At 39.6% G+C, this 72089-nt stretch overlaps 1 protein-coding gene across 1 annotated transcript; it reads right to left on the bottom strand.

Moving 5' to 3' along the window:
* Window positions 1-27011: 27011 nt before the first annotated feature.
* Window positions 27012-53093, bottom strand: PPP1R3A (protein phosphatase 1, regulatory subunit 3A). Its single transcript, XM_010574016.1, has 4 exons — window positions 52300-53093; window positions 32023-32081; window positions 31776-31912; window positions 27012-29555 (listed from the first exon to the last, which is right to left on the bottom strand). Exons 1-4 carry the CDS (start codon window positions 53091-53093, stop codon window positions 27012-27014), a joined length of 3534 nt encoding a protein of 1177 aa, XP_010572318.1.
* Window positions 53094-72089: the final 18996 nt, after the last annotated feature.

Here is a 72089-nt window from a genome sequence, read left to right as displayed (position 1 = left end):
TCAACCTCTGCCACACACATGGCATGGGAAGAAAAATAGTGTAACACATGCCCTAATGTTGCCACTGCTGCATGTTGTTGTGTTAAGAGTGAGAGACAAAAAAATATGACACATACAGTTTTGATATCAGAATAATTGTCTTGTAAAGATGGTTTGATATTGTTTACATAGAGAATTTGGTTTAATTACTGCAGCTCAAAATGTTTTAAAACTTAATTTAAAACATCTATCTGCATATTTAATTACATAGATGTCATTGTACTAACCAATACATACAGTGCTTAGGAAAACAGACGTCAATGCTATTGTTTAGGGTAACATTACATTTGAGAGGTATTGCAGTGAAAGTCTAAACATCGCATGCATTTCTTGAAAATCTTTTCTTCAGTAAGAGCAACGAGAGAGGTGCTGGCATGATACCTCTTCTACAACTAACTGCTCATTTTTCATGCTCTCTAGTTTAAATCAAAAGGAATCTACTGCAAAGGTAACATACTTTTTCTATTATTTTATGCTGGCAATTTTTCTTCAAAAAGCTGGAGGTTCAGGACAGCTGTAAAAAAGCACGTTCTTTCTTTAAGCTTTGACTGCAACAGGGGAAGCCGAGCAGGACAGAAGGAGAGTGTCAACACTCCTGTTGTTGGTGGCCAGCCAAAGCCTGGCCACTGTTTGCGATGGCTTTCTCACACGGATGTTTTCACTTGAAAAATGTTTGTAATAAAAATGAAGAGGTTAGACAGCTGGGATGAGAAGTGACTCACCTTGTGCTGTCTCTCCTGTCCTCTGCCTAAACCCCAGGCACGTGCTCCCACCATGCTCGTTAGAGCGGAGGGCGACCCGGTCCCTTGGCTCTCCTGCAGGCAACTGCTCATCACGAGGGAAGAACTTTAAAGCCACAAGTGACAGCCAAGTATCGAGCTTCTGACTGTACCTTTGAAAATCCTCTGAACATTTTTATTTCGCAAAATGGTAGCGCATGTGTTTTCTTTCTTCCCACAGCCTGTTTTTCTTCACAGTGACTTTCAATTCAAGCGAAGTATATTCCTTTTGCTCAATATATTTTAAAATCAATGAATCAGAAGTATGTTTTGTTTGTGAAGGAAAGATTAGAATTTTTCTTTGTTAACAAAAAATACAACTAAGTTTCCTCAAGACCCTTGTGCCTGAGTGTAATAAATTAGAGTTATTTCAGCTTGTTATTACCAGAAAAGAATATAGGTGTCCATTGAGGTGAATTGGAATTTTATACCCTAAATTCAAACTTACATCCTCAAAATTCCAAATCTGTTAACACTTAATTTTGTAGGCATGTAAGGACCCTGGAGTAGATCTGTATTGTACATTAAGGACCAGTCTGAGGAGCTTGAAAGTCATAGATGAGGTATCGTGTCTGCACATCGCAGGAATATAGGATAGTTGCTTATAAAATTCATCATAAGATTCAGACACCAAACTACCCAATTCTTTTAAAACAAAACTCATGCCCAAGCAAGACAGATGGTGGGGATACAGGGGCTTGGATTTATGTTTCAGAGGTATCAGGGATATCCTTTACTTTCACCACGGAGGTTCCTCAGGCACCAAACATGCAGAGCTTCCCCAGATGATGAAGAAACTTGAACTCACATGTCCTACTTTCCAGGAGGATACCTGAAGCATTACACTCTAGTTTATTTTACAGCAAAACTTCGCCTTTTCTCCCAGAATAAGCCAACTCCAGGAGAAAAAAAAAAGTGCGGACACCAATATAACCTCTCTTTCAGCATGTTAGCATGGAGACAGTGTCAGCTCTGCGTGGCTGTACAGCTTCCAGCCTGAATCCAGACCCATTCCAGCAGCTTGGAGCAGGGACAGGAGCTCAGTCCAGTCTCACTTTCCACATGGATGTGCCCCATGTTCCACAAAGACCACTTTTTTTGGTGAATGTAACTCTTAGATTTTTATTTTGAAAAATAACACCCCTATCTCACAGCTTTTTTACAATGAGGGCTGAAGGCAAGGTGGATAAGAGCCAGTAAGTTAAGGAAGGACACAGGAGTGAAGCTGTCAGTCCTGCTAAGCAGTTATCTATGGTTCAAGTTTCTCCTGTGAACCTGCTGGATGCTGAAATCCTTTGCATAAGTCCCTAATATTTTAGAGAAAGGAAAAAATTGTTAAAGGTGATTTAGTTAAAGAACATCAATGGGTTTTTGAATGGAGATTTTTGTCTAATACATTGACTTGCCATATGGACAGAGTCTTCTAGAGCACCCAGTTTCCACATGCACATATGTGGTGCTTAATTTGAATTTCTGTCCTATTTTCATTTCCTTCTCATTTTTTATTCTCTTGTTTCTGTTTTAACAGGAAACTAATAATTTTAAAGGGAAGGGGTAAAGAAACATTAGAAATGTGACATTAAGGACAAGGAAAAAACACAATAAAATAAAAATGTCCCAGAAGTTGTTTGCTCTGAGTTAGGCTATTTTGTCTCCTACAATTCCCATTTCACTATAGTCTATATTACTAAAGTTATTAATGTACAACGAAAAAAGCACGTGCATCCTCTAAAAATGGACTCACTTAAAGTCCTTATAATGTGCCAACATGTCCCATGGCTGACATTGTAAATCAATCTCTTTGTGCAATGGAGAATTTGGATTTCCTATTTGTTACTATATTTTTAAATAAGGGAACAAATAATATTGGGGATTCCTACTCACATATTATTTTATATCTTTATTAATATTATCTACACAATGTATATTAAAAGAATCTGAACAATGGTTCACAGTGAAAAATTTTCTTATCCAAAACACTCAGTTCTGAGGTTCCAAGAAAAACAAATATTTGATAACACATTGAGTCTGTGATACAGTCTACCCTCTAAAAGGGAAGACAAACAGCTGCTGAGAAAGATAAAACAAAATGGTAATTAACAAACATAGGGACATCAACATAAAATGCAGCTAACAAAAATTGTTCTTGGTTTCTGAAAGTCACACACAGACTGCATAATTGTCAAGATGAACATAATTTTGTTAAGACCTTCACCAGACAGACGGTCATCGTATTTGATGCATTGCTGAGTTTTGTAGAAAATGCCACATGAAAGTCAGAAATTCAGTCTTCAAAATAGAAAATTTGTTGATAAAGGATGTATGGGGCTTCCGTCACTGAAACTTCTTATCTCATCTCATCACTGCCACGTAGAAATGAATGGCAAGAATTTACCTCATCTGCATAGAGCTAACAAGTCAAATTTTAAAGAGGAAAAAGAGGAAAAAGAGGAGCATAAACAAATTCATGAAGTCTAGCAAAGCTGCACCAAAATAACTATTTTAAACTGAATAGCCAGACGCACCCAAAAAACCCACAGTATCTTCTAGGCAAACAAAAACCTCTGACTCCCACCAGAGTCAGCTTTGTATTAATGGCACTGATCCTGCTCTTCACCAAAGGGCTGCGTTGGTGTGTGTGGGCACCGAAATAACCTTGGAGACCATCGGCCAGAAAGTTCCAGCGACCTGGAGATGGACGAGACCAGGGATGGGCATGGAGTTGTGGTCAGGCCAGAAGACCTGTTACGTTTGTCAGACCCTAGGCCATGGCAGCCAGGCTGCCCTCATGCCCCAGACCTTTGCTTTCCACTGATCACCTCCTGCTCTGTGTTGTAGTGGGGAGGGAAGGGTTTGACCTCTGGGAAGAAGGAAAGGGGAATGTAAATGTTCACCTCCCATTTCTGCAATAAAAACAGGAAGCTGTTGCAAAGAGTACTCCTTTCCATTTGACATCTGGAAAAATAAAATTATTCTGAAGCTCGGTGTGGGTTGTGTGGGGCAGTCAGCAGGCAATCATTAATACCATGAGAAGATTTTCCATAGGGCAAGCTATGTGGACATCAGACACGCCGATGGGCACATGGCAGCCCATTGCATGGAAAAGTCAAACTTCTCCATTCCCCTCCTCTGAGAGCCTCAACTGCATCCTGCGTACAGCAACCCCATCTGATGGGGTGAAATCCTCGGCAAATGGAGACGCTTACATTCTTGGCATCGCGGTGATCAAGGGGTGGGTCGGGGAGGCCATACCTTTGTCTGAGAGGGAAAGGCAAAGGAGGCCTTACCAGCCTACTCTTTTGAATAGTAGGTGGAAGGATGAACACATACCTGCACTTAAAGATTACTTTTACCAGTAATATGATTATTCCCAGCAGGGGACAGTATGTGCTAAAATACAGCAGTATGTGCTTAATTATACAATTACACCCACACATCCCCGTCACCCCCTCTTTGCAATTTTCATCTGAGGAGACAAGCAGAGCTTGAATACAGCATGTTTTGGTGCTGGGTGCAAAAAGTCTCCCACAGTCCATCTCCTCAAACTCTGTTTTCACATGTACAAACACAGCTTAAAACCTCAGCTGAACTCTAATATACACTGCAATTTTAAATGCAAGCATTAAAAAAAAGTGCACCTTTTACTGCATCCATAGGACATGCAGTGATTGTGTGAATCTTTGAGGCTGGACATGGCTACAAAAGCTGAAATATCAAGAAAAAACTGCATCAAGTTTTGTTAGTGAAGGATACACCCTTCATAAGTGGATCAATGAAAGAGGTGAGCTTTAGAAGTGGCCCGAAAGAAGTAAGTGCTAGAATGTAATTGTAATACATCAGAAAAAGGAAATGCAAAGGAAAAAAAGAATGTATGACTAATACAAGATGTAAATATATATAAGTGGTGAGATCTAATTATAATTCTTTTATATTCACTATTCCACTATGGAAATATTTATTATTAATTTGAGTGGAAATAAATATTTTATTAAAATGGGAAGATTATTTATATACACTTACATTGCTTCAGTCATATCAATATACTAGCTTCTTAGCTTGTATCTGTGTTCTAGGATATATTTTGGAATTTAATATAATCTGCATGTTCTGGAGAGTCAGATGTCATGCTCTCCAGGGCCTATTTGGAACATGCAAGTTCCTGAATTAATGTGAACCACAGCTCCACTGAACTTGCTGAAGATATTTAGTTATGCAAAGCTACACAGTGAACTTACACACCAGTAAACTTACCAGATTTGGACCCAAGACTGGATCCAAGACCATCCCAACTGTGAAAATATGAAAATATAATATACTGACTATGTAAAACTAGCATTATAAGTGTCATGGAAGATGTAGTTAGTGAAGTAGTCATGGGATAGATTGTACTTTTCCTTATGGGACAGACGCAGGGGTTTCTGGTGCTGCCTCTGGACAAGTAAAGCTTCTGCACCTCTTTCTTTTGGGGCCCAAGACTGCCGGATTGTGAAAGGGCAGTCAGGCTATTCCATTTTTCTGCCACTAGTAATTTAATAGCTAATACTTGTAACTCTCACTTCATGAGTGAGAAAGTGTGCTAGTGAATGTTAACAACATTTGGTTTATCTGTGCTTCTGAGCCCAGATTGCTCTGCATGAAGAAGGTCAGAGTCTACCAAAATTACTATTTCAAGGACATTCAATATAGATTCTCTACTTCACAGGTAAAGCAGCAAAAGCATTTTGACATTAGGCTCAAATGCCAACAACAGCAAGCTTCAGATTTCAAATTTGTGATATGATTTATAAGGAGCGACAGATAGGATGAAACAGAATCCTCTCCAATGAAAACTAAAAATGAAGAGACTTCCATATCCCAGGCCGCAAGTTGAATCTCTCTCTCTTTCTAATCCAATGTATGTTCTTATTTCTTCATAGTGGAACAGAATAAAAGTAGTTGGGTCCTTGTGTCCACCAGAATGTAAGATCCAAGGTCAGGGTCCTGCTAATACACATACATGCATGAAAAGCAAGATAAAAATGGTCCCGTATACTTCCATAGTTGCTAAGCGTGATACTCTCTTTTGAAATGGGTTGGCTTGTTTGAAATGCGGTAGCAGACTCCATATCTGCAAAGCAAAATGAATTTCCTTAAAACATACTTACTTAATCCTCCATGAAAGGGTTCTTCTGAGGAAGGAATGTTTTTGTCACCAGGGAAACTTAGCAGGCCTGTCCCTGGGGCCTTGGCCGCTTGTATATTTGGGTTTCACTTTGAAGATGACGTGCCTGGTAGACACTCTAGGCCCAGGTATCAGCCACAGGCCAAGGAAAAGGACAATCCTGTCAGGCTGCCCTAAGCAAATGGAGTTAAAATGTCTTCAAGTGAGTACATGGATTCAAACTCAGAAGTCCAATAAATGCTTAGTGGAGGAACTTTGCAAACCCATGCCAGCCTGTTAATCACTAAAGGTTCATCACCATAGACAATTTTGTGATTGTTCCGTGGACAGTATTTCAGCATTTTTATTCACTCAAAACAGTATTTTCCAAAGAAATGCAACAGATTCTTGCCACCTAATTATATGTTCAAAAGATCCAAGCTGAATGTGGACAAATCATTGATTTTCAGCTGAGCATAGTATTTCTACAGGCAAATATATCTTGGCATTCTAGAAAAGTCATAGGTTGTAGACACCATAATCTAACCACACTTTTCCCAAACACCATAAACTTGTCCTAAGTATCCTGATTCTGTACAGTTAAAATCAGTGGGAACTTTTGCACAAACTCAGACGAGTGGTGAAGCATCCTACTGCCAACAAGACTTAGAGCCACCTTTGCATTTTATATCTGAAAGGTGATAACCAAAATGAGGATTTCAGGAATATCAATTTGACATTCTACATCAAAGTTTTGTTAGCCGCAAATCTTTTTGAGGCTGCAGTAATGCAAAAGAGCACAGTAAATACAAGCTTCCTTTCTTCCTACGCTCCTGCCACACACACACAGTTGCTTGGGTATGAAGCTCCAGCAAATAATCTGACAACACAAACATGAACCCTTTAAATGTTTAAAATATCCTGATTACAACAGTATTAAATCTGTGCCCCTTTACTTGGGAACTCTGGTCTTGACAGGGACTAAAATGACTCTAAACCTCATCTCTTTTTCAGACAGAATTTCCTAGCTCCTGCTGTGTGGCATCTACCACTAATCTGACATGCCAGAACAGTGGCACAACAAAGAAGAAACCATCGTAAATGTATTTATTTTCTAAATCTGCATAAAATGAGTATTTCAGGGATGCACTATTCAACCTCTGACTGCAAAGTTTTGTCACCCCTAATCAGTCTTCAGTGTAGAATTTTATCAGTAAATGCAGAAAGAAATAGTAGCATTTCATAACTCCATCTGGAGGTAATAAAGTGCGGGTCTGTCTGTATGGGGAAGTTACAACAAAATATGTCAGGGCATGAATTTCAAGCACAATAACTGCTGTGCTCTAAGTCTCTATGTAGATGCTCTTTAACACTAAGACTTCAGGGTTTTTTTCCAGTTTAACTTAATCCATTTTCACAGTGGACTCCTACAGCGGAATTAGTGTCCACACAGAGAACTATTTCTTAAAGGTATTCTGAGATATTTTCCAACTAGACAAGCACTAACTGTTAATATATTTTAAAATATGTATTTCCCCATAGTAATAAAATAACAAACCTGAGTACTTTTTCAGAGGAAATTAGAGTTCCTCAGAGACTAAATCACCCCCATCTGCTGTTTTGCAACCCATGTTGTATGGCAGCCTCTCCTACTTAGACATGCTAAAACAGTGCATGAACAAAGAGCAACTCTGGCACATGCATACATTTCCCAAATTTACATAAAATTAGAATTTCCAGAATGCATAATGTGCCAGCCATCTCAAAGTATTGTTAGTCTGACTTGTCTTTGAACAGGGTTGGTACAGTATCGATTACATATGAAAAAGGCTGTTACTTTCCCTGTAGTACATGCTGTATTGCGGAGAATGTTACTAAAATTTAAAAAATGTGCCAGACTGTTCGTACAAAGTGGCGCATTCTTTTTTTTTCACTTAGGAATGAATTTCTTCATCAAGTTTTTGGCTTTCCATGCCTGGAAAATGTGAAATGTAAGCAGCCAGCCACGCTCCCTGAAGCAGGTAGCTGAGTTACCTGTTTCATTGACCAGAAAGGCTTACATGTTATCTATCCATCAGGATGGGGATCAGCCGGTGGATCATATCAGTTCTTCTAGTTGGGACATTTCAGATACAAATATTATGATGCTATTGTGAGTGTTACTTAGTGTCAGAATTTTAGATTAATTTTCAATATCTAGAAATTTAATCCACAGTATGAATTGCTCCAGGTCTGGTCTAATGAGTATTACTGGCATATCACATCTTTATTGCTGTTATTTTTAAAACAGATATGTGAGAAGAGGGACTACACAGGAAAGCATTTCCCTCCATTAGGAGCAGAGCAAGGTAGCCCAAACTGTATCCTGTCTGCTGAGGGTATAATGTGAGATTTATTAGGAAAGGTTTCTCTGTGTTTAAACTACATTATCAAAACACCGTAGATTTTGGTTAGAACTCACACTGAGGGAAAACAAAATATTAATGCAGTGAAAATTGCCTGAAAATATTAATTTTACTGATATTATTAGTAAAAGGAAGACTGTATGTGGAGAAAAATTGCCCCAGCATATATTAAAAAGGTTCCCCCAAATTTTTTAGAAATTCTTAGAACAATGAAACATGGAACATCAGCAATGTTCAAAACTGTATGTTTCCAAAAAGAATCTCATTGTTTCTTGAACAGTCTCTTGCTCTTAATTGTACCAAAAATGCTAAATCAGCTCCTGATATTCCATATTTATGCTATGAAAAGAGTATGTGTTTCCACATTTCACTAGTTTCATTTAGCACTTTTCATGGCACAAAAATGCCATGGAATGGAAACATAAAGAAAAAAAAAAAAATCTAGATTCCCCTTTTTTGCTTGTAAATATTCCCAGTGGAATAACCTGGTGGGAGGAAATCAACGTCAGATGCTAGGTGTTAATCAGATGAGAGTGGGCTAATGGAGTATCTCACAGCATCTTGTTATTTGTGAACTCAACATTTGTGTTACTGATACCCAGCAGCCCTTACCCAGCAGAGTTTGAGGACAGCTGGGAGATGTTTTCACAGCCTCCAACTCTTCCCAGGAATTTCTGTACCTTTGTCTTGTTCTTTAGTTCCAAAGTAATAACAGATCTAATTATTTAGTTAGTTTTACTGATTGGAAAATATTTCTCAGTACATATAAAATGAGGTGTGGGGGAGTGTCCTTTTTGCCCATGTAATGATACTGTAGAATCATACCCTGGTCTTGTTGCCATAAATGTCTGTCTCTGAAGTTGAAACCTTGATGCTGAAAAAGCTTGCAGAGACATTATGCAGACATGTTGCTTTTGTCCTTACCAAATAACTTCTAAAATCAGCATACTTACACTCTATGTATCTCTTAAACATGACAAGAGTTTGGGGTTTAGGGATTTTTGTTGTTGATTTGTTTTCTTACTTTTACATTGACAAGCTTTCATCTTAGCGAAAAGGACTCATACAATCAAAGAAACTGAAGTTCTGGGGAATTTTCAGTTTGTCATTTTTTTAAATTATTTTTCACTAGTCCCAACCTAACTGCGGACAAAACTTTTTCTAAAGATGCCCTATGAATAAACAGGGTATGTAATGAGCAACCATTATACATGATTTCCTCACTCATGTGGAAACCCCCATAACTCACTAATGAAATCACCACTTGTGAGTCTTCCCTTGGAACTGGGTTAATCATATTTTACGGTGAATTTTATGTCCCCTCTATTCATGTATATTACTGTTTCATCTGTACATACTGTACTTATATTTTATGGTCCAGTTTCTTATTTTGTTGCATTATGACTTTAAATATTCCGAAAACCTTTTGCATACAGAAAATATGTAATGATAAAGCTTCAACTAGCCTAATAAAGATCCTTAATCATTACTGACAAATAAAAATAATATTTTTTGGTTTTTTTCACCTTTCATTCCAAATGCTTCAATCAGGCAATGCAAAGAAGCTTATCAAATAGAAAAAAAAAATCTACTTTTATTTTCCTTTTCTAAAATCCTCTGGAGATATAATGCAAACTTCAGCTTGGTTGATGTTTTCTGAAATGTGTCACTCTGTTACACAGCAACTACACAAACTCTGCTAGAATAAACCACTTTATAGTAGTAAACTGGTTTCAGACAAGCAATTTTATGTAGCATACAATTCTATTTTATTTTTTGGTACTCCAGTAGGTACTAGTTACAGTGAGCAAGAAATTTAATAAGGGATATTTTTAGTATTTTTATTCAGTCTAATGCAACACAATTTTCATGCAACACCACCATAATAATGTAACATTGTACCATGAAGTTTAGGTGGTGTTTCCACACAGAAGATAACAATCGTGAGGGAACTGTGATTTATCCACTTCAAGTGATTTTATCTGTCTTTTGACCCACTGCTAGTTCATGGGCAGAAAATAAGTCTGAGTATAAATATTGCACGTGAAACTGTACTTCTCCTTATCTTGGGAACAGGGGTATATTTTTCCACCATATCTGAATTTGTTTTACACAGTGCCATATTAGGTTTCCCTTGCAGAGAGCAATACAGTGCGAAACTAAACATCTGACTTGATAAAAACTGGAATTACCTTCAAAGCCACACCCCATGAGTTGTATTTCCAGTTTAAAGCAGACATCTGAAGTATGGGGCTGCCTGGGTGAAATGTTCCTGAATACGCGTGAAACCCATGTTACAGAATCCAAGACTGCTTCAACACCCCATGAGCACAGCATCACAAACCTTTACCTTTAGAGGCTCCCAAATTCTAACACTGCTGTCGGAGTGGCCACAACAAGGAGCACTTACTGCAGTTTCTAAAGGCAGCAGGAGGTAAATAAAGGCAAATCCCCAGCAGCCAAAGATGGATGATAGCCAGCGTTTTGAAAGGTGACAGAAATTCACCTTCCTGAAGAGGAAGCACCTACATTTGCCCAAAGAGACATTGAATTGTATTCTGCCTCACGGATACGCCGCCTCAAACTAGCAAACATGAGGCTGAGACAAACAAGCCATGCAGTCATACTTGAAGTCCTTTGGACCTATCAGGACACAAAAGATAAGAGGCAACTTAATAAATTTTGGTTTTTATAAACCTTTTTGAGAGACTTGTATCCACGATGATGTGATTTTGGCTGTGGATTGCCCGTGCCCCAGATGCAGGAGACAGTTTAGGTCTAGCAGGTGTGGGACAGCATCCCTTCCCAGCCCTGGCTTGCGGGTTCGGGAAGGTTTTGACTGCTTTCCATACAGCTCAGAGATGGAATGAACAAACCCAGCTGGCTCCACGGAGAATGAGCTCATGCAAACCTGCAAGGCACTTTCAGAGCTGGAAACACTTCGAAACGTCACAGCAACACCCAGCTGGTCCCCCTGGAAACAAGCTGGATCCTATGATGTTTATTTGCTCTGGCCATGTACAACCTGAACTGATTCCATGTTGCTCCACTAACTTTTCTCCTGTTCCACTGTACTTTCCACTTACCCTGCAAGGACACTTTTAATGTGGACCCAGTACTATTAGGACACAGGAACCATCTCAGGAACCAGCAGTTCGCCCAGCCCGGTGAGTTTTGTTGAATGCACAATGACAGCACAGAGCTCCTTCCTAGCTCTGTGGGAACCACAGAAGGTCCAGAAACAAGAAGGAAACCAGTAAGCCCAGCTGGACCCAGCTGCCTTCTTGGACAGACAGCAGAGTGCCTGTAGTCTCTTCAGCTATTATTTTATCTGAGTTTTAATACAACCTCAAGCACTGGCTGTCCATTATTTCAGATACAGAAAGCTGTTACTTCTCTGGTATGCTTTTGTGTTGAATTAATGCTACTGTGCTTTTAAAAGGCTGGCAGGTGACTGAACTTCCCTGTAATGGCTTCAAGGAGAGAAGGAGTCAAGTGCAGAAATAGATTCTGGCTTGCTGAGGTGACTGCAGTGAATTGGTGCCAGGCGTATTGGCCTGGAGGAAGAGAATATATGAGGTTCCACAAAATCAAAAGGCCAGGTGAAGCCTGAGGCGCAAAGAAACAAGGCACTGCAGTTGTGGCTGAACCTGCGTGTATGCGTGGTGTCCGAAGAAAATGCTGGGGTCTCTGAGTAGGGGGAGAACTGTGGAATCAGATATCAGATACCTCCTCAGCCAGCAGCCCCCACCTGCCTGGAGCAGCAGCGCTGATCATCATTCCCCTGTGATACTTGGTGACTGCAAAACTAGCGGGTTCTCAAAGAGCTGCAAGTATGAGTAGAATCCATTTCAAAGAAGTCCCAGAATAACTCTCAGGATGTCAGAACCATCGAAGTACCCGAGATCTGCTCCTCTCAACCACGAGTGACCCTTCCTTGCTATTTCAGTCCCCATAGGACTTCAGCTTTAAAAGACCAGTGTTTTCTGGCTAAAACCAAAATCCTGGACTGTGTAGGGCTGCTTAGCCTTCCAGTCTGGGACGCGAGCTGGGTGCAGGGCACCTGTCTTGGTCTCCTGTGTGGGCAGGGAAGCTGGGCACCTCCTCGGGTGCAGGTGGGTCACGTCCTGTAGGGAGGCACTCAGGGTACGGAGGCCCCAGGCATGCCATTTAGGGTTGATTTTTAGACATAGATGGAGCCATTCTTTCAAAACACACTGGATTAAACCGGCTCATTGCTATCACCGTGTGTAAACATTTTTTACTCTTGCTCTACAATAAGTGTTGGAAGGGTGGTTGTAATATCGATTTGAAATAAGGAATCATCATCCTGAAAAGGCTGAGGAAGACTGGCCTAGAACACAAAGAGGTTATTAACGCTTTTGAAAAATATACCACCTGAGCTTGAGTCAATAGTCAGTGAGGCAATTAATAAAGAGCAAGACTAACAATATATTTGTATTCTCTTTGTATACAAAATGTAACTGAAAAGACATAAAATCCATCCTGCCATTGTCTTTCTCTTCCTGTGGTTGTGATGGAAAGGAGATGAATGGATTTAAGAGTGGTTTCCTATACAGGGGTAGTCTTGTACAGTATCCCATTAACATTACAGAATAGGATTGGTACTGCAATGAATTATCTAGACAAGAAGCTCTATACGTACTTCTCTATCACTCATGCAGAGTATGTGACTAGACTTTTATACAAATTCACCAACTTTCCACAGAAATAAAATGTAAAATATGGCTACTCCCGTAAATTCTTTCTCTAGGAAAGCTGGAATCCTGAAGGTTTTAAAAAAAACCATTTTGAGGAAAGTCAAGTAATTTTTCATTAAGGGCTTTATGCATTTATTTTGAAACATTCAGTTTGTAATGTTACGTTGCACTAAATCTCTCACTTTACACTAGACTGTTGGGATGCATGCTGACAGCTGATTTTAGAGCAAATTGCTGCTGGAAAGGCAGGTTGCCTTCTCCCCGCAGCCCCAGCGGCGTGCTTCCTTCCTCTCTTCGTACTGGCGCATCCTTTTGTGCGGTCAGCTGGGTTCAATTAGCAACTTATTTCTTTTTCTGGCATTCCGGTTGACCCTGGTCTGAGTGACAATTTGTGTTGCATCTGAGTAGATGGGTGCAAACCAAGTCAAGTTTGCTTTATTCATATTCCAAGGTAGGTTATTAGTTCAGGCATATGTAGTTACCCTGTTTCCAAGCCTGAGTTGTATTCCAGCACAGACATATATCTGTTTGTACATACCTTGAATGGTTCGCTCCCAAGCAAGTTTTAAAGTTGTTTTAGAGTAACAAACATTAACTCTAGGGGGTTTGCCAAAATAAACACAAAATCAAACAGGAGCAGACCTTCCTGATAGCCGGTCTGTACAGTACTGTTCAAACAGCTGGAGCACCTGCTGCTGCGAGTCCCAGTGCTGAAGGTCCGGGTGGGAAAGCATAAATGGACTGCAATATGCATCACAAGGTAAAGCATTTCGGTTACAGGTGACAAAAGAGTTGCAACAGTCGCTCTGTGCCTCGGTGTTTCAAGGACTTTAGTGTCTAATTCCCTCTTTACTGAAAAGACAGCTAAAAGAAGATAAAAACTATAGAGTGAAAAAATATTGGAATGCATAAACAAAGCGATTCTGAGCTGCTCTGAGCAGCTTTATTGAATTTGGTCTGATGCATTGAACATTCCTTTGTTTATATTCCAAGTTTATTATTTCAAAAATGTTGTCAAATGCTGTTTACGTGCAAGGATGCACTTTTTTGGTCTGTGAAGGAACACAAAACTTTGGAAGAAAAAAAAAACTAAGCTCAGGGAGAAATCAGGTCCTTGAGGAAAAAAAATTGCCAAGAAAAAAGTGCTACAAGTGGCCCAGCCACAGATTATAAGAGGACCTGTTCAATGAACAAGGAGTTTTCCCCATACCAATACTTGCTCAATCTTCCATCAAGTTCTTTTCTGTGTTATTCCCACTTCCCATAAACTACATTTCACATGCTTTAAAGGTGATGACAAAGAAAAGAAAATCATATTTTAGAATCTCTGGGAGGCAGGATTAATGAGTGTCTTAACCTCAGTCCCTTTGAATGGGCATTTATTGATCCTCACAATAACATAAAGAAGTGAATGATGGAGAATTCACTTACGTTGTCTAGCTCACTTCTCTGGTGTGGTGGACTAAAAAGGATTGAAGCTAATGGTAGTGAGACTGTGAAAGTAATATATGGACCTAAGAAACTTGTGTCATTTAACATACCAGGCATTCTTAGTTTCCTCTTACATTCTTACTTTTACAGTTTGCAACTTTAGGTGTACATATGCTATTTTAAAATGTAGAATTTGAATAAATTCGCTCAAGAAAATTATGTGCTCACTTTACAAGGTCAAAAGCTATTTTTTTTCACTGACAATTCAGCTTGACTGTGTTGGACATTAAAAATTCAATTTGTGTTCTTTCTGCCAAATCTAGTACATAAGCATCAGCAATAATGATTTGGAAGCCGCATATCTGTACAGTTTTAGCTGTTATTCCTAATGTGACCATAACTATAGCATCTAGGTGGAGTACTGATAGCCTTGTTAAAGATTCATGCAGTGCCTGGGACACAGCTCTGTTCTATAGCTACATCAGTGCTGTCGGGCTGACAAATATAGCATTGTTTTTCTCACTGCGGTGTGACTCACAAGCACATCTCACAGTAAGATAATACTTTTACAAAATCAGTTTCTGTGCACTGCAGGATGCAACAATAATTTGTGAAATAAAAATCACAATAAATGAAAATTTAATATTTAAACAAACCCTCTGTAAATCTCATTCTCATCTAGCTTGGCTTACTGTGGAGTTAGTAGCAATTACAATATCCAAGATCAAACTGCTTCGAAAACAGTGACACAAACTTCAATTTATGCTGTTATGTCTTAGTGCAAACTGTAATAATTCAAGAATTTTACAATCACCATTCACTACATGATCTTATTTGTCCTAATTTTATACAAGTCAACATCCTAGCTGTTGGAAAGGATCTCTATTTACACAGGTGTGGGAACAGCAGCGGACCTTTCTGTGCAAACACTGCAGGTGCAAATTCTGCGCTATGTCACGACTCACAGTGCTCTGTTGTCTACAACGTGACTACATCGTGTGTGAGACATCCAAAAGCAACTCCTGTGACCATCAAAGACGCCTGGCCCATATTCTATTTCAGCCGAGCACCCAAAATCGCAAGGCACCTTCGCAAATGTGCCAAATGTTATGCCTCTTTCCTGACATTTCACTTGCAAGCTCCCCTATCATTTTTGCCCACTGGTCAGCTTCAGGTCGCATCTTGACCTCACAGCTTGCTGGAAAGGCTTGTGCTGCCGCGCATCTAAGCTTCCACGGGAGCCTAAGAAACTAAAGAAATACATCCGACCAAGTAGATTTTTGTTTCCCATTCTGCTGGTTGTTACTCTGCTACCTCTTGAAGCAACTGCAAGGAAAGAGGTGAGCAGTACAAACTGTATTTAGTCCAAACTGCATGTCCTATATGTCCAGAACTGGTTTTAATCCAGAAAGGAAGATTCTGCTACATTCACAGAGTTCTGCTCTGCTCCGCTCCGAGATGCTGCAAGCTCTCATTGCTAATAATGCATGTGAAGAGCAAAGGAAGTACACACAGACCTTTTATGTGAGATACGCTTGAGGACATAAGGCTGGGCTTTGGTGAGAGAGGCCATAACAATCAAGGCATCAAACAGCACCCCGAACCTCCGCATCTCCCCAGCTGCAACCTGCGGAAGGCAGCGGCTGATGCCGTAGCGCTGCCCTCCCATGCCGCGCCGCTGCCGGCAGATGTATCTCCCATCACAGGGCCCACATTACTCCAGCTGTGTCCAGGCTCTCGTCTGAACCACCACCATCACCGCCGCACGTGGCTGATCTTCACGCCTGCTTCTGACCCTCCAGTAGACAGTGTCCCCATCAGCTGCTGCCTTTCCTAGACCTGGATGCAGCCGCATCACTGCCAAGGGCTCACAGAGCTCACTGTCAGATGGCCCAAAATGTGCTGCACGATCATGGATGTGGGGAAAGGGTATCGTTGGCCATAGAGAGGTGGGTCAGGCACGTACCATGACCCTGTGCTCAGTGCAGCAACAGCACATGGGTCTTAACTAGTTATAACTTCATTGTTTTCCCCATTTTATTCTTTGAAGTGAGACTCTGAGACTAGCTTTATTTTGGGGCTGGCTCAGAATGGTTTATCTCACACTTAGTGCTGTCCCATTTTGATGGGCAAAAACTGTGGCCTTATAACTGTTAAGCTGGTAATAAACAACTAACTTAAAGTGTTTTTCCCAATTAAAATAAAATCTACATTTGTTTTACAGAAGTAAAAATGTCTTACAACTTTGCTTCCTAATTATAGCTTTAAAGTGCCAAATTCTTTAAAAAATCATCACAAGCCAGGGAAAGGGAGAGGTTAAAACCAGTTTTATCATAATTACATAATTGCAAAGTTTTATAATAAAGCACTATTTCAGAATTTCCATTTGTCTAAAGTGCCTTGTAGATTTCTCCACAGTGTTTTAATTGCACAATCAAAACCAAACACCTGTTTGAAATTAGCATACATCCAAACATTTTTGACAGTGAGAATAATTAACAGCTGGAACAGACTATCAAAGGATACAATACTTTCTCATTCACCCTCTTTAAATAGAGAGTAGGTCCATTTTTAAAAGACACCGTGTCTTATCCTGGGTTCACTATTTGAAGTTCCACGATCTGTGCTATGCAGGAGATCACAATAATGATGGTCATTTTTTGCCAGAGCTGTCAAAGAATATTTTGGCTCCTGGGACACTCACATACCACATCCCTAAGCTCTGGGTCCTGTCAGCTGCCATCAGCCTGCAATCCCTCTTTCCTGCAGATGAAACAGCCAGCAAGTTTTAGAGATATTTGTCACCACTTGGTCTGCATTTCTCACATTGGCCTCATTACACCTCTCCACCTAGCCTTGAAATCTCTTTACTTGTTAGAATAAAAATTATATAGTAATTGCTCTGAAAATGTTTTACAAAAGAAAAAGTTATTCCACGTCTTTTATTAAGATGTAAGAGCCCAATTAAGAGGTGTTTTAGCCATCTTTCATTGATTTCACTAACCTAATACCTTTAAAAACACAGCTGTTACTTCTTAAAGTTAAATATTTGGACCTTGTTGTGCCAAGAGGTGTTCAAACACTGAATTAACTGCTGTCCCAGGCATGAATAGCTTATATACCTGCTGCAAAGCAGTGAGCCAAATTCCACTCCAGCGCAAACTTTCTCATTTCTACCCTCAGTATTTCCCAGCCCACTGCACTAACACTGCTTTCCACTAACACTTTGAGTGAATTAATTCTAAGTATCAATATGGAATTTTCATCAGTTTCTTGAAACTGCAACTATGTCATTGCAAAATGACACAATGAAACTTACAATTTATACTTTCTTTATATGAAGTCGGTAAGATTTTATAAGCAAAACTAGGTGAAGAATTTGTCTAAAATTCATATATTTCAGACTGGGATCTGTGGAATAATTTACTTGCGTTGTCTTTAAGCTTCTCCAGCCACATTCAGTTCCTCAGCAACTTCAGCATTACCCAGTCAATACATGAGCTATTTCTTCCTTTCCTCCAAGCAGATGTGGGCTCATCGTGCCATACTTTGCACCAACCAAAACCCACTTTCCCATCTCAGGAGTTCAGAGTAGTTCATCCCAGGGAGGGCTCAGTGGTCACACTTAGCAGTGTGTTTAACCCTTTTTGCCCAGCAGGAGAGCAGCCCTATGCTGACCCAGGGTGTGAGCTGACCAAGGCTCCACCTGCCTGCAACGCACCATTTGGACATACCTACAGTCACAGCACAGCTTCTGCAGGAGCCTTCATGCCAAGAGAGGGAATTATAGCATGATTAATAAATGGGAAAAATATTGGAAAGGCATCAAGGTGGGTATTTGAAGAGGGATTGCAATTTTTAATGATGCAGTTAGAGATGTTCTCCCTGAAGTCTTCAGCATCTGTAGTACTGGAAGAGCTCCTGTCCTTTTAGAAAAGAAGCTGTTCATATATATAGTCATTGCAGGGTCAGGAGTTTGACTTCTCTGCTTTTGCAGTCACTGCTCTCTAGACTCACCATAGCAGCGCTCTATCTGCTTGACTGCCAGCCTATCTGGCATCAGTCTGGTTTGGGCCATGATTTGCTTACCACTAATGTAATGGTAATAAGTTAAATAATCCTGCAATTTTTAATTGCATATGAGTAAAATATCTGCTATATCTTTGCATAAATATGCCTTTGTGCTAAGAGGAAATATGAAAAGCCAAACGCAGTCTGCGTAATGTTGAATTGAATGGGAATGCTTGTGGAAGATGAACATTTAAAAGGACATAAGTATTAAAGAACTGGGCACCTGAAAAAGAAGTTCTCTTAATTATAGCTATGATGCCAGACAGGAGGCAAAATACTGTCAAGAAAGAAACAAGGTAGGTATTGAAGGAGAACGGCAAGTTTTTATTACTAATTTAATTAAGAGTAACATTAAATTCTATTCCAAAATACTGTCTCTTCTCATGCACTGAAGAGGCTGGATAATGGTAGCCTGTATTCAATAAAGGTCTCAGGAGCTTAAAACAAGAATTAGGAGGAGCTGAGTTATGTGAAGTAAAAATTTTAATCCAGTGACTCATGATGGCTTTTCATGGTAAGGCAGGGTCCACGGCATGCCCTGAGTTATGGTCTCCTGGTCATCCCCATCAGGACACCTGGCATATACCTGATGTCCCTTCCTCTCAGTGACACCGGAGAAAGAAATGCAGATGTGCAGAGGAGTGGCGGGGCAGCCCAGTCTTCCCAAACCTGGAGTTTGGAGCAGGAAGCTCTCTGGGGATAAGGCTCTCAAGGGCATTGACACCTCTTCCCCACTGTGTATACTTGGCTGCAGCTTCTACCTAATTCTGGATTTATTTAGACTCACCAGGTGCCTTTCTGTTCAAAAGAGAGGTGAGACCGTATTCAGTGGGTTTCTGAGATGTCACTCTGAAATAGCTCATTTTCCATTGCATTGGACAGCGAGCGCAGAGGCCTTACTCATGGCTCTGGGTTGCATTCCCAGCTGATGGGCACCTGAGCCCTACACTGGGTCAGGCCCTGCGGGCTGTAAAGAAAACTTGCCCAAAACAGTATGACTAGCTTAAATATCCCACAGCACAAATAAATATGAAAATCGTGATGCCTCATGTATAGCAAAAAAACGTAGCTTTGTATCCACACATTGTTTAGTACTGGTTTATTAAAAATACAGTTAATGAGATTACAGTTGTCATGAATCTAATTTATAATCAATGTTTACTGAATGTGCAAGTTCTTGACTTTTGTAGAATTAAAAGGAAAGTGCATGGCAAGTCATGCTATTGGCTTATGCAGTATCAGACAACACACTTTAGAAAAATCACAATGTTTGCTTCTCGTTTGATATGTCTACACTAAAAGATGATGTACAGCTACAGGTGTTAGTCTGCCCAGATCAGCTAGTCTAAAAGGTCGCAGCCGCAGTTACTAGTGTTGAGTTTCTTGCACTGTATGTCTTGCAATGTTTGATAATTTCAAGATAATAACAGCTTTTTTAAACATTTCTTTATACCAAATTATATACCATGTAATGAATAAAACAGTGCATTACTGTACGTGCAGTCTGCCATGCACGTTAGCATAAGACTGAAGGCAAGTGCCCGTGCTCCAGGACATAAGTGGCTGAAGTGATTGATAATGGTCACATGAGTGGGTGTACGTGAAACGTGGAAGCAGAGTCCCAGCAAAGCAGACTGTTAGCAAGTCCCGGCCACACCATCCAAACACTCTGCATTTACAGCAGCCTGCCCACCTCACCTGCAAGGCTAACAGAGGCATTGCCTTTGGCCCCAGGAACAAAACCTTCATTAACTGGCTTTCTATTACTGATGATTTTGTCGTTACTAATATTCAAGGCGGGGAAATGAAAAGGCTTGTCTGAGTTTGTGCCCTTTCCTGGAGTGAAGCATGTCTTAGACAACAGTGATGTGTTGATCACAAGCTCAAACTGAACTTAGAGGAAGATAATTCTCCTGTTGCTAAATCTCTTGCATACTATGGAACAATGCGGATACATGCTTGCTTGCTTGCTTTTTCTCTCTCTTTTCCAGCTCGCTCTCTCTGCCTTTCTTCCCCCTGTTTTGTAAGTTTTATTAGTAATTCTGCCATAATTTTACAAAAATACTGCATTATATAAAAAGATTAGACACTAAAATCACATCACGAAATTGTTCTAGTTCTAGAAGGTCCTTTTATTAGGCAAATACTTTGCTATGGGTAAACCAGTAGTTTTTCAACCAGTATTTCTCTTTCACACGTAATCTCTTACAAAAGAGATTTGACTTATAAAAGAGATTTGACTTATAAAAGAGATTAGGATTTCTGTCCCCCATAACATGAAATTACGATGGGTACAAGCCAAGTGGCCCTGTGATTGCTGACTCATTTCCCATAGGTTTGCCTAATTCTGAGGCTAGTCAAGGCATTGCTTAGCATGTCTAACTGCCCCAAGCCATCCAACAGCCTAGATCATTCAAGGAGGTAAGAAACCTGCACAAGAGGCCTCCTACCCTTGTCATCTATCAGTCATGGATCTTGGCTCATCCATAACACAGAGGGGCAGACAGGCATGTAGTGTGTATGAAGAAATAAGGAGTTTATGAAGAGCTTAATCAGGACTTTCCCCCAAACAGGTCACTGTTGTTGTATTTAAAGAGTTCATTCAGGCTGCTCCTAATTGTCCCTGATTGCCCTGGGAGTAGAAAGTATTCCTCCCTAATAAAGGGGCCTTAATCAGTAAGCTGGCTTTTTCACTATCCCTTGGCAGTTCTCATTCCCCCTTCAGAGTCACCAGGGAAGTATGGAGCTGTCCTCCATCCTCCCCAGGAGAAGGCAGTGCCAGGAGCACGCTCAGCCCCAGAAGGATCCGCTGGTGGAGAGGAGAAGAAATTTCCCCATAAATACAACCAGTATAGAGGCTCATATGAGTCTGTATGTCCTATGATCTCCCTGTCATCACACATATGTGAGGCACACTCATGCCCTGTGGTCCCTGGGAATCTGAATGTCCTCCTGCAGCCATGTACACTAAAAAGAAATTGAAGAAGCTCCTAGGTGGCTCTGAACTAAAGTAGACAACACAGGGATTGCAGGAGTTTTATACTACAGTTTTCTACTTCTGCACTAATAACCACGGGCGGACATGTACTCTTGTTTTCTCCTGATGCACATAGCTTCACGTCATTGGGGACCGACCTGCGTAAATGTCCACAAGGCAGGTTTGTGGCTCCAGCTGGAGACTGTCCCTCCCTGGAGGGCTACAGCATCCCGAGAAGGAGCCTGTGTTTCTAGTCCTCACAGCTATGCTTTAATCTTGAATCACTGAATATTAAGGTCAAGGGCAAGATATTCTCCACTATAATTTCATTAAGTGGTAATTGATAAGTTACAAAAAGAAGTTAGCATATACTTTAATTTTTACTACTTTATATAGCTAATATTGTGTTTGTGTTATCTGTCCAACCTACTCAGAACTTATTAAACTTTCACATCTCTAGAGAAGGCTGTTCAGAAACTTTCCAATTAGCCATTCTGTTTATTATTTCTTCTCCATTCACCCATGAAATCTAGTTCTTACCTTTCCACCCACTTGTCCTAGTGCCACCCACACACATATGCACACACACATCTCGTATGTACCACCAAGTCATACATACCTCACTCGTTAAATGACTCAGTTCACCTAGTTCATGCCTGCTCAGAATGCAAAAATTATCAGTTCCCTTCAACCAACCCACCCTGTTCCACAAATATTGTCCTCACTCAGGCATATGTAGATTTGGTCAAAAAATCTCCCCTGATACCCAAAGAAGACCAGAGGTCTGGATTACCACCTCAACTCTGAATCCTCAGCAGCAACAAGACCTCCTAGATCAGCAAAGCATCCTGAGTCCTGTCATTATCCATGTACCTCTATGGTCTCCTTTGCAGACAGTGCTCTCAGAAGAGCTGCAAGTCTTAGAAAGCTCAGCTGAGATTCACAAAAGGACATGGTTGCCTGAAGTGGGACTGTGCTGGGATTTAAGCCCCTTCACAGGTCTAAGAGAAATCCACAAATTCCTCCTGCCTTTAGACATTTACACATTTTACCAGTCCAGTTCCTTGGTCCAGTCTATGTAACTGAGCAGAGCAATCCTGACTGTGCTCGATCAGGAGGGGCCTGACCTTAAAGTACAGTTACAAGATCAACCTCTTCAAAAAAGCACAGTGGGCTCAGCCATTGGAGATGTTACCCCTTTTCCTATGATACCTTCATGGCTACAACAATTCTTCAGTCCCGGTTCGTGAGGCACTGGTGTAGGCTTGGAAGAGTGACTTTGTAGACTAAGGAAGAAGTTGACGTCACTGAGGAGACGTGAAGGTCTTGGTGTCAGTTTTGTATTTTACCTAACTAGGATTTCACATAAAATGCACAAGTTGTTCTTGGAACAGGGACTATATCGCCTCTTAGATAAATGTCCCAATCTATGCTTTAAGGGGTTAAAATTTTCCTTTCTCCAGTCCCAAAACTCTGGGATTGTTTTCTGCAAAGTGTTCTGTTTCTGAAAGCAGCAGCTTAGGTTCCTCAGTGCACAAGAGGGCTGCAGGATGTGAAACCTGGTCTGATAAAAACATATGCCTGCGACCCAGCATTAGGTACCTAATCCCTCTGACAGAATAAGGGTATAAGACCCAACTCTGCCATCAGGGTTTTCTGTTAGATAACTTTGGCAGCTTCCTATTTAACACATTGTCGATTTTGATTGACAGGTTCAATGACTAGAGAGCTTAGATGTTTTATTCAGGGGTGTAGATACCACCAGCCACCTAAAATTTGGTATAGTGACTCTGAACATTACCATATTAACCTTCCTTTAGGGATCTAGTTCATACTCTGTCCTCCTTATTTTTCATATCCAATATTAAACAGGCCTTCAAAGGCTGTAGCTTGTTTTTCTAGCCTATCTACTGTTGAGCCAAAAGTCACTGATGGATAAGAAGCATCAAGCAATTAGCAACAACAAATGTTTGGGGCATTAATGATGTAGCTTGTTCTCCCTATCTCCTAGCAAGGTACCTGGGTACAGAACTTCCTCCCACTCCTCCCCGTGCTGCCCTGAATATAGATTTAAGTAAATTCAACAGATTATAGATGCCGCAATATGAAAATTAATTTATTTGTTACATGTACAGTTCAAATAACAGCCATGGGACATACCTCCCATGGCATGGGATGTATATACCTCATATATCTGTAGTAATGCAAGCAAGCCTTTTTCTATTATATTATTTTTAATCTCTGTGTTACATCAGAGTTGAGCCTTTCATGACCACAGGCCTGCCACAAAGGATCATACCTTCTTTCTGTTGTGTAGCCTGAAGAAATAACTAGAAACTACTAGAAATGAAAGTATTAACTAGAAATATGTTACTAAGGCCTAGCAGGCAAGCTAAATATGAATCATTGCAAAAACGCAACACATATTGCTTATTCCCTGAAATAAGTTAAAGCCGAATATTTTGCCAGTGTTATAAAGGTGTTGCTTTCATACTACAAACAAAAGTAAGAGGATTTTTAAAAGATAGCTTATCAAATGATAAATAAAAAAGATAAAATTACTTGCTTTGTTGTTTTAAGTACATAAGTACTTGAAAGTTCGGGCACCTGTGTTCACAGATCAGGCTAGAGTCCTGTTTTGCAATCATAAGGTACGATATGCTGACTAAATATCTTAAATATAGAACATAAAATCCCATTCCAAATCTGAGAAATGCTAACAGTATTCCACTTGTATGTAGATGAAATATGCTTATTCTAACATTCAAATATTTACCCTAAATTCCAACTCGGAATGACTGTACGTGTTAAAATGGCAGACCCAGATGTTTAACCTGTTGGACACAGGAATACAGCTGTTAGAAGCCAGATTTTTTTAGAGATTGAAGTAAATTAGCTAAATTTTAGCTGATACTTAGCAACTGGTTTAAATATGACACACACTAGAAGTGCACTAATTTTTAATGAATGTCTATATTAATAGAGCCTCTCTATTTATCCCCTGCATTCTTTTTGCAGGTCATATTGACTCTCCTGGGCTCTCTGTAACATTTTTCTACTGTTCTCCAGAGACTGATTCAATCCAATGACTTTCTTCCACCCATAGTCCTGGGCCCATCAACTATCCCTGATCCCTTTTCTTGCTGTCCAAACAGCTGAGCTGAATCTTTGAAAACCGATCAAATATTTTTGGTTTAAATAAATGAGAGAAACCACTTTCAACTTGCACATTACATACAGAGGACCACCACACAAATGTTCACATGGCTCCAGGATGTCATGGCTCCCAGTTAAAAGAGAAAAAGTATCCTCAAAGTGCACACCCCTTGGAGTCCCCAAGATCCGATAAAAAATGCAACCAGGCTTTCCCACTTCCATGGTGGCTGACATGCTCAGCTCTGTTTGCAATAAGACCTGTGTCCAAGATGTTTAAAGTTACTTAGCTGAAAATCTGAACCACTTAGACCAGGGACTTGTCACACTGCAGAGGGCAAACCACCAAAAGTAAGGGAATGTCATGGTTTTTAAAAAAGTGCCTATAAACGTCATGAAAAGCCTAGGTTATTTCAGCATTTGTGGTCTCCAGGTAAAGAAGGGTTTGCGATCATTATTTTGGACTTACACAGATTCAACCTCTATCCTGCTTTAAGTCTAAGCCTAAGCTTTTTATTGGATCTAGCTCCTAATGCCTATTGAATTAATTTCTTTATCTCAATGAACATTTTGTTCCTATATACCTTTGAACATCTGGACACAGCCTTCCATGTCGCTCCTTAATGCCTCTAGCCCATCACTATAACTCATTCATGGACTGCTGTCAAAAGTTGTCAAGGTATCCAGCCGTCAGTACACACATCAGCAAGAGATCACCCCCACACTCGCTCACCCCACTGAATGCACCGCTCCCACAGTGCTCCAAAGTTTTGCCCCCTGGAGAACAGGAATGCCAAGGTGCCTCCTGTAGCAGAGTCTCCTAACATCCTGAAACGTGAATAAGTTTTAAATGGACTTTAAAAGATTTATTTCAGAGCTAAAGTAACAACTAAATAACGTCACTATTACGTAGCTTGAGCCATATACCACAACCAAGCCTTTCACAGTTGATGTGGTGTTTCACAGTGGCAGTAAGGAGAGAGAAACAAACACAGCTGAAAACAACTCTTCTCCCTTCTTAAATTCTAGGGCTCCAGTAACATTACGTAGCCTTGGTGCTTCTTTTAACATACTATCTATGGTGGCATTTGTGACCATGGAAAATGGCTGAAGCGCAACATAATCTGTCCATCCTTTTCTTTCTGGACAAACTTTTGGCATGACCCTACGTGGGAGACCCGCGATGTTGGAGCAGTGGAGCCACCAGCGTGCCTGCCCTGTTGGACTCCTGCTGTGCAGGATCAATCTGGGCTGCCCTTAGGGCAGCTACCAGGTTTTCTGCCTCACCCAAACCATGGAAAGCAACCTCACTGAATGCCAGGGCTATGCCCTGTGTTTTCTCTTGGTATTTGATTATCTATAGGTAACAAGCCATAGAAAAAAGCAGTAAACCTAATTCAGACATGCTCAACACAGTCATAGCACTCCTTTGTAAAATTTATTTAATGCTTTGTAGATATGCTCAAGCAACACTGATGAAAAAGTCATTCAAAGGCTTTGTCTGGAATAACACTTAGTTCACTGAAATTCTCAGTCATGTTACACAGTCCTCATTTACAAACCCCCAAAACATCTGTGCATGTGAGTGAATGGTAAAGAGGCCTGTGGGCGGTGGCTTTCAATCTCTTCAGGGTGGAAACAGCACACCTATTCCGCTATGCAGTTACATCCCAAAAGTTACATGATGTTACTGAAGTCAAAGCCTTACATTTTTCAAACAGGGGTACCACTGGAGCTCTAAGTCAAAACAATGAAATAAAAATTTGGAAAAAACATATTAAAGTATCAATGGATGTCATACTTCTTAGAGTATTGTCTAATTACACTAGCAGATTATCAACTGAGATGACAGTACCAAAATACTGAGTTAGTTTTTATATCGTTCCTTGTGTTGTTATGCGCGACACAAAATCTTAGAAAAAAACTCCCAGAAAAATATGAAGCTTTACTGCAAAAGAAATTAATGCAAGAAAACGGTGTTTTTAAGTACTAAAGAGATATGAAGCATTGCTTCTTCATAACCTGTTAAGGTGCAACAGCTGTACTTCATTTTAACTTGATGTGCTTCAGAACTCATATTCATATAGGTATTTAATGATCCAAACATAATGGTCCTATATAGAATAATTACTTATATGAAGGCTCAACTTCATATGTAATCTTTTAAAAAAGATGCTTCAGTGGAAAACTTGCTTTGGTTCTAACAATGAATAAGCTCTTTAACAATGAAAATGCTTTGGAGGGATTGGAGACTATTGACCATGGATCTTGAGCACAGTTGACAATCAGACAACATTATTCCTTCTTGACAGACTCCTTGTTTCTTCCTCCTTCACAGTATAGCCAATACAAGGAGAACAGGTAGAGTGCCAGACAAACCATCAAATCATAGTGGTAGAGTGTTGCAGCAAAGAGAAGAAAGAAGAAGAAATAAAAGATTTTGCAAGCAATATGTTTTAATCCTGGAGACTCACTAGGTAACTTAAGTGCTTCACTCTTCTCGTTAGAAATATCTGCAGAATCAGAAATGTGCTGGCTTTCCTTCTGTGAGTCATCAAGCGAGTTTAGCGTTTTCCCCTTAGTTATTAAATGGTCAGATTGAAAGCCTGTCCCTCCAACTTCTTTGGTAGGCTTACTAATTAAAACCTCTGGCCTTGGTGACTTCTCTTGTTTAAACTCTGTTTGATGGAAACATTGACCCATATTCCTTCCTCTTCCTTCTCTAGAAATTGCTATGTCTGAAGTGGAAGGTACTTCTTTTTTTTCAGCTTCAGGAGAGAGGTTTTTATTAATACATGTCGTTTCATTCGGTAGACTTAAATCGAATCCTGACTCAGCAGCAACCTTGTCAATGACTTTGAATTCAAAGTGTCTATACAGATGCTCCGTATCTCCTGCCACAGTGGACCCTTCAGAAGATGCCACCGAAGAACTTTGATAATGGTAACCGGGCACAGCATTTGTACCAGAAGGTGGCATTTTTGTTTCAGCTTTAGCATGTAAATAGGAAAGCGTATCAACACGGCTTTCCTCCCTACAGAGCTCTTCTGCCTCCTCACTGTATCGATGCTTCTGGGTGCTCGGGGGACATTTAGATACTTCTGAACACAAACCCTGCCCCAAACCTTCTTTCTTTCCTGCAGCAGAAGCCTCTACTGCTTCTCCTACAGGTGAAATATTGCCGATGTCTGGTTGTGCTTTGGCACGTTTTTCCCTGCTATTGCATATAGACATCGTTTCTCCTTGCAGTGTTTCATGTACACGTGCATTATAAATATCTAAAACTGATTCCTTTTCAAATTCAGTGTCATATAATACACCCACTGTGTTGAGTTGACAAAGAGCATAATGTGAACCATCATTTCTCCCTTCATGTGTATCAAACGCTGTTTCCTTTTCCTCTGTGGGCCTGTCACTTAGCGCAGTCTCTTGAGGTAGCTTAGCAATTACTGCTTTTTCACTGGCAGACATTTTTTCTGGAGCACTTTCTGATGTTGTTTTAATTATATAAGCTGTACCTGCCTCTGCTTCCTCTGTAATACCCTGCTCGGAGACAGAAGACTTTTCACAACTCTCTGCCTCCTGGCAGGTAAACAGCTCCTTTGTGGAAGCTGTGCTCCGAGGCCCCGCGCTCCCCCGCGGTGCCCACCGAACCTCGCTACCCGTTTCTAGCCACCTCTGCTCCGCGGGCTTTGCTTCGCTTTCCTTTCCCATCAGTCTTCCTTTGTTCGTGTTGTCTGACTTTCCTCTGTCTTTTAACCTCTTGAATCCCCTGTGTTCCCGAGCGTCTTCCGCTCTCCTTTCATCCCCCGGAGAGGATGCCGGGGGATCTGCCTGTGCAGGCCTGGCCGCCCGTTTGTTGTCTTCGGCGGACGGAGGCGTTGCCTTCGACGCTTTGGCGGCATGTTTTCTGTGTGACTTGAAAGGCTTGGGTGCTTCCTCCTCGCCGATTAGTGCTAAGTCTGCTACTTCGATGACTTTCTTCTCCTTCCCTGCATCAGTGTTATAGTTCTTTCCTGACATTTCGCCAACCCCCTTTTTTTGCATATATTGGCTTGTTGTGGAATCTATTGAGACATCAGCACGTGCAAAAGTGTCGGCATATAAATCTCCTCTTAAATGTACCCGAACTTTGCTTTCAATCACCTTGATTTTTCCTTCATTTTTGTCAGCGTCTGACAACAATGAATCCGGAGTTTGGTGAGACATTTGCAGCGCCTGGTGCTCCGGAGCTGGATTAGCATTGCCATCCAGCGTCCCTGCTATGCATGCATTTAATTGCATGGATTCATCATGCTCTGGAGAAATGGTTTCTGGTCTCGTTTCACAGGCCCCTTTTGAGGTATCACCATCATCCTCACTGATGAATAACCTCTCCATCATCTTACTTCCCGAGGCACTATCTGTTTCGACTTTTGAAATATCTGTGTGGCTCTCTCCTTGCCAGCTTGAGACAGTAGCCGTAATATCGATAGCCTCATTCTGCTTTGTCTCAGGAAAATATTTTGCCGATAAAAGGCTTTCACTGGTACCAGTACATTCCAAAGACTGCTCACCGCTGTTTCCCGTGCCAGCAGCAACTTCCTTCCCTGATGGCTGACTATTATAATCTCTTAGGGAATACTTAACTTTATCTTTTAATTCTCCTCCTATCTCTTGTGAAGTGTTTTCAGGTGAGGAACTGATAGGCACAGGGTACAAGTCACTGCTTCTTTCTATAGAGGTTAGCTTTTTCTCCAATCTTTCAGTTTCACTTGGAAAATTAACTGGTTCTGTTGTGTACAAATTCCTTTCATCTCTGGAAGAGGTACCTCTAGCTCCTGTGAAGTGCTGATTTAGCTGAAACAATAGAATAGAAAAGAATGATCAAAAAGCGCTTTGCAAAAATGTGCCGAATGAAGGAGGCAGGATTTCGTTATGGAAAGTTTTGTTTTCAGTAACAAAGCTTTTACGAAAACGTGTTCCAAACCATTTGCAAAATTTGCATTATATGTATTTTTTAACATAGGTAATGAGCTTTATGGTGGTGCTGAAAGGAGCGGGAAATAAAATAGCATTCAGAACCCTCTCTCTTTATTCATGAGTTCAGTAAGCTGCTAGTGCATTTTATACAAATTAAATCTGAAGAGAATATTCCCTTAAAGGGAGGCTAATTCATTCTCTATACATTCGGTTCTAGGTTTAGAGAGAGGGAGGCGTGGGGCGAGGGGGGGATTGGTGCTTAAATGAGGGCATTGATACAGTACATCAAAGCCTGGTAATGTACAGTATTGTCCAGTAAAACAAAGACACATTTCACACTGACAAATACTGTAAGGATTATCTGTGCTTCGTTTCTCTCAGGGACCATTTTACAGGCTTCAAACCAGACTGTTTTTAGACAATCTGGTAAGACATGAGTTGGAAATGAGATTAGTGAAGTAAAAGGCCAGAAACTAATCACTCTCCCTCCTAGCTCCCAAATATCATATTGTATTATTCAGCTATGCCTGCTTGTCATTGCACTCTCTTCTCACTTTAGCATAGTCACACTGATAGCGTTAGCTGATCAATTAGAGGCTAGCTTCTTGGGCACCCCTTTATGCATTTGCACTTGCTGTAGATATCCCCATTACAGTTTCTCTTATTAATATGTTTTCTGCAAAGCCTCTGCAAACTATTAATAGTAAAACGTCACTCAAAGAAAAGTGAGGGAGCTAATGTCTCTGCAAATTCTGTTTTAATGACCCTCTGCCAACCAGTGCTCAAGTGTATTTGAGTTCTTCGGTGATGCCAACTGTCAGGATTTAACAGTGAGATGCCTGTGTTTTTTTTCCCTCCTCATAACTGACATTTGCATGATCTCAATAATTATATGCAAATCTTACGATTTCCCCTTCTTCTCACATAAGGCTCATGTTACTTGTCAACTGCACAGCTGTCTTATGAGCCAATGCCTGTGTGTTTCAAAGATTTGGTTGTATTTCCATCTATTAAAAGCCTTCATTGTTTAATTCATTAAAGAGCGCATAGTGTAAATTAACATCTAAATTATAGCTCCCCCTTCATTTATTGTATGGACAATCCTGGCAATTGATAAACAAACGGTTATATTTGATCCTGCTTTTTGTAACAGGGTGGACTGAGAACAACAAGGAATTTTAGAGGTCCTCCTTTTTATGTTTCACCATAAAAAAAAAAAAGGAGACTGACTTTCAGGCAGTGAAAGGTCCCACAATAGGCAACAATTTTCAACTTTTTTTAAGTAAAAGACAAGAAAAATTTATATTCAAATAAGAGTAATTTATTCTCTCTCTCTCAATAAGAAAAAAAAAAGAATGGTTCTAATCTTCCTCTCCTGTCTGATTCAGCATTCACATTTTCACAGGTGATAGCTATTATAATCTATGATTATGAATCTGTGCACCCAAATGATATGAGCTGAGAACAGACACTGAGAATAATAGATTGCTGTACGTGTCTCATTTATTGCCATTTTTTCTTTCATACTGAAAAACGCAAGCCAAACCACACACACACACACACAAATCCAAATAGATTGAATGTTCACAGAGTGTGAAATTTATTATAACAAATTTAATGTCAAACACTGATATAGAAAAATCTGCTAACATAAATATATATATATTTATTTTGCTCATACAGCATGTTACGTAGTTATCCTTTGAAAAACTCCAAAAGCAAACAGTACCATAAATATAAGATTTTTACCAAATATAAAGCATTTATTTAAGAATATTGCCATCCTAAAGACTAGGAGGAGAGATTTTTGAAATGCTACTCTTCTAATTCCTTCAAACTGTCATTTAGAGCCTCTGGTAAAGAAGTAAAAGGGAGAAGTCATTAATTTAAGACCAGAAAAAGTTGATGCACTATACTGAAATCAAAGCACCTTCTATTGTTGAATCAGTTAGAGATTCAATGAAAGTACAGACCAAGGCTTTACATTTGTAAATTAGTACATCAGTCAGCTCTGTTAAAAGGGGGCATTTCACCAGCTTTGAAGCGTAAATGGATTCAAATCATTTAATACTGTAGATATAATTGTATAACACTTACCAGCAACTCTAATTCTTTTTCATCATCTTCATGATCACCCTGGTTGTATTCTGCATTTTTATCTTTTATATTTTCATTAGCTGGTTTGGTGTCTTTGTCTTCTGCTTGTGAATAAACAATCTCTGGGATGTTTGTGTCTGAAGAGTTAACAAAAACATACTTGAATAATTTCTGTAAGGTTGTTTGTTACACTATTTTTTAATTAACATGTGCAGTAAGGAAGAACTAATTAAACCGGGTGTTGTACCTGAAGTCCTTGAATTATTCCATGTGTCATCGTCAGACGTTGCCAATATTTCCTCTTTGCTGTTAAACAAAAAGAAACTTCCTGTGTTATTCTGCAAAAATTATTGTTCTAATTCCTCTTAGACTCAGATATAAAGACCGCTAGTTAATTACACAAAATTTTGAATGTTCTTTGAAATTCTGAAAATAACAGCTTTATAAAATGTAGCTTTTTTTGAGTGACCTGATATTAAGTCTTGGTCAAAGAAAGAATTGGCCAAGAAAATGAAAATGTGTTGACCTTCAGATTACATTGCAAAGCTGATGGGTTTTCCCAGGCCTTTTCTGAGAAAGCAGCACAAAGGTGATTAGATGGGTCAGTGACAGGAGAGAGTAACTTTGGGGTCAGGCAAGGGTCTGGAAGGATATATGTGTTCAGGAGACTGGGCCTCTCTCTTGCTTATATTTTTCAAATATTGGTATGTATACAGAGATCGCTGGAAAAAGGCATCTTTGTTACCTGAAATAAATCAAAAGATTCTCCCTGCATGTATACAGTATAAATCCTGTTGCTAAGCTATGCCTGGCCGGCAGGAACGAATTCTGCTTCCCTGCCACCAGCACAATTTTTGCTGTTGCTTTCCTGGCTGTGAAAACAAAGGCCAGGTCCAACACAACAAATACCTACAGAGAGATGCTAAGTGCCTGTAGTCCTCATCAATATCAATGCAAAGTGATAGCAGTTTGAACCGCATGCTTATAGGGATGTAACCTTTAGTGGAAAAGGGAAAAAAAATTAAAAAGAATGTCACTTATGTAAAATGTAAATTATTATATCACTCCTAATGACTTCTCTATGAGGAGCAATTTTTTTCCGTAGGTCTTAATTTATGCGTTTTTCAACCAGCCGTCCACCTCTGTTACTGAAAATTACTTTCTCATTTTCAAATATTAATCTTTTCCCCTTCTATTTTCCTCCAGTGTCTTTCATTTGAATTGATATAACATTAACTCTGCCACCTAAATGCTTAATTCAGAAGGAGGATGCTAAATTTATACTCTGTTAAAAGAACCTAGACATTGACTGTCACCAACTTTTTAAAATCCAGCCTTTATAGGGATTGCCAGACTGAAGCAGACACAAGATCTTGCCAGTCTAGCATCTGATCTCTGACACTGGCCACCATCAGATACTTCAAAGGAGGATGTAAAGTCCTTGTAGGAAAATACTTGGAGTAATTTGCACTACTGTATTGAATTTCCTCTTGGCATTTTGTTGTTAGAAGCTGTCCTTGAAGCACAAGATTTAACGCTCTCTCAACAGTTCTTTTTCACCATTAATTGCAATAATGCTGAATATTCTTGCTATCCATATGAACGCCATGTCACTCTTGAATTCTGGTACATGCATAGCCTCCACATGTTTCTCACTCTCCCACTCACACCGAGTTGTACTTTCCCCTGCCAGCAGTTGCTATACTCTGCATTTCATCCTGAAAAGGCTGGCAGAGCCAGACCCTTATTTCCAGTTGATCTGTGGGGTTTTTAAGGTAAATCATTACTGCTGATTATTTATACTTTTTTTTTTTTTTTTTTTTTTTTACTGTTCAAATGCTTCCTAGGGTTACATCTTGTTCCCAGTTTTCTTCTGCCCTTTTGCATCTTTTTCACCCACCTGCTTCCATAAGCCTAGGCACTGTGTAGGTTGGGGCTTAACCACGAGACAGATGCATTAAAGCATTTAGGTGTTAATAGGGTGTCTGCAAAAGCCCCAAATTAGAAGCCAAGACATGTATAACGTATGAGCTGAGTCAGTCACCCCAAAATAATGATCCCAAAACCACATGGGCACAGCAGGGAATCTTCTACTGCTATCCAGTGGGGGAAAAAAAGAGTGTCTCAAAGCTTTTCTTTGAATGTAGCTGGCTACCTGCAGCGTTCAGCCATGTGGATGCAACTCTCGGGAAGCAGGGATAGCATCCTTTGCTGCTAGAAGGGGCCCTCATCTACTTCTTAAAGGAATGGAGTTTGACACATCTTTTTCTGTCAAGAAGCATTCCCAGAAGAAGGGGAGATGTCGATGCCCATATCTAACATAATAGTCTGTTGGCAGCCAGAGCTCGCAGCCAAGATGCAGTGGCACTTTCAGCTTCTATCACACCCTGATGAGATTTAAAACCACACTGCACACACATCCAAAAAGTACCCAAATTACCAGGAGGAAGACCGTATTAGAAGAAAGTGGAGGGCAGATTTACATACTGCTCTTGAAGCTGTATGTGCAGACAGGACCTTTACTTTTTAGCTTACTCTTCATTCCTTCGAGAAAACAGAAACTGGATTCTTCCCGCTGTTCCCTGTGTTCCTTATCCGGTGATTATTTTGGGGTTTGATTACCAACTTTTCAGCATAAAATATAGACACAGTCTTTGAATAAGGATGCTAAGGAGTAGTACCTATTTTCTGAACCTTTAAATGAACAAGTATAAAGCTGCTTCAAGCTGAAAGTTACCTCAGTGCTACCTGAGCCCCTCAGTTTTACTTTTGTTGTGATTTGAGTTGAATTTGTCCTTCACTCTTGTTCTAGTAGCATCTGGAGCCCTGGTTCGCAAGTTTCTTTTCACAACTGCAACATTGGTAATAAATAGCAATGACAATACAGCCTCATAGCCTGGATCCACACTGTAGGGCTTGCAACATAACTTCTTGCATGTTGCACTGAATTTTATAAAGATTGCTGGTTTATAGCCCATTATTTGTGCACACCTGTCCTGCAAATACCTAAGTACAGGGAAAGTCAGTGTAACAGCTTTTCCTTATTTTACTTCTACACCAGAAATATCTGTCCTCGTATAATTATTCTAGTGGGAAATCTTAAATTAACCTAAATTGAGGATATTGATACTGCAGTCTTTGAGGATCACAGGGAGCATAAAACAATAGTCATTTAACAGCACTACTTCAACCTAAGAAATGATAGGAAGCTGCTGAGACTATGGGTGCATACAAATACAGAACAATATCTCAAACATGTATGTACACCTTAAAGACTGAAATGCTTCCCAAAAGCCAATAAAAATTAGCTGCTTCATCAAACAGTGGCAATTAGAAGGTGTCTGTCTATTTACTAAGTTTTTTGACTGACTGTTCTTTCTCCGTATTCCTCTGAAAAGTTCCTGGCTCACTATCAGAATTTCATGAGTAGATTTTTTAATTTTAATATTAATTAAGATTTTGTTTTATAAATTAATTATCTCACTGTGTTGTGGAGGGTGGTCTAAATGTGCCTGTATTGTGTAGTGAGAGACACAAAATTCGGGTTCTGTTTAAAAATGTTTACTTTTATTTTTAAGTGATCCAGGCATTCTGACAACAATGCAAGCTAGAAAAATCCATGGTATCAGCTGATGCAGTTCCCCTCCAACATAAGTACCTGTATACCTGCAGAAGCTCAGTTGCTTTTTCTCCTTCAGCTGAATGGGGCACATCTTCATAAAGTACATCAGAAACTTAAGAATTTCTACCAGCTTCAAAAAAAATACTTATGCTGATATGATTCATTCTTGATGGAATTACCATTCACTTGGACTGAGTGATAAAAAGAAAGCAAGAATGAAAACAGGTTATCACTATAATTTCACATTTAGAAAGAACAAACGGGAAGTTCAGGGACTAGTTAGTAGGACTGAGAGGACTGAAAATTTGATGGCCATTATGCGAAGGAGTTCAGAAGTCCCAAAGTTATATGGAACTGGCATCTCAAACAGAGAAAAATAATTAAACTTGAACCCTAAAGATGTGAGGAGTAGATAGACAACGTATATGTGATGAGAAAAAAAAATTTAATTAGCCAATGAACAATATTTCTTTGACTTCAGAAAGGGTTGGGATAAAGTAAGACATGTCAAGGCTTTGGAATTAGTCTTTTTAAGTTAAATAGGAAGGGTTTTTAGAAGTGAGGGTTGATCAAGATTTCAGATAATCTATGTATAACCCCACAATCAAAAGACCTCTAAACTTTTTTACCACAGTGCTAGCAGTGGGCAGAATCTTATAGGAATAGACACCTTACAGGATATCACTGATAGGAACAAAGATTTAGAAAATGATAATATTTCATCCAGTCTGGGAGCAGAAGTAGGTGTTTAAAAATGCTCCAGTTAAGAGGAGCAGATAATCTCCAACCCAAAATACTGAGAGACCCAACAGAGGAAATCACACATTGGTTTAAAATCTTTGCTATTCAAATCTATCAAATTGGTTCTGATACTACTGTAACAGTATCAGAAGAGTAGGAAAAGTATTAGCTATATTTAGGAAAAAGAAGAGGAGTAATGTCAGGGCAACTACAGGCCCAGATGTCTTCAAAAAGTTTTCACAATAGATTTAGAACAAAACTTAAATGAGAGAATAAATACTGATAAATGGGAAACGGCATAAAAATGCCAGACTCACCTGATAATATCTGTCTTTGATAAGATTACTATATTTCCCTTGTCTAAAAATCAGTTATCTAATCTATCTGGACTTCATTAAAGCATTTGTTGTGCAACCACATGGGAAATTTATTAATTAAACTGGAGAAGAGGGAGATGAGTACAAGAGCTGGGCGGTGGGAGAGGGGCTTGGTGCCAAGCGGAGCCCCGCGAGCTGGGCTGCGCGGAGCTCGCAGACGTCGCCGGGGAATTGAAGAGGACCGGTCGTGTAATCAGACTTACTCAGTCATGTTATTACAGACCAAGGCACAAAAAGTCAAAGTTAAATTAAATCTGTGGCAGATAGGAAGTTGGGAGTCATCCCCAACACAGAGGAGGATTGAAAGAAATGGGTGGCCTGGAGGATCAGAATAATAGGTAAGGGATGAAATTCAAAATTATGAAGTGCCAAGTTATACATTTAGGGACTAGAAAGAGTTTCTGCCACAAAATGAGGGCTCAGAAATTGGAAGAAAGAGGCAAACAAGAAAAATCTGAGTTTGTTTTTGGCAGAAAACATTTCCAAGCCACCAGTGTGAGATGACTGTGGCAACAAGGCAAACGGAGTTCTGCAGTAACGTGTCGGGGAAGGTAGTGCCAGTAATGAAAGGTTTCCAAGAAATATTCATGTTGCGGAACCAGGCACTACTAAGAATTCCTCTGGAACATTTGCATACGATGTTCAAGAAAGATTAATTCAAACTGAAACAGGTGCAGAAGAGGACTACAAGAAGACTGGCAGAATGAAAAATCTATATTAACCAAGGAGACAAAATGAGTATTTCTATTTCCAGCATAGCAAAGTAAAGTCTGAGAGGAGAAATAAATGCACTCTATTAACATAGCAAAGGGGTAAATACTGAGAAGACAGAAAAGATATTAATCAGCAAGACTCTGTTAATGTATTAATAGAAAGAGTTCACAAAAACATTTGTTGTGGAAACTTAAAAGAAGATCTATAAGCATAGAAGAAACAGCGAAGGTCTTAGTATGGAAACATGGATATATTTTTATGAAGAGTATTTTGCAACACATTTCCCTAGGGATAAGACCTCGTGGTCCCATAGTCCTGGTCCAGCCCTATTTCAAATGCTCCTGTGCAGCTATATGCCCTGAGAGTTATGCCTTCAGGAGCACACATTTCACTGTGGAACAGCAGGTGCTCTGGTCTGGTCTGAAATAGGTTTGGGACTATAGCCAGGAGCTACTAATCTCTTCATAATGGGTGAGGTTATTATAGCTTGTCGTGGTTTAATTCACACACCAATATTTGGCAGAAGTTGTATCTGTATGTTTGTATAACCTGCAGCACTGTTCACTTTGTTCTGTGTTATATCCAGTTATGCTAGATCTTAATACCTAAATCACAAGATATTTATTTTACAGAATGCGGGAAAAGGCTAAAATTGTTGGAGTACAGAGTATGGAAAGATGAAAATGTACCTGTAAAACTCTTGAAATTAATGCAGCCTGAACAATTTTATACTATCTCATATTTAAAAGAAACTGTGGGAATATGTTATTTTGTCTGAAATTGAAATAGGTATGGGAACATTAAAGTATTTAAAGAACATATTTCTCAAATATTTAGTAAAAACATGTAAGAGGGAAAAAAGTTTTCAATACAATTTTATTTAAAAATCCAGGTAGGCTTAGGGTCTCACAGAATCTTTCATGCTTCTGATTTTATCTTCAAGGTGGATTTAAAATCAAAACGAACCTCTTTTACCCTGAAGTTGAGGTGAAGCTAAAACGCTCTCATGAAAGGAGCTGGCAAGATTGAAGTTGCTAACCAAACAGTAACTCTATTTTAATTTCAGGTCAGATTTTTAAACCTAAGAGGAGCCTAATACAGCAGCAACCTTCAATACAACTACTGCTTTTGGATCTAGTGCTGAAAATAGCCAGCGTTGCTGGAGAATGATACCCCTTGGATGCAAACAACACACGAGATCCTTGAAAAGGAGTAGTTAAATGTGTCAACAATGTTTTACTGAGAAGCAGAAGAGCAAAAAGTAAATTAGTGCAGGTAAGTGCTCAGGTTTGAGATGTCACTGGAGCCAAACAGGAATCCTGCAGAGAACTGTAACCCCATGGAGCTGCAGAGAGGAGGGGCACATAGGGAGAGAAGGGCTGGCGGTTTAGTTTGGTTATTTTTGTATCATTAGCAGAAGATGTCATGTCAAAAGGAAGTAGAGAAGGAAATAGCTATGTTTATTTAAGAAAACTCAAGCAATTACAAAAATGATTTTAAAAATTTTGCATGCACACTGGAAGCAGAAATCCTGTAAAATGTTTGCAGGAGTTGTGTTAAAAGAACATTGATGAGAAACTAAATAAAGGATTTTCCACATGTAATTCTGAACTTCAGTAGTATCATATGCAATGTCATTCAAAACCCACAAACATACAACTAAAATCAATTTCTAAGGAAGAAGGAATTTTGGAAAGCTGTAGGAAAGACTGTATACGTATAAAGTTCTAAACAGAGCTTTAAAGTTCTATTAAATTGTTTGTAAGACACAGTAGAGTAAGAATTCAACACTTTTTTTACTAACATAACCCTCCCCGAACAGTTGGCTTACTGGAAAATTACATTTAAAATATTGCTCTATTTATACTGGTGTTAAAATACCAGTGGGACAGGGAGAAAATATTAGCAAAACTAATTAATGGAGAGAAGAAAATATAAGAAGGGAAAAAAAGCTGGTACTATTAAAAAAAGTTTAAAATATAAGCTTGATTCTGGTCTCATTATGGTGAGACTACTACTGAAGATACATCCCACCCACCCTCCGGGATCTAGATCCAAATCACATTCTGGCCTCTCTGTCTTTGTATGACAACTCACAGAAGGGGTTCGGAAGCTGCCAAGGATCCCAGTGTGTGGATCTCCAAAGTGCAGACTTTGACTTCTCTTGCAATGGGATCTCCATAGTTAATTCTATCTCCATCTCCCTCACTGAATATATGAACTAAATATTTAATGAGTAAAGGTAAACTCATTCCTTGCCTCTATACCTCTATAAGGTAAACTCAGTCCAAAATTCATTATAGCGACAAGTGTCCTACTGATTTAGACTGATGCCCGTGTTATCAGCTGTTGAAGTTATAGTCCTATAATACAACCACTCCACGATTTCTTATCACATGTGGTTCCAGCACCCTATAAATATTAGTCTCAAGCCCTGGCGCTGCCAGAGAGTTCACAGGCCAGCTCAAGAAGGGGAGGTACAACTTTGCCTGTGGTTCCTGGGGCCTCGCCTGACTGTGCCCCAGCATAAGAGGCCATATACCTTATTTCTCTTCTGGAGAACTTCTAAGGTGGGAGACTGGGCCTGCCGGAGGTGTGTCAACCAGCCTCCTCAAGCACCGCTTGACCTCTTATTTCTGGGCACTTGAAAATGGAGAGGCTACAAAACGTCTGCAGAAGAGCCGCATGCAGTGGAACATCTTTATGTGCAACCACCTACGTGCTGTGGAGAGAAGCCGTTAAGTGCACGCTCAACTTCCCAGGAGCAGACGGGTACCCCGCACAGAGGCTCCAGGGCCAAATCCTGCTGGTGGGCAGCAGGATCTGGCCTCGTCCAGAGGTCTACCCGCAAGTTGTACCTACCCAGGCTTTGAGCTCCCTGCAGCTAGAGAAGAGCAAGAGCCTTGATAAAGTAAAAGGAGTGAAGTCGTCGTCGTTGCAGGAATTGGTGCTTATTTCTGATTTGTTTACCTGCACATTTTGTCTAAACGAAGGCAGAATATTATTTTTATGAACGGTATGCTCTCATCTGGAATTGACACTAATGAATGCAAGGCCCTTTCCCCCTCTTGTTTGTACCATCAAATTAATTAGCTCTATTGTGACATCAGTATTTTTCTCAAGCAGTTCAAGGCTTGAGCATTTTCCTTTCTTTTTCTAAAGGGCATCTTCAGTGCCCTTTATCTACCATAAGAATCATGCATCACTTGTATTTTTCACAACTAATGCTGTTTATTATAAAAACTGATTGTGATGTGAAGATTGTTATACCGTGTGGCAAATTGCCCAAACAATTACTGTAAATGCATGAGCCATAAACTGTACTGCCAAGGACACTGGTAGGTTAGCTCCTATAAAAGAAACAATTAGAGTCTGAGGTGAAAATAATAGAGATGAGATGACAGTTATTGAAAAGGCAGAACATCCAGTTTAATGTTGTAAATATAGGTTTGTGGATTACACTGATGGTTTTAAAGTGTTCATGGCTTATTGAATGGAATAGAATATTACATACTTTAGAATGGGGCCATAATTATTATTCCTTTTTAATTGCGATGTCTGATGCATTTGTGAGCAGTTGTTGAGAACATCCTCACATTATACTGATTCTAGTTCTAAATTATCATCCTGCTCCAAGGGGTGGATTTTTTTATTATTTTACTTTTTTAGCATTTTGTTGTTCAGGGTCTGTTCTGAACAAAGTATTTTCTCTTGAGGAACTTAGAGTGCTTAGAGGGTTACAGCAATAATTATTTCAGTTTCAGCCTACACACTTCACTGCTTTAAATCATCATTAGAAGTTTCATCCCTCAGCAACTCCTGCTGAGACAGTCTTAAACTCCTAGAAACCATTAGATAAGAATAGCTTATCTTTATAACAATTCGTATATAAAGGTATTGATAAGAATTTGCTAGAAATTAAAGGAATACATTTTTTTCTTAGGAATCATCTAAAACAGAATAAGGTTTTTTATGATTGCTAAAGAATTTCAATCATTCAAACAAGATTCGCAGCATATGAAGATTAGGGTGCATAAAAAAAGACGTGCACCCTACAAGAAGAGATGTCGTGATAGACTATGGTAGATATGAAGAAAATACAAGAAAAGTGACATTACTGCATGAGAAAATTAAACGGTCCTCTGCTCTTTTAAGATAGGACATAGGGATAAAACCCAATGAAATAAAAGTCAAATATTAGAGCACTGGGGAATGCACTAGGGAGAGCACTAAACAACTGGGCACCGAGTTATGACTGGCCAAGAAGGCAGAGGTGCCAGGCATGTAAAATCAGAACTGGGGAGAGTCTGCCCAGGATTTGGAGGAGACGACAAAGTGAGCAGCAGATCAAAGACGGCAACCACCAAAGGCAGCTGGTGTCAACACTGCAGCACGTGTGAGCTCTGAAGTACCAAATCCATTAGTGGGCGGTGGGGGGAAGCAGTAAAGTGGCTCTGAAAGTTGCAAAGAAACTAAGTACTCAGCTGTACCACCTTTCAGGGAAATGCTCTAAGTAGTTTTCAGGCTTTTACATATCGTTAAGAGAAGCTGATCTTAGTGCTAGGTAGGGGCATCACAGCTGTGTTGGAAACTGATGGCGCCGGGCTGAAGTTCGGGGAGGTGTTGGGGAGCAGAGCATGGGAGGTGGCTGGACTGCGGGCCTGGGCAGCCGGCTGTGTCCTCAGGCTGAAATAACTGCCTCCTACCAAAACTCGAGGCAGAGCCCTGGGAACTGAACCTTAGGTACAGCAGAAACCAGAGCGCGGCGTGGAGCACTGCTGTCGGTGCGGACAGCAAAGCAGAGGGGGCTGAAGCTCAGCAAGCACTGCTCCTCAGTTCTAGGCTCCTGACACACACACCTGAATTTCTACTTGCCAGATGGCTTTGCCTGAAAATATGACCAATTCCTACCTAAGAGCATTTTGGCTTCAAATGACCCCTCCTTGTGGAGATGTCGTGTTTTGTGTGCCTGAACCACGATGTTGCTATTACATGTTGTGTGTGTCAGTATCATTGCCTTTGGTTTATATGTTTAATTTTTTTAGGAGGTATTAAAAAAATAGAAACACGACAGAAAAATAATTTAATTTAAACAATGCAGAAAACAATAACTTAAATTACATTGCTAGATTCCAAACTGATTGAGACCACACAGGAAAAGATTCAGAAATTAAAGCAAAAACTGCAAAGAAAATCAACAGCCATAAATGAATAGCTGTATGAACATTAAGTGGAAATTACTGAAAAATATTTTAAAATATTATGCCATTACAAGTGATCCTATTAGAATGAAGCTGTACGTAAAATCAGAGCCCTTTTTACAAATCTAGGCAAGATTGATTTTCTTATATGACCTTCAACTACCAGTGGTGTTAGAGAAGGCTCAACCTAGTTCTTACTAAATAGGTGTCACCAAACAAACAGGACTGACACTAATTAGCTCCCTTGTTGATAGTCAGGACACAGAGGATAGAGGCAGGGAGACGGAGTGACCCGCTCATCATTAGAGTGGTAGGTGAGGATATTTGCACACTGGCATGGCAATGGAGGCCTACGCTGCAGCTACCATTTTGAAACTGCGCTGTGAATAGAAGGCTGCATTATCAGGAGAGTCAATCTAGCAAACTTCATAAGCATTCTGCATAAAAATAGAGCCAAAATGAACCTCTGCTTAAACGTTTGAAATCTGAGGAAGAGAATATTAATCTGTGGTATTTCCCCACCTTGAGGAAATATCCCTTACTTTTGGTCATCTCATCTAAGAAAAGGGGCTGACACCAGAAGAAGAGAATAGGTGGGCCTGCAGAAGGAGAATAAAGGACTGTCAGTAGCTTCTAAACAAGGAGAAATTGAAATGGAAGTTTGGAAAGCAAAGTGGAAAAAGATGCTCAGAATAAGCAGCATATAGTATGATGATTAATAGTATCGAGGGGGACAATTGATCAAGAGAGCAGCTGTAAGGGAATTTGAGTGTTTTTTCTGAAAAGATAATTCCCAGTAGGGTTCAGGCAATGTTTGTAATAAACCTATTTTTATTAAGATTATTGGATTGGTGCTATCCAGGGGATTATATTTTCCAATTACTAATATTTTCATTTTTCAGTCTTAGTTTATGATTGAAGCAGGGACATAGGTGGCACAGAACAAAATGCATTGGCCTGGTTTGGGATGAGAATAATCATAGCCTCAAAGCAAACAGAGTCCCAAGAAATTAGTCTTTATTTTCTAGCTCATTAAAAAAGACCTTGAGTTTTAATGGCAAAGCATTCGTACAATTTTTTTTTAAAAATATAGATGTATATCTGTCCATCTGAAGATTTTAGTGCCACACAGTGTAAACCAGGAGCCCGACATCAATTTGGTGCCAGGCTCAAACCTTTAATATTGCCCTGCCTATCCCCAAATCTCATGACTATAGTTATGAAGACTGCAGAAAACCCCATGCATAATAAGACAGCTAGACCTCAAGTTAAGCTACAGCAACTATGAACAGGAAGATTGCAACTTTTTTCAGATCCTTTTATAGCTCTGTCATGATTGTCGTACCTTATTATGATATCTACCTAACAATGTTGAAGAGAAACCAGTTCAGAAGTCTTGTTACACAGCTGTTTTATATGCATATTGGCCAGAAAATTGCATAAGTCCTTCAACAGAATGGGCTAACTACTTCAGAAACAGAGAATTTCTTAGGAAAGATTCCCTTGAACAGGGTTAGAAGTTCTATTGACAGCTCCGTTGCGAATTAGTAATGCAGGACCTTACTACTGGGGTGCCTATCTCCAGGGCGAAGCTGTTGGAAAAGAAGAAAAGGTGAGTCAGGAGTCAAGTTTCCTGAGGGCTAGGCTTGGCCTAAGGTCAGAGGATATGCTTCTTAGGTTGCTGTTTGGTCTGGAAGGGGCATGATCAAATACCAAAATGGTGTTGTAGAAGGAAGTTGGGGGTAGAGCCCCGCAGTTCTTCTCTTGCTTCTTTCTCTCACTGTTTTAAAAGATGCAAGGAAAGAAAAGCAAGTACCATCAACAGGTCTTGCACTTCTCTCAAGTTGTGTCCATTTTGGATACATCTGAGAGGAAAAAAACCTTAGCCTATGTGGCATCTGGTCTTTCCCTGGATTTCACATCAAAAAAATAGAGGAGGAGCAGTCCCCTACTGGCATGTCAGAGGAGAGTCATTTCCTAGAGGCTGACTGCAGTATGCTGAAGCACGTATGCAAGAAGGTGACAGATGCCTAAGAGAGACTGTAGATAGATAGATGGCAGTCAGGTGAGACTAAGACACAGATACCACCTCTGGGGAGGAGAACAGAATGGGTGACCACAAAAAGCCTTAGCCAGTCGTTCTTGAGAGAGGACAACTATGATCTAAACCTTGGAAAGCAATTGTAAATTCAATAGGTATCTCAAGAGGATAAAATTCCCAGGTATTATCATGACAAGAAGAGGCTTTTGTAACCATTTTTTTTTTCACATGCTGTCTTACTACCACACAGCAAGAAGGCAGCTGTGTGGTAGGTATCAATATTTCTATAAAGAAGACCTGGAATATAACCTAGGAGACACTGGTGCAGATTTAGTAGGGTAGCTGGGGAAAGAGAAAGACTGACAAACTCCCCAACCTCCTACCATAACATGAAGTGATCCAGGCTTGAACATCTTATGCTTATCATCCAGCAGCCATAAACATTATTGTAGGGACCATAATTATGCATCAAAGCAAAATGTAAATGCAAGTCTACTTGGTGCACCTAAGTGCAAGGTAAGAAGAATCTGCCAGCTTTACCTAGTTCACATTCAATTGTGTATCTCAGTGCTCTTCAGTGCTCTTTAGGACTGCTATTAGTAACCAGCAGTAATAAATCTTTGGGTTTAGTGTCAGAGTATCAGCTGGTTCCACAGATCAGGAGGAGAGCAGAGAGACAGTCAGAAAACCAAGCCCCCCATTATGCTTTGGCATATGAACCAATATTTTCTTGTGTGTCACTGAAGGCCTAGGGATCAAATAGCCACTTCTAAAATGCTCCCATGGTGCTTAAAAGGTCTTATCTCTTCCTTTGCCCTAAGGCAGGGACTGCATTTAACTTGCAAAGTATTTATTCGGACCATTTTTCCTATGTTTCATAACTGAGAAGAGAATCCACATTTTATCTTAAAAATATGATGGGTGATTGGTCCTCTGGACTTCCACTGTAGCTGAACCAATTGCTTCAAGTTCAGAGCTGCAGTGCTGTGGCTGGATCATGGCTTAAAGTTCATAATCAGAATAAACAGCTCAAATGACACTGGTAGTGAATGCATTGATTAAATATGACTCCAGTGCTCTCAGTTAATGTTTCACTGACTTTAAACATCTTTTCAAGAATAACATTTAGCCAAGTCAAGGTGAATGTAAAGGAAAATTTTTTTTCCAACTGAACATTTATGAACTGCAATACCTGAACAGTGGACAGGAGACAGAGTATTGAAATGGTCGTTTCTAGCCTGGTTCAATTTGCAAAACAGATATGTCCCTAAACAAAAGAGTCATTGAACAGTGAATACAGGAGTTCATTTAGCAATATATTTCTATTTGTCCAAAGGTCCTTAATCAGTGATCTGAAAAAGCATAGAAATAAGCTCTGGTCCTGTAAATATTAACATTCAAGGATAGTTTTACACATGCAGAGTTCTACAAAGTTCAGTGAGACTCCTGATGTTCATTAAATTATTTATTGTGCCTATTGCAGTATCAAGCCAGTTGCTGCATTAAAGAGCTCTAAGAGTCAGTTGTAATAGTGTTACAGACCTGGTATATTTAAATAAGCTGATGAAATTGTAGCAACTGCAAAAAAATCTTACAACTGTAAAGCCAAGCAATGCATATATAATTACCTGTACTTACTTACATGGTTGAGGAATGATACTCAGATTACAGAGCATCAGTTTTATATAGTTTTTTGCAAACAAGTGAAAAAGCTTTATAGCAACCAGTATTTCCCATACATTAGAGCACAAATTTCTGTTCTGTAACATTGGTGAGAGCAGTTTCTAAGGTAGATCATGGAAGTGAACGAGAAACCACTGATACTAGTAAGATCCAGAGTAAATACTATGCTAAGATTGCCAGTAAAGCAACGCGCTATTTTCATAAGTTGTCACTTAAAAGTTTAGAAGCTTCTTTTAATATTTCCAGTGCAATAAATGGATGGCACATGAGCAGCACAGTTCACAATCACCAAAAGCAAAAATGAGACAGTTTTTCAGTCTTCAGGTACTCTCCAATTAGGAGACCACAAGTATGGTTAGCAGGTGTCTATTTGCTCTGTGCATGCCATTCTCATCCATAACTTCCACCTGTTTCTTCAGCATTTCTGTGATAGCATTCAAAGCCTTATGCCATTAACTTAGATATCTATCTTTAGGGTCTTTAATATATTTCATAGTTCAAATAGTAAGTATGCCCGGATTTTGAAATGCTATGATTAGACAGAAAGAAAAAAGACCATTGAATATAGTTCCTGGCCAAGTAGGATTGTTCCCCGTAGAATATTTTTCAAGTGGTTTATCTTAGCTTATTTTAAATGACTTTGGAGAGTAAGGCTGCAGCAATTTCCTTAAAAGAGAACTCTAGAGTCACAATTAAGAAGCATTCCTAATACTCAGCCTCATATCCACAGCTTGCTTTTACCCCACTTGTCTGAATAATATATTTTAGATCACCTTAAATAATTATCCTGTGTCCCCGATAATCACGGTCTTCAAGTACCTGGAGAAGTCTTATTTTGGTGCCAGTGCTACCTACATCTACAACTGGCAAAGACTTGGCAATGACCAGGAGGCAAGAGAAGAGCTGGGAATACTAGGTCAGATTGAACAGCAGAGGAGTGCTGCTTTTAGCTGGCTCCCTGTGAATGGATAGCTTCTCTAACAGCTGCTCTCCTGGTAAAAACAGTGACTGCAGTCACTTCCTAATAATAGTAATAAACTTTAGTCAAATCCCATATCTGTATGCTGATCAAGGTGTAACTTGTGACTTGAGATACCAGAAACAACCTTGAGATTAAATAGCAGTACACAAAGAAGATGTGTGTTTTCACACCTTTTCTGCTCTCCTTTTCCCTTTCCGATGATGATGTACAATAATCAAAAGAACAAGGATTAAAAGGGAACGTAATTTAAATGCCATATTTTAAATGGACCAGCTGGGAATAATACAGTTGTTCCTCTTAGCAAAGTACATGCGAAGCTATTTCCAAATGCCTTCTGCAAAAGCCTTTGAATTTTTTTAATCACATCATGGGTTTGTGGGAAAGGCCAAGAGGAGCTGATGCAGAACTGCATTTCTTGGGGCAATCTGGGCACTGGGCTGCCATTTGCCTGGGGATGATGGAGTGAGCACACTGCAGTCCTGCCAGGCTGGATCTTCAGCAACTTACTTCCTTTGCCTTCCATCAGAAAGGGGATGAGACAGCCGCTGAAGACAGGAGATTACTTACGCACAGAAGAAATTTTCTCACTAGCAATTGCTTTAAGACCATTCAGTATTTACGCTGCTGAAGTTGGCATTGCTGGCCCACAGACCTGGGGTTTTTAATCTCTTCGTTCTCATCGCACACTGTACCTAGATCAGCTATTGTACGAGGCATCACCCTATTTTGTGGGTTTTTTTAAAGTGGCATCACAGAGAAAAGTGAATCGATGCACTACCATTCAAAGAAAGATAGAGTCTGGCAATTACAAAAAAAGCACAGGACCAACATCAGTTCAGTGATACACTTGTGGGCTCAGAGAGCTAAGAGGGGGATAACTCTAAGTTATGATAAAAATACTAGCCTTCCCCTTTCTTATCAGAAGACAGGAGTCCAAATACATGTTTTACCCTTTTGTAAAACAATTCTCATGCTTATTGGCCATTTTCCTTGTACTCTTGCTCCTGCTGCTCTCTTGACAGATGGCAAACCAGGACCAAGCACAGAAATGGGGTGCAGCCTCACCAGTGACAGGGGAAATGGTTTGCAGGTCGTTATCACTGCACTGTGCAACATGATCTACAGGAGTTTGCCTCATGCAACACGCAACCAGTCCCTGTCTGATCAGACCGATGCAGGAGGCTGGGATCCACAACAAAATAATGTGGTCCAAACCTGGGGACCAGGAGAAATTTGTGTTCAGAATCATTATCCATGTCCCAAAAGCATGAGAGTCAAACAAAAAAAGAGTGGAACTGATACAATTAATTTCCATTTTTCTGAATGTTTAGATATATGTATATATATGATAGAAATCAGGGCTGTTTACTCACAAAGGCTCTCTTTTTTCTAGTGACAACCTTAAAATTTTAGGAGTCATTTTTTTTCCCCCAAATATACTCATGAGTATGTACAAGTTCAATGCACACTTTCAGATAGACTAAAACATAAATTAATTCAAATATTATTTTTTCAAACTATATTTTGTGCTTATGAATCCTTTTGAGATTTTTAAAAAATACAAAAATAGTCAAAATTTAGGTTAGAAAGAATTTTAGCTTGGAAAAATATAGTTAGAAGCAAGTACATTATGAAACTTCAAGAGACGACTATTTGTGCATGCCTAGACATAGAAGCAGAAGCAAAGGAAACATGGAATGAATAGGCAGGATTTTAAGTCAATATGGTTCTGAATATTCAAATCTAGACACTTTTCAGCATTAATGATTCCGTGCAGTTTTGCTTTTCACTATCATTTTTTTCAGGTGCAACTTTTGAGTGTTAAGTCCATTTTTATTTTATTTCTTAATAATGATGTCAGAAGCTACCCCATTGCCCTCGTTCACACAACTTTGTCTTGGCTCATATTCTTAAGGGTAACATAATACAGTCATATTGTGTTTCCTCAGTAACTTCCTCTGAAAGTGCATATTATTCCTTTCATTTAACTAACGCAACTAATCCTCACTAATGACATTTAATGAGCCACACAAGTATGCCCTAGAGTGGATCAGACTCTCTGCTTAAAAAACATAATTCTTTAACAGTCCTGTTTTTTAACTGAAGAGGTAAATTGCACATTTTAGGAGAAAGTATAAATATCTCCGAGCCAAATTTTTTTTTAAAAAGTTATAACAGGTTTCTAAATTTGAAATTGGGGCCTAAATAAATGTCCTGTTAAAATATCCTTCTATTCAGATTGCTATAAAGAATCCTTTAAGATATCCAGCTTGTGGGCATAGATAGCAATATTCCTTACCTGCGTATTTATTGTGTGAACCATAGGTAAAATTGTTATCACCTCTGTGTATATCTGTTTGCATTGCTGCAGCTCCTAAGACAAGCTAGTTATGGTCCAGGACCGCCACTTTGCTAAATGTTTTATAAACATCCAGCACAGCATATATAAACGCTGCAAAGTTTATCATCTGAAAATAAAACAAGAGGTGAGAGAGACGGGCTGGCGGAGGAGAGCTGGGAAACAGGCAGCACTGTTCAACATGATATGAAGTAGTCATAGCACATCAGCAGCCTCACTTTGCCAATTTTGGGGGGTTTGTTTTTCTTGCGCTTTTTTCTAGACATCAAAGCAAAGGAGTTTTAATGAGGGTCTGAAGGAGAATAATGAGGTACTTTTGCAGATGTCTGCAGGGTGTTCCTCCTCACTCAAAGGGGCAACATGTACAAAGACACTTTGAAAAACAAGTGAGCAATGGAGGTTGGCATCTTAGTTCTTTTGAAACAAAAGGCCCTGATGCTGACCTCATTTACACTGGTGAAAGCTGTAACTCCTGTGAAGTCAATGAAGTCCCTGTAGCATAAAATTGGTCCTGGATTACAATCTGCCAGAACTGTCTTTCAGAAGCCTTGGTGACCACTGAAACCGTATTCCAAAAGTACTTTCAGCTCATTTTTGCATTTACTGTAAGGTCTCTTTACATCCTTCTGCCACTGAAGAGGGTCTTGAAAGTGCATGTTAGTTAACTATTTCCCAAAAATGTGTAACAGATCTTACTGTAAACAAGAATCTGACCACTTTGGTTTTAATATCACAAATATTAATGTGTATATATGAACAAATATGCACATGTGTGTATATATATACATATATATGTTTACACACAAACACACACATATATACATTCTTCTGCAGCCTGATATGGAGGGCAACAAGTTTACACTCTAATTAGAGACAAGATAATTTTATGTTAAGGAGTAGACATGTCATCTCCTTTCCCATTTTCTAAAATACCTCTCTGTCTGACTTACACATAATACATTTAACATATACGTATAAAAGAGGATCCCCCAGAAGAAATGCTTCTGCTACTTATGCTAGCACTAGGCATGTCACAGGACACTCCAGAGAATTAAACTCTTAGGATTCATTCAACCTCAGCTGCCCAATCATATCTAAATTTGCAGGTCAGTCCTGAAAGCATCTGGAAGCCCAGGGCTCACTAAATTAAGACTCAGCTCTCCGTGTCCATCATCTGCTCCATGTGGGCTACCTGAACGCAAGCTGAAGTCACACTGCCTGCATATGCCTGTGGTATTTGATATCACGGCCCTTCTCTCAGGCTATCTTATTCACCCAGAATGGGTCATCTGGCACTTCCTGAAGGACAGAAACGATGTACAGAACCAGGGACAAATGTCAGGATCTGAGCACACGGCAGGTAAAGTCATCGTTCCCTCTGCTGTGACTTACCGGGATGTTCCTCCATGGAAGCATCATCGTGGTGGCCCCAGAGCTGGCCCAAGGGGCACTGATCAGTGGACTGTTGTGGACTGGCTATGCCTCGGGCCTCGGGTTAGCCCCGGGGCTGCTCTTACACCACGGTGTTGATGCAGGCACTAAGCCGTATTACGCATCTCTCCTCACAGGGCTGACGCACAGCTAGGGCTGGCAGAGGCTCTCAGCGCAGCGAGTCTGGCTTTTGGGAAGGGAGGTTCTGCGCAGGGGAAGCCCTGGCTGCCTCCCTTCTCCTTAAGCTCCCACCACTGCTGCAGTTATGTTCCCCCTTGCCCACCAGTTCAGCCCAGTGGAAGAGCCCCAAGGAAATCAAACAGCACTGCCTTACTTGGAAAGAGTATAGGAACTAAAAACTCAACATGAATTCAGTTCTGGGATCTAAGTATTGCAAGGGATGCTGCAGGTAAAATATGGGTTCAGTTCTGCAGAACTCCAACTGAGTTATAGTAGATTTGGTGAGCAAAAAATTGAGAATTAGATTTTCACGGGCAACATTGTTTTGCTTACAGAAAGGAGTTAAAAACAGAGTAGGAAGCCAAAAATTACTATTCCTGAGTGTTTCTCTTTATGTGGGGTTAAGTTATAAGTTAACCACTGCCACCCTACTCTATAATTAACATAATACTTGCCTACATTTAATTAGAATAATATATATGAGATAAATTCTACATATGTTTTTTCTTTAATATATTACTAATTCTGCCTTATAAATCATTATTCATTTCACCATTTGTGAAACAGAAACATCAACCAGTGGCAGGAAAAAGAAATTATTATCCTAATATACAACTTGCAGAATAGCCCAACCACTTGCGAAAAAGTTTGTACCAGCTATTCTAATTGCAGTAGGATCCTTCCCCAAATTATCAGCTTCCTGAACCACCAGTACCATTTCTGTTTTAATAATTGCATGTAGAGAATAAACCATGAAATAAATCATGTGAAAATGCAGGATTTGTTTTGCTTTTAAATTTTTGTTGACTTACCAAGGAAGTGGATGTAAAGTATTTTAGCTGTACACTACCTCAGTCTGGAGCAAAGCTCTCACTGATATCAGCTCGATTTATATCCTACAGAGATCAAAATCAGTACACAGCCCATAACTTATAGACCCTCACACTACTTTTCAAATAAGTGGCACACATGCCATATATTAAAACTATGATCCCAACCAATCTGTCTGCAGAAAACTACTGGCTGGTATATACAAGAGCTTTACTGAAAACAAGTCTTGGTCTAATTTACCATTAAAAAAAAAACCAACAGAAGAAAACAGCGTGGGCAGTCTTAGCTCCAGCAGGCATACTCAGAAAGTTAGAATTAGCCAGCTATATTGTAAATTACCAAAAGTTAAGGTATAACCTCACCTGCTTTGTGTCGTCTTTAAGCAGCCTTTAAGATGTCTGTCAGTAACCTCTTTGTGTGGTTTATTATCCACCTTGGGCACAGTTTCTTTCTTGTGACAAATCAGTGTGTAATTTTTGTCGTCATTGTTTGCCCAGAAGGTACCAACCGACGTCTCGTAGCGTATACAGAACTCCACCTTAGCTCCATCTCTCTGGTAAGGAGGCACCAGAGAAATCTTAAAGCAGAATTGATCGGTTTCACTACCACAAGAATTAGGCATGAACTCTGCGAGGATATCATAATAACTGAGCCAGTTATTCAGTGTCATTCGAACATAGACCAGTTTTTCAAAGGATACATTGAGGACTCGTATAATACCGTTCATACAGGTAATCCCAGGCAGGAACACAACTGACTCCAACTGTACTTTCTGCTCTCGCACTTTTTGCAAAAGTTCTTCTTGTGAAGCAGGTAACGTAAACAGTTGAGAGAAAAAATATTCCTCCTGAGGGAAAACTTCATCTTCTATGTCATTGTTTTGTCCTGCATTTGGAACTTCCCAGGTATCGAACTCTTTAACAGACACGAGATCAAATCCAAATGCATCAGCAAATGAAACTTTTCTTGAGATGGTGGGGGGGGTATCTGCCTCTTCTTCCTCTGAAGAAACAGAATTCCGCCTTCGGGGAAGTGGAGAGAAACGATGTTTAATGTCAGGTTTAACATCTTCGTCCTCTGAAGAGAAATCATTTATAGTGGGGACTTCTAATAAGTTAGCCCTGCTAACCCGACTAGGTCCTTCAAAAGACTCCATTGGGCTCTCTGATATAAACTGAAAGAGAACTGTACAACTAGTAGCAGCTGATATTTGAGACACTGTGATTTAAAACAAGGATTAATGTTACAGTTGACATTGCAAAAGGGAGTCAGGCCTATTAATAGATGCTATGGTGTGTGAAATATGTTGGCCTGTTCTCCATCTGAGAGTATTAGGTGTTATAATTTGAACGATACATTTCAAATATTGCATTCCCTATTTTTATGTGGCTCTACGTGCTAAGAAGAAAAATAGTATTTAAAAACTAATGTCTTTGCATCATTAAACTGCAAAAATGGGGCTATTTTTAGATGATCAACTCATGTTGGACAACAAATTCATCACATTGCACAAATGAGGAGCTATTCATCTCTGATTAGGACATATACTTCATCAGGTGAATAGTTTCTATATTGTAAACTATTCCTGCATATATTTTTAAGGCCATTTTTTTACAATGTTTTCAGATATAAAAGTGCAATGTCACATTCTGCCCTGGCTTTATACCATGCTAACTCAGTGGGCCAGATCCTAGAACTATGCCAGCTTTTTCTAGGTAAGGATTTTCCATTGCAACTTAAATGAAACAGGAATGCTATAAAACATTAAAGTGAGTACACTGGAGATGAACTTGTAATGCACCGTTGTAAATATGACTGAATTTACCACTAATTAGATTATGAAATCATCTAGTGCTAGGCTGCATTTAGCATCATCCAGCCAAACGGAGAGAAAAGCAACTCGCAGAATTAACTTGTGCAGCCAATCCTGAAACGCAAACCCTGTGCCACACAGCTATAAACAGGAGGAAGAAACACACTGCACTGTTTAAAGGGTTTTCAACCTTTGTGCAGGACATCTTCCCATGATATGGAATGAAACCATGGCTTCTCAATCAGCTTTATCAGTTAGCATTTGGCTTTTACTGTTATGGCATTCCACGTATGGAAAGATGCAGTCTTCATGGGACAAAGATAATGAACTCAAAATGTCACCTTTTTCCTTCATAATATTTAACCTTTCCTATTTTCCCTCTGTCTCAAAGGGTAAGCCTACACTACAATCTAGTGGTGTAGTACAAGCTAAGAAATACAACAAGACTTCTTGGAATTAAACACATCAGAGACTGACAGCATCAGTGGCATCATCACAGATCTCAGTGCAGGCTAGAAACCTAATTCTTCATTCACATTTTCAAATGGCTCAGGTCTTGCAGGCCACTTCGAATCCTTCCCCCTGTTGTTACAGTGTCACTGGTAACTTTAAAGCTGACCTGGGTGTCCTCGTTTTGGCTGGGATAGAGTAAATTTCTTTCTAGTAGCTGGTATAGTGTTATGTTTTAGATTTAGTATGCAAAGAATGTTGAGAACACACTGATGTTTTCAGTTGTTGCCAAGAAGTGTTTATACTAAGTCAAGGATTTTTCAGCTTCTCATGCCCAGCCAGCAAGTAGGCTGGAGGGGCACAAGAAGTTGGGAGGGGACACGGCTGGGACAGCTGACCCAAACTGGCCAGAGGGGTATTCCATACCATGTGATGTCATGCCCAGTATATAAAATGGGGGGAGTTGGCCGGGGGGGCGGATCGCTGCTTGGGAACTAACTGGGCATCAGTCGGCAAGTGGTGAGCAATTGCACTGTGCATCACTTGTTTTGTATATTCCAATTCTATTATTATTATTATCATTATTATTTTCTTCTTTTCTGTCCTGTTAAACTGTTTGTACCTCAACCCATGAGTTTTACTTATTTCTTCCCGATTCTCTCCCCCATCCCACTGGGTGGGGGGAAGCGAGTGAGCTGCTGCGTGGTGTTTATTTAGTTGCTGACTGGGGTTAAACCACGACACTGGGTATGTCTAGTACCAGACAACAAGGTAAACCACCTCTTACCATGAATCCTCTTTTCTGATGAGGCATCCTCCCACACCATGAGAGCACCTCCAGGTCTTACCAATGCTTCTCCATATTCACCTCTCAATAACCATCCCACCTGCTATTGTACAAACATTCCTACCTCCCTAGTACCATCATAGTTTGAGACAATGGCATATAAGGAGAGATTTATAAAATAGCTTTCTACCATAAACTACATAACCCCTGCCATGGCCCATAGACCTCGGGGATATTACCTATTTTGAACCAGTACTGTACAATGCTATATTTTTCAACAAGGGCCAACAGTAAAAGCATTCAAGATTTCTTGTTTAAAGATAGATGGTAGTGCTATCCAGCCATATCTTCATGAGTCTTTGAGAAAGGAGTAAGATATCCAGAGCTCCCCCCACAGAGGAGTCCAGAGTTCCTGTCACCCAGTGGGATCCCAGAAGCACCAGTTCTGCCTGCTCCTTCTTACTGCTCTGCACATAGCTGCAGAGCTCATTTGCTGCATGCATGTTTGGGCTTTGTAGAGTGAACTAGGTTGAGTTTGGGAAATGAGGCTTCTTGCTCTAATGGCAACTCAATTTCTTCTGTCAACATAATCTAAGAAAATATTACTGTAGAAATTATGCAAAGAAGGAGAACTTATTTATGACACTGTTACACCTATTCTTGTGAAAAGCCATTTCCCGTTTTTCATTCTGTACGTTTCTTTACAAAAAGCTGCATAAACAAATGTAAATGGGAAGGTAACTTCCCTGGTGGACTTTGGTGGGTGACAGAGGTAAGAGGTGCGGGAAGGAGGAGGGCTGCCCACCGATGGCACTCGGGGGAAGGAGGGATGTGTATCAGACCAAGGAGCGCTTTGAGAATGGGTTCATTTCTAGTTGAAAATGGAAGGAGAAAAGCAGAAAAAGAAAAGCCATGGAAACTAGTATTGCTGCTAGACTGTATGCAAACAGATTAAAGTTCAGTTAAAGAGGGGTTTGATCTGCTGATTATTTTTATGTTGTAATTTTTGTTTTCTTAATGATTGCTGAAACCAAACAGTGCTTTGTCTTGGCCCAGTCCAGCACCAGTTCAGTCAAGGAGACCCTTTCCATTGGCTTCAGCAGGTACTAGGTTATATATTCTGCCCAAGCCATCAAACAAATCACTAGATGCCATGACAAGGGCTGCAGGATGTTCTGAAAACAAAGATGTATTCAAATATTTATTTTTTTGACCCAAGTAGTATCAGTGACTTTAATTGACTCAGATTATTCCGTGCACCTGTAACTGTCTTGCCATTCACTGAGTTCAATTCCTTCTCTTCTGTCCTGGATGTAAAGACACATGGGAGCTGGGAACCAAAGGGTTATTCAGCAGTTTAGCCTAAGTGCTACCACTGAGTGACAAAAAGTCTTTAGTCTCACGCCATTATCTAGAGAGAAGCAGTATGTATTTAGTGAGGTCAGTTAAAATAAGAAACAGAAAAATGCTGTATAAGAAATAAATAATATAAAAGAGGGAAAAGATTCTGCCTTTGCACAAGAAAGAAATACCAGTGGTTATAAGGGTGGAGACCAACAAGCACAGCTGAGAACAGAGGAAGGTCACACTTGTGGAAAGCAATTTCCTATCCATAGGCTTCATCTTCCTCAGCGCAGAGGGATAGAGGTATATGTCTGTTCTCCACCTGATTTAGGACTTGCCTGGACAGTTTGTACTGGGTTAAACTTTTCATGATAGTGCAAGTAGTTTATCAAAAGTGTATATAGAATTACACCAAAGCAAGCATAGTCATACATATAAGAATTGCATTAACACTGTGAAAATATTGCAATGAAAAGTAATATCATTTGTTCTCTGCATCTTGCAAAACAGTACCCCAAAATACTTAAATGAGACATCAGAGTCACTATTTTCTTTCAGACTGTAACAGTAACAGGTCATTTTAGAACATTTTAATGGGACAACTTCTCTAATCGTTTCTTTTCTGAAGCCTCATCTTCCTTACTGTTTTTGGACACACCAAATTCAAATGTTGAATCAAGACAAATGGATTCCAGGTGTTCTTACACACTGTTTAAGTGACAGTGGAAACAACAGGTAGAATTGAGAAAGACTGTGTAGAAAATAAGACAGCTCTATATGGGATAGCTTCTCTATTGAATAGCATAGTAAACATTACAGGGAAGAACATCACAGAGTTAGCAGTTGGGACTTAATTAAACACACAGCAGAGCAACAAAAGCAATAGCCAAATAGACCTTTAATTAAAAAATACTTGCACCTGCCTATGTTTTTGGCATATCTATTATTAGCACTGGCCAGCTGATCTTTCTTGGCCTTAACTGGAAGGAGAGAGAATGTAGCTTTCTGTGTCAACTGAAAAACAATTATGTCTTAAGCATGGACTAAAGATGAGCAGTATAGAATCTGGTTCCACTTGGCTTCCTAACAGTGTATTCCCTAGTGCCCTAGAAAACTGCACTTCTTCAGCTGAGAATATGAGATGTATTACTAACTTCACTGATATTAAATAAATCTATTAGGTTAAGGCATAAAAACATTTTCTCCTTGCAGAGAACACTATTCTAGCTGACTGTTGAATGGTCAAAATTGCTGAACAAGAGGTAGAAGAAAGATTTTAAAGGTTATATCCTTTAGAAAAAAACATTGCTGGCATATTGTGAGAGGTATTTTGAAACAGCAATTCATTCTTAAAGTATGTAGAGCTAAGGAAGAAAGCACAGCATTTCACTTAAGGAAGATATTCTCTCTAAATTCTGTGACTGAAGTTAAATATCAGTAATAAAGACTGAGGACAAAAGCTGCCCTCAATTGTTTTCTGCTTTTAGTTACAGATTGTATGCATTGTCAGAATTTTTTTACGAAACTTTTTCCTCTGACTGCAATTCGTCTACTCTGCAACCCAGAGTAGAAACCAGCACATTCTTTAAAGTTTGTGCTGTTTTCATGGTGCCAAGTGGAAAAATTGCAGTCTGAAAATATATAAAAAAGGAAACATTAGCATTATTGTACGGGAATAGCCCACATTCATACAACTACAGCTAAGTTACTGACAAAACTCTCTTTAACCTAAATTGATGACAGGGTGCCAAATACTGACAGAGGAAAAGAAAGTCTTTGCACAGTGAAAATTCACAACAGATTAAATTACTGTAACAGAATTTCCAAATACTCTGGTTTCCCCATTCATCTTTTCAAGAACATTTCATTTATTGACAAATCAAAATGAAAAACAATTTAACTTGTCTGGCTGATAAAGCTAGCCCTTTCTTTGTTGTGGTGTTTTGTGGGAAATCTTAGATTTCTAACCATCCAGTGTTTTAGCAGCACAGTAGAAAATGCAGAAATAAAATGCTGCTTTAATAAGGTATGTGTGGGTATTTGAAGAAGAATCTGCTTCCCCAGGTTGGAAAAAGTCTGTATAGTAAGGGTACACAATATGCTTTCCCTACCTCTGATTCTTCTTTTCAGATAAAACTGGACATTGAGCCAGCAAAGGTAGTTCTCCCTCTAATGTGAAAGCCTTGCAGACATTTCAGGCAGTGACAAGAAAATTCCTACAAAGAATAAGGATAAAACAGAGAATTTGCCTTACATTTTTTTAGAAGGAACCTTGATTTGGGGAGGGAGATCTTTACCTTTTCAGCTTTAAAGATAGGACTCAGAGGAAAACAAAAGTTAATTCCAGAAATAATGTGGAGAAAGGAGGAACAAGCAAGATGCCCAGAAGTATGGGATGAATATTTTCCTTGAGGGCATATCTGGGGAAAAAAAATAAAATAAAAAATCTTTATCTTGGAGATCAGGGCTTTCAGCCCTTCCAAATGTAGCTTTTTCTCACCCTTTTATCTTTCATTCCCTGTAGAATCTTCCTTTACTTACTGAAAGGACTGTTCATCTGTTCAAGTATGAAGCCCTTTTCTACACATTTTTCCTTCTTGCTTAGGATTTGAGTTCAAGTTTTATACTTTGAACTTTTGGGCCTTTACTACATTTAAATTTCTGAACTCTTCAGTCTGTCTCACTTTAATAACCTCAGTTTCTAAAACTCTGCCCTTAAAATTGAAAAACTTAATAAGATGGTTTTGCTTATTCTTGATTTAATTTGGGTATTTGTAGGCACTCGAGGTCTAGTCTCTGTGCCTAGTCCTTCTTTAAAATTCTCTCCATTTACAAAGTCAGTACTAAAATAGCAGAACATGTGGTTGGTTCTGTATTTCTTTGTTGGATACATGGGGGAAGGAATATATAGTCCTTGTCACAGTGAGCAGCATTTTTTCTCCAGTCTGCAACTGCAGCGTTCCATAAAAACACAAATCTCAGTAGAAATAACCTAATAATCTATAGTGAATCTGGTATTCTGAATTTAAATCAAACTTTTGATGTTATTATTGTAGGAACCCCTTTAGGCATGACCTGCTTACAGTTGCAGCAACAGAAATGGGATGATTTGTAATAAATAGTCTAAAGCTCCAGATCACACACTTCAGAGCTAATCTCAACAATTTCTGCTATGATCTGGCAACTGTTCAGCTGCAAATAAGAGAGGAGGAGAACAAACTGGGTAAATTAGTCATCAGAAGATTATGAAAAGCCACCAGTACCAGAAAGATTATGGCAACTTTAGGATATGTCAGGCAGAGAGTTTCTGGTAGGGATAGAGCAGGTCAAATGAATGCCTTCAAAAGAAGTCATTGCTGAGACTTCAGACCCAGGAAAAACAATTAGTAGCTCATCGCGTCATCACTAAAATTTTTGAACAGCCAAGGCTGTTACAATACCAAGTACATCCCATTCACAAAGGTTAGTGGAAAAGTCCTCTATTAAATCTTGCAAGCAAGTAGGTGGCAATTCTGCTCTGACACAGAAATGCTGGATAACTAAAAACCTACTCATTATATTATGAGTCTTGTTTCTTGTCCTAAAAACATTGTGGCTACCAACTGAAATGTAGGCTGGTGGATTTGAAAGCCTGAGAAAAGGCTTGCAAGTGTCCAATCAAGATGATCACCTGGAATGTGAACTTCAAGCTCAGAGGGAAAGGGATCACTTTAATGGGTGCCCTAGTCCCTCTCTCCCTCTTTCCTTTTTGCCAGAATTAGCATCTGAAGGAAGCAACTAAAGGTTATTTTCAGAATCCACCAGGCCTGAAGGACAACATCAACTCCAGCCTCATAAGATTGAATCCTCGAGGCTGTTGCTGATGCTGATCTCATTTGGGAATACATATTTTGAACTTCAAAAGTGAGCCAAAAGAAGACAATATGTCTTATTTCAAAGCTTCTACGATTTTGTTTTGTTTTGCTTTAGAATGTATTTAAACTTTTAATTACCTTCCTTGACTAAACACATGGGATGAGTATCTTGTTCTTAACAGTGTCAGACCTCAGGAGGCTGAGGGCAATGTCAAAGTTCAGGTGATGGTTCATACTTTGAGGGTCCCAGAGCACAGCACTCCCTTGCTCTGAGTGGTACTTGCTCCCTCAAGTAGTTTCCTGGGTCAGCAGGACCAGTTACATACATACTCAGCATGAAAACTAGTTGCACAATTGGGATCAGAGAGTTAAAAATAAAAATGGGGAGCAATTTCTGTGGGGTTTTTGTGCTTTAGTTCAATTTCACCAAAAACAGATACCCTGCAGCTACAAAATTTGATAGCAAGTTTCATTTCACAGAGTACTTTTAGTGCATAAAACAAATGTTTATTGTACTAAATATAACATGTTTGATAAAGCGTAGGACACAGGAACCAACATGGTGGTTTCAATTTGTTCTGCATATCACTGGAGGGTCTAATCCTTTCACAACTCTATCTAGCCACCATCAATTTTTCATTAATCATTATGTTTCAATGGGGAACACTGAAGGGTGTTTTCTCAGATTGTAATGAAGTGAGAGGCCAACGTCATGGTCTGTTTATCTTCATACTTAACATAGTATAATTATTTTGTATTTTTTTTCATTCAGCCAGGACTTGTACCTTGACTTTTGTAAACATAGGCAGTTCTGTTCTCATTGTTAAGGATGTTGACTTAACAGAGTATAAAATAGGAGTCTAGGTATGTGAAAGCAGCACATTTAGAGTCCAACTTTCATTTCTCCTGCTGGTTATAGTCAGCAAAACAATTATTCAACTGACTACTTGCAGTAAAATATCAGGACGCTTAAATGCTAGACTTCATGCTGCTATAATGAGTGAAGACTTTTCCAAAAACAATGAAGGAAGTCCAGACAACCATACAGCAGGAGGAGAAGAAGGAAATCTGCTTCACAGCATTCCACCCCGAATTCCCAGCTGTCACGTACACACCAAAAAGGGTCTTTCTATGAGTGTGGATGAAGAAAGATTTCTGGAAAAGCCACCCCTATCTTACATAGCCTTAATTGCAAAGGCAATTCTTTCTTCCCCTACAAATAAAATGAATTTAGCCGCTATCTACAAATATATTGAAGATCATTTTCCTTTCTACAGGAACAAAGGTCGAGGCTGGAGGAACAGCATAAGGCACAACCTTTCGCTAAATGATTGTTTCATCAAGGTGGGAAGATGTGAGGATGGCAAAGGAAACTACTGGAGTATCCACCCATCAAACTTAAATGACTTTGTTCATGGGGACTTCAGGCAACATCGAAGGTCACGAAAGCGAGGGCATCAAAAGGAGCTAGAGCATTGCCTTGCTGTGAATTATTTCATGCCATGGGGACACTATCCTTCCTACCCAGCACCAAACTGGCTTTACTACACACATTATTTTATGGATCCTCTGTGGAAAATGCTGCATGCTGACAGACTGCAGCTTGTGCATGAACACGAAAAATGGAATGTAAACAGTGATTTAACCACGGGGAAGTTTTCACCTCCACTACAGACTGATAAACCACAGAGCATTTCTGTGGACTGGTTTTATGGATCTCCTGCTACTTCAGTTATGCAGCAGAATATTTTCCTAAATATTCAACAGGCGTTCCCTAATCCCCTTTTCTTCTCTTCTCAAAAGCAGCAGCAAAGTGAAGCATTCAGACACATCTGTAAGTACTAGAAAGTACTTGAAGTGCAGAAACTTCACAGGCAGCTGTGTTTGAGACTGTCGAGATACAATGTATTAATATATATACTGCACAGTTTTGAATATTTGTATATGTTTATAGACAGCAAAAGAGCTTGCTTACTTATGTAAGCCAGTGATTACCAATGATTATGACCTAAGTGTATTAGCTTTGAAATTATAACAATGAGTATTGGTTTTATATAATTCTAGTAGCCAATGGCCATGCACAGATTACTTAGTATAAGAGTAAATTCATTAGCGCTGTCTGCCCAATAAAATTATTTTTAAATTATCCTCTATTAATCATATTACTGTATATTACTGCTCTATTAGATTCAAATTAATACACATGTATGTGTATTTATAACTATATATTTAAACGTGTACACCCATATAGTTACTTTTATATTACATCAAGTAGGAAGCATTAAAACATTTTTCCTTTGTCAGTCATGAATGTCTTTGAAATGCTACTTGTCACCTCCCATATTGTTTGAAATACTAAGTGACTTATTCTTCTACTCATTTAATTTTATACATTGGTTAGGACTTACTTGGCACTATTAGTTCTGATGCATTGTATTGATCCAAAAATCACTGTACATTTATGTATCTTTAGCAGTTAAGTGGATACTTGCTGCTGTTGGAATAAATGTTCAAATGAATAAATATTCCAAGTGAAATAAGATTGCAATATTATCTTTAATACGTTTTTGAGTTCAAATCTGGTTCTTAATGCACAGCCACATATTAATTAACCTACTTAAATGATTAGTTAATGACAGCATGACTAATTATGAGTTTACCCATTAGTTGGGTATAATTTCTTTAAGAAATTTTCATTTTTCAGATAATGTCACCTACGCAAAATTGTTTAAGCTTATATCTAAACTTCTAGTTTACATAGTGATATGTATGTACATGGTTGCTTATATAGCTATAGAGTATATGATGATATAAAGTACTCAGATACACTTGTTAAATGTATGTATCTATCTAGCAACCTCATTGCAACAGGAACTTTTAGTCAGAAAAGTGTAGCAAGCTTTATGGTGAAAACACCCAGGTTTTGCTAAGTTATAAACTTTCAGAAAAACTTGCTTTGAAACACTTGCTCACTGAAAATGTAGATTTGAGTAGTGAAGCCCTAAAGACTCTGCTGTGCCTTAGTCATGAAAAGCCCTAGCATGTGGACAAAACTTGAGACCTGGACAAAGATGGGGGAAGGTGGGGTTGAGGGACTGGCAGGCGGGGGAGACCGGGCTGAGGAAACGATGGAGATAACTGGGGTTGTGACAAGGAGTCCTGACGTGCTGAGCAAGGAGCTATAAGAAGCCTGAGGAATACAAACTGCAAATGCCGGGCAATTATAATCAGATGACAATGAAACCTAGGGATAAGAAGAGGCAGGGCAGGTTTAAGGAGCAGCAAAAGGGAAAAGTCTCTGCCTGCTATAGTTTATGTACAAGAATGCCTGGGATGGAATTTAACACTCACAGTTGTTTAGCTGTTAGCAAATTACTTTAAAATTACACAAGACAACATGTTATTCCTGTTCTCACTGGCTCCATCAGTTTACCTGACAACAGCTTGTGAAGTGCCTCTGAAGACATTCCTGGAAGGACACAATGCCATTTGACTTCATCTTCCCTGCTAAATAAGAGTTGGAGGAGGGGAGTAAGTGTATAACATGGCACTTTGCTTGAGGTAATGTGACCTATCACTTGACAGGACATCCTTTAAGCCTGGAGTAACCATTTTAGTTTGCTCTGGAAAAAGAATTGCATTTCACCAGATTAGTGACAGTAGAAATGTGGCATGTACCAAACCATATGCATACTTCCAGATCTTCATCCCAGTTTCCTGTGGGAATACGATAAGAGGAAGTCACATGCAGGAGGAGACATTCTTCTGCTCAGATGCTCAGATTTTATTTGAAGACCACTCTGAAATAGTTTTCATTCCACTAGAAGTACGCATACCATAGCCTGAGAACTCCCTTCTTAGGTATTTCCAGTCTGATTATGTAGCTGTCAATATGCTTTCTTATGTTTTTAAAATGTGTTTTAATTTTTTGTTTGTTTGTATAGTACCTGCATGCTGCAGTGGAGGAGGATTCTTTTCATGTAATGAGCAACTATTTATTTTGTCCTTATCATTCAGTATCTGTGGCTTTCTTACTGTGCACAGTTTAAACACTGCTCTGAAGACCAAATTATCCAATCATGATTTTATTATTATCCTTCAAAGCCATAATATAATTTACTTTCAAAATAACCTGAGAGATGAGGAACACGTTGAAACATAGGCATAACAAGACTGAGGTCAAATGTACACGCTCACTTTGGACATCGCGTTTGTGAAATTATTGTGTAGCATTTTACGTGCTCAAAGCCCACCTCCCATTGCCCTGGCTTTCAGTTCTGAGTGTTCAGAACATTTCCAATGATCCCAAGCAACAAGGAAAACAGTGACCATCTGTGAAAATTTGATTTCAATAACTTCTCCAGAAATACTGCAGCAGATGAGAGGAATCCATCTCTTCAAGGCAAACTGCAACTGCCGTAACATAGACAACCCTTTTTCTTCCTGTAATCCCCAACCGACTTTGCTAAATACCTTCCAACTTCTGTAACAAAACACAGCATTTCCTTATTACATGATTCTAATTAATCTATGAAACAGGTCTATTTTGGATATTAAATATGGCAAGAGAAAAATAGACTTTTTCATATAATTACATGCAATATTATAATGCCTCCAACTGAGGTAAGGGCCAAGTCAGGAATGCACTATTTAGACAAGATGCCATTTTTTTCCCCTAGCTTCAGAAAGCTTGACATTGCAATCTTAATAATGTTTTTCATCACAGCTGAAGGGGTAGGGTTAGTATGTCATTTTGTGATGAAAATGTCAAAGTACCAATTTGCAAACAACCTGAAGTAAAAATTTAAAAGCAATAAGAAACAAATCAAGTTGTGTATTTTACCTGAATTCCAAACCCTGAAATCCACTTATCTTATAAAAATACATAATTTTCTGATCTTGAAATATCATCCTACAATTAGAGAGGACATTAAATTTCTGATATAGGGAATTACCACTTAATAAGAAGACAGAAAGTTCTTGAAAATTAAATGGATAAATTACATGCTTGTACAGAAATGTCTGAGGCAGTACATGTGGTGTAAGAGACTCCCTTAGACGTAAAAACAACAGTTAAAAATGCTGAATTACAGAAAATCTGACTGGAACAAAATATCCAAAACCTGCCCATTGACAACTTCAGCATTTTCCAGCTAAAATGCATTACTGGGATTGATAAAAATGTCAGGAGGTCAGAATCTCAGCATTTTGACCATTGTCACCTCTGTTCTGTCCATAAATAAGACAGAGGTCATCTTTTTACGGCAGATCTACTTTGGGAGTACACAGATGAAATGCCAGTGTATGACATAAATAGCTGGAATGGAGGTCACGTATGCTCTCATAAATAAATACTGCCAATTGCTTTCCTCTTCTTTTTGCACTAAAGAAAATGACTTCTGCATAATGAAATTATGTTTGAACCGTACATTTGCTAACACTTTCAATAAACTGTATCTTAATGATGACCACTAAGAGAACTAGGCCTGAACATGAGAACCTTTTATTAACAACACTTTACAGGTAATAATTTTAAGCCAGATAATAACATTACCTTTGCAGTTGACCTTCACCAGTTTATACAAATATTTATTCTGAAAGTTCAATAAAATGTCTCAGCCTATAAAGCCCAGAAATTTAGTATACAGTTTAATTTCTGATACATTTGCTGCCCAGCACAACTGCTGACTCTGAGACTTGTCTTCTTTCATATTGAAAATAACCACTATCCAGGGGCACAGATAAAAGCCTTGTAGAAAAAGAAGCCTCCAAGCTGTATAGCCACTCAAACTTATGCACGCTAATTTCTGCTCACCCAACAGTTATCCATTTCTTGTACTCCCCACAACAGGTCATGGAAGACAGCTCTCCCCTTTGGAGGCAGCGGAGCACAAATACCTCTGCCAGCATGGTGAGGCTTGCGTACATGGATGCATGAGGATATGTCAGGTTTGGCCTGTAGTGGCACCATAAGGGAAAAAAAAGAAAGAAAGGAAACACTCAAAGCCTTTTTGAGAGTTGGTGTAATCAGAAATGCGATTATGAAAATGCAAATGCCCCAATCACACAGGAGCAATATAGCGTCATGTTTTGGGTTTGTGTGGTGGGGTTTTGGTAGCGGTTGAGGGGACCGCAGGGCCGGCTCCTGTGAGAAGCTGCCAGAAGCTTCCCCGGCTCCGAGTCGGCCCCTCCGCTGGCCCAGGCCGAGCCCGTCAGTGACAGTGGTAACACCTGGGGGAGAACAGATTTAAGAGGGGGAACCTGCAGCAGAGAGGGGACTGGAATGTGAGAGGAACCCCTCTGCAGATACCGAGGTCAGTGGGGAAGGTGGGGAGGAGGGGATGCCCCCGCAGCCCGTGGTGAGGTGAAAGGCTGTCCCCCCCAGCCCGTGGAGGGGAGCGGAGGCCCCCCAAGATGGCCGGGGCTCCATGGGAAGGCCCGTGCTGGAGCAGTGTGTGACTGAAAGGCTGCAGCCCATGGAAAGGACCCATCCCAGGGAAGTTCGGGAAGAACTGCAGCCCGTGGGAAGGACCCACGCTGGAGCAGTTCATGGAGGACTGTCTCCCGTGGGAGGGACCCCACGCTGGAGCAGGGGAGGAGTGAGGAGTCCTCCCCCGGAGGAGGAAGGAGCAGCAGGGACAACGGGTGAGGAACTGACCGCAACCCCCATTCCCATCCCCCTGCACCACTGGGGGGAGGAGGGAGAGAATTTGGGAGTAAAGTTAAGCCCAGGAAGAAGGGAGGGGTGGGGGGAAGGTGTTTTAAGATATGGGTTTATTTCTCATTACCCTACTCTGATTTTCTTTTTAGCCCAGGTTGAGTCTGTTTTTTTGCCTGTGACCGTAACTGGTGAGTGAACCCTCCCTGGCCTTGTCTCAACCCATAAGTTTTTCATTATGTTTTTTTCCTCCTCATGCCACCGGGGCCGGGGGGGGAAGAAGTGAGCAAGTGGCCTCATGGTGCTTTGTTGCCAGCTGGGCCTAAACCACAACACGTCACTGCAGGACACAGCTATGGCTCATTGATTTAAATGTGCCCTTCTGTACCTAAACCTTTGAATTTCTTTGAAGTGTAATTTTAACCAGGACCTCCCTAGGTTTGTATTATCTGGCCTGTGTATTTTCAAACTATGCAACAGTTGTAACATTCCTTATCTCTATTATACACCAAATAGTGACAATTGCTTACAGATTTAATTCCATCTGTGTTAGTAAGGTGTACTGTCTTGCCAAATGGATCATGCGGACATGGGCCAAACTACGCAATTTTTGTCCCATAAACCAAGTTTTGAACTTTTTTGCCAACACAGACCAGGTGCATCCAAGCACCTGAAAAATGCCCTGGAATGCCCACCTCAAATGGCTGGAAGCCACTGTAGCACCCACATACCACCTTGCCTCAATGGTACTTTGGCATAGAGGATGTGGCTGAAAGAAGCTGGAGGCCAGACTCTCCTGTGGTGTTTAAGGCTGTTTTAGACTGTGTTTATACTATGTTTAGGTAGGAAATTGGATATAATGTCCATGAATGGCTCCTCTGTCTTACCTGTTCCCAGTACAACTGAGGACCTGGCCAGCCGTGTTAATTATTTCATCCTCTCTTCCTCCTCCAGCATTTACTCTCGTCTCCTGTGTCTGCTTTCACTTTGCTGCCTTCCAGTTCTAATCTGAATTTCTCACTTCAAGTTTTCCTGTGGCCCTACTCTGTTACCTTCTTATGTATGGCTCAGCCAATACTGTCAAAGCAGAACCCTGGATCCCAATATTCCCAGTTTGTCAGAGACAGAACAAAGCTTATGTCAACACACTGGAATAAGACTTCAACAACTCCTGTAAGAACAATGTAGAAAGATGATATAGGGCCTGATTCTGATCCTACCAACAACCATGGAAACAAGAACTAATCTCATTGGAAGCAACAGAGCATAAAGTTAGGAAAACTTGGGCTTATTTCTATCATAAGACCATACTGTATTTTTCCTGTGCACCCAACAGATTTCTCAGCACAATCTGTAGTAGACTTGACTCAAACTGATAGCTTAGCAAGCAAAGTCTCAATTAAAGGACTTGCTCCTGGGAAGTTCTTATCCCCACATAGACCTGTCTGCTATTCAAAAACCCTTTGGACCTTTCAACACTTTGGTTTTTTATTTAACTTTTTTTAAGATTCATTTTAGTACTGTGTTTTCAGCACATAGAGCTTACCTATCTGTGTCCTTTGTCACCTGTTAGTGCATCTAAGATCTGGTATGTCTAGACCTGAGAATGAACATCTGAGCAGGCAGAAATAAGACAAACTGCCAGGCCTGCTGGATTTTTAAATGGCTGCCTCTCTCCAAGTGAAGGAGTAGAAAAATAATGGGGGAATCCTCAGCACCAGGAAAAAACATCAGATAAATTTGAACTTGTAGTGAAAAATAGCTTGAGAATAGGCTCCTTTTAGGCAGTATTGGTTTTGTTTGGAGAAGGACACATTTGCCTTTTTAAGCAGTGAGTTGCAACAGAACAGCTTTCCCACTTTCATTAGTGAGAAAAAAGACATTAATCTGCCTTCTGGGAAAGTGTTTTCATGCTTCCATGCTGTCCAAATGAGTGTAAAATAAAGCTTTAGTAAAGATGTGACACAATAAAGCCAGAATAAAAAATAAAATAAAAAAAGGAAACCTCTATGTATCAGTTAGTATACACTTAATTTTGCAAATAGAAAGGGAAGGGAATAGAGGGCCACTTAACTTGTAACAGAAGCTGTAGCTCTTCAATGTTGTGCAGGACTGAGACATCGAAGACTCCTGACCCTCAGTGCTCTTCCCCATGCTGGCCTTCTGTAGGAAAGCCCAGCTTTCTATGCCCAGGAGACCATAGTTCTGCTTCCAAATAGCTACTCTGGGGACAGAATTTTGGGCATGAGAAATAGCAATTTCACCCTAAAACTGATTTAACATGTAATTCAAGCAGTTTGCTGTTGTAGGAGCTAATTCCATGGCAAGTCTAAAAGGCAATCATTAGTGTTACTGCATTCTGCTCTAAGCAATCCAAATACTCCAGTCTTCTAGTGTTGATGTTGACAGATATATATGTATTTCTGTACTGTAAATAGATTAGACTTAGCCATAAGTGCTCAGACCAGAATTATTAATAACAATATGAAATTCAGTTTTTAAAATAAGCATTTAAAATCAAAATATATAATTAGAATACTGTACTGTTTCAAAACACAACAAATTTTTAAAGTCTAGGTAACAATTCAAAAAAAGTGATATCTCTATAGCCTGGGATGTACAGCTCCACTATAGGAGAAAAATTTATTATCCTTCTTTGCTACTCTTCCATAAAAATTCTGAAGTTGTGGATCACAATCCAGTCTGTTCAAGACTTAATGGAATTATTTAGTAATTCCATTATGTGCTGGAGTTCCTCATATGATAGTAATACATGTAAATACTACGGGCAATAAAAATATCTAAATAATCAAGTAAAGCAGCCATTAAATGCAATTGAAACAGCATATATTCCACTCTTCCCAATTTACATATGGATTCCAAAAATTAATTTTCTTTCTAACTTTTGACTTTCTAAGAATCTTTTCATGGGTATCCTTATGTGTAAAACCAGTAAGTAAAATTACTGAAATAAGAAGTTGTAAAGCAAAACCATTGTAATCAGAAATTGTTCTAAATCTGGAGACAGTAAAAGGAATTTGAGAAAAACCTGCAGACACTTTGAAATGGATTTTGTCTGATAATAGCTTCTAAAAAAGGTCATAAAAGTATTTTTACAGAAAATATACATAAGCTGAACTTCATAATCCAGAAGGGTTTACAGTGTTAAGAAAGCAATGGTTAATATGAACTGAACTATTAGTATATTTTCAGCACAAGACACATTTTAAACAGCTCAGTAGCAAGTTGTTGAAATTGTTTATCTGATATAGAAATGTTCTCAGACATTTGCAGTATGTGTGTGTCTGTGTCTGGGTGTGCATGTAAGCACCTGTGCGTATTTGTGAATGCTCAAAATCCCATCCTTAAACAGTTTATAACTTTGCAACAAGTTGAACAACTTTATATAAGAAGTATAGCTGGTGTAAAAAGCAAATCAATGATGCTCCAGTATGAAGAGCTGGCATGTTTTCTGCCTTTGCTGCTCCTTATATTCATGACAGAGAAGCTAGACATGTAGAGATAATTATCCCATTATGTTAGTAGTACTATCTCGAAGATGAGATTAAAAACTGTAGTTCTGTTTAATCCCTGTAGCCTGTGACACAATCAAAGAAAAAAGGTAATGAGAATACAACTCGCAAAGCAGAAGTAAAAATAATGTCATAAAGGATGCCCCATCAGTTAAAACCTCTTAGATGTACATCTGATCGCTGCAGACGAAGAAATCATTGTATAAAACATCAAGCACTGGGTTCACAGAACAATTCTGAAATGCAAAGCAACAAATTAAACAGCACACAGTAGGAGTCAGAATCAATCAGGACAAAATTTATGTCATGCTTGAAAGCCTTACTAGAATTTATACAGCAATGCTTCAGTTAGTAGATCTTTTGTTAATTGAGATACAACAATACATACCAAAATTTAGTAAGAAATGGCAGATGTGCTACTAGCTGATAATTACTTTGCAAATCTGAATCAAATAATAGCTTTCTAACAATTAGAGTAATCATAGTAATTTTAAGGGTGGAGAGAACAAGGATGATATCAAGTTTGTGATATAAAAAACTGGAATTAATACTTGAATAATCTCCATCATTAATCAAGAAATAAATCCATCTTGCAAGTGGATTTCTTGAGAGCAGTTAATAACTGCCATCACACTTTCCTGAGCCTGCAATCCAAATATAGATAGAAGAATGACTGATATTAGTTGTCTGAAAGTGACAATTCCCTTCTGAATATCACCAGAACATGTGACCTGTATAATATGAAGTTTTGAAGTTAAATGATCTTATAAGGAAATAATTCAGCAGCCAGCTTGATGACTACTGTGCATCACAAGGATAGAGACTTAGGTAAACCTGCTGTACCTTAAAGCTGAAAAAATAGTGTTATTTTTTAATGTGTATTTATTTAAATTAAAAATCAAAATTTGGTATATACTAATTTCAAAGTATTTAACTGCATTCCTAGTATCTCTAGAAGATTTGAACCTCCTTTTAGAGGAAGATGCACCACCCAACAGGTCAGGAGTTATTTCCTGGGCACACTGACCTTCCTGCTAAAGCTGTTCCCTTTTGCATTGCAAAGCTGTGCAACACGCAGTCAGTAAGATCTTAACTAGATATTGTATGTTCCTACAGCCCAGTGGCAAGGGGCAGCTTCCTGCAAGGAGGGAAGTCTGAAATGCAGTCCCTGCTGCAGCACAGCACTCACTATTTACTCCAAATACACAGTAGGTTAGGGGCCAGAGAAGAGATCTTCCTTTGGCTCTCAGAGGAGTTTCATAAACATACTCAGAAAGCCAGATTCTCACTCACTCTTGTCCTTGCTCCAATTCTTTCCTTTTTGATTGTTTCAGAGTATAGTCAAAATGGACCATATTCAAGACAACCCTCTGGTCTTCTGGGGACCTGACTTGTGAATGTCTGAAACTGCCAGTAGCACTGTAGCTTGTTAAGAAAAGAACCTAAGCAACAGAAAATTAAACAAAAAAACCCCAACACTTTGGTCATGATAACTCTGAGAATACAAACTAGAATTCCATTTGTCAAATATATATAATGACTTATTTTTTTCCTTAATAGCCTGATCCTTAACTCATGGAAGTCGGCTCTGATTTTTGTGCCAATGTGAATGACTGTGAAGGGCAGTAAAGAAAAGGCCCAATGTACTACAGTGAATACATTGTTTTACAGATTCAAAACATGCCCAAATGCATTTTTTAAATCCATTGCCAA

This window comes from Haliaeetus leucocephalus, unplaced genomic scaffold, assembly GCF_000737465.1.
Source record: "Haliaeetus leucocephalus isolate CR32 unplaced genomic scaffold, Haliaeetus_leucocephalus-4.0 Scaffold406, whole genome shotgun sequence".
NCBI lineage: Eukaryota > Metazoa > Chordata > Aves > Accipitriformes > Accipitridae > Haliaeetus > Haliaeetus leucocephalus.
This window is presented reverse-complemented; position numbering and strand designations above follow the sequence as displayed.

What these genes read in the sequence shown, in the direction of transcription:
- PPP1R3A (XM_010574016.1), bottom strand. Translation starts at nt 53,093, where the DNA reads ATGGAGTCTTTTGAAGGACCTAGTCGGGTTAGCAGGGCTAACTTATTA. An exon ending in GAATAATTCAAGGACTTCAG is followed by an intron (nt 31,913 to 32,022) that starts GTACAACACCCG and finishes TTAACTCTTCAG; the next exon opens with ACACAAACATCCCAGAGATT. An exon ending in AAAAAGAATTAGAGTTGCTG is followed by an intron (nt 29,556 to 31,775) that starts GTAAGTGTTATA and finishes CTATTGTTTCAG; the next exon opens with CTAAATCAGCACTTCACAGG.